The 72,089-nt window shown below is 40.5% G+C and overlaps 1 protein-coding gene and 1 pseudogene across 1 annotated transcript; one reads left to right on the top strand and one right to left on the bottom strand.

Moving 5' to 3' along the window:
* Positions 1 to 18,295: 18,295 nt before the first annotated feature.
* Positions 18,296 to 39,731, bottom strand: LOC127490124 (vomeronasal type-2 receptor 116-like). Its single transcript, XM_089316304.1, has 7 exons — positions 39,690 to 39,731; positions 31,834 to 31,997; positions 29,745 to 30,036; positions 26,883 to 27,689; positions 25,880 to 26,107; positions 24,684 to 24,813; positions 18,296 to 19,239 (listed from the first exon to the last, which is right to left on the bottom strand). The coding sequence occupies exons 1-7, from the start codon at positions 39,729 to 39,731 to the stop codon at positions 18,296 to 18,298; spliced, it is 2,607 nt and encodes an 868-aa protein (XP_089172430.1).
* A 14,009-nt stretch (positions 39,732 to 53,740) lies between these two features.
* On the top strand, positions 53,741 to 53,940 carry LOC149121402 (phosphatidylinositol N-acetylglucosaminyltransferase subunit Y-like; annotated as a pseudogene).
* Positions 53,941 to 72,089: the final 18,149 nt, after the last annotated feature.

Here is a 72,089-nt window from a genome sequence, read left to right as displayed (position 1 = left end):
CCATCTTAATATCAGACAAAATAGACCTTAACAGAAAAACTGTTACAGGAGACAAAGAGGGGCACTATATAATTATATATAATGATTAGGGGATCAATTCAACAGGAAGATGTAACTATTATAAATGTATATGCACCTAATTACAGGGCACTGGGCTATTTCAAAGATATATTAAGGGACTTAAAGAGAGACTTAGACTCCAATACAATAGTATTGGCAGACTTCAATACTCCACTTTCAGCAATTGACAGATGAACCAGACAGAAAATCAACAAGAAAACAGCAGATTTAATCGGCACTTTACACCAAATGGATCCAATAGATATCTACATAACTTGTCATCCTACACTTGAAGAATACACATTCTTCAGCAATGCTTGGAACTTTTTCTAGGATTGACCACATACTAGGCCATAAAGCAAGTCTCAGCAAATTCAAAAGAATCAAAATCATACCATGCACCTTATCAGAGCACAATGGAATTAAGCCGGAAATTCACAACTCAGGAATTACTAGAGCATATGCAAACACATGGAGACTAAACAAAATGCTCAAGAATGATCAGTGGGTCATAGAAGAAATCAAAAGAGAAATAAAAAAACTTTCTGAAAGCAAACACAACATTTCAGAACTTATGGGATACAACTAAAGCAGTTTTAAGAGGAAAGTTTATAGCAATACGTGCGTACATGAAGAAATTGGAAAGGCACCCAATAAAGAGCTATCAATGCAAATCAAGGAGTATAAAAACTACAGCAAACCAAACCCAAAACTAGTAGGAAAACAGAAATAATTGAATGTATAGAGAAATCAACAGAATTGAATAAAAAATTACAAATGATTAACTAAATGAAGAGCTGGTTTTAGGAAAAAAATAAACAAAATTGACACACCATTGGCTCAACTAAGCAAAAAAAGGAGAGAGAAGAGCCAAATTAATACAATCAGAGGTGAAAAAGGGAATATAACAACAGTCTCCACAGAAATAAAAAGAGTCATCAGAAAATCTACAAAGACTTGTATGCCAGCACACTGGGAAATCTATAAAAAATGGATAGCTTTCTGGACACATCCAACCTACCTAAATTGAACCAACAAGTCACAGAAAACCTAAAAAGACCCACAACCAAGTCAGAAATTGAATTAATAGTAAAGTCCCTCCCAATAAGGAAAAGCCTAGGAACAGATGTATTCACTATTGAATTCTACCAGTATTAAAAGAACTAACTCCAAATCTTCCCAAACTATTCAAAACAATAAAGGGAGGAATCCTCCTAATTATTTCTATGAATCCAGCATCACCTTAATTTCTAAACCTGAAAACTATGCAGCAGAGAAAGAGAATTACAGACCAATTTCTTTGACGAACATAGACACAAAAGTTCTCAATAAAATTGTGGCCAATAGAATGCAACAACAGATCAGAAAGATCATCCACCCAGACCAAGTAGTATTTATCCCTGGTATGCAGGGGTGGTTCAATGTGCGCAAAACAATCAATGTGATACACCACGTTAACAGACTGCAGAAGAAAAACCATATGATTATCTCAATAGATGCAGAGAAAGCATTTGATAAAATACAACACCCTTTCATGAAGCAAACTCTAAGCAAACTGGGTATGGAAGAAACATTCCTCAATACAGTCAATCCGATTTATGAAAAACCCATGACCAGCATCCTATTGAATGGAGAAAAGTTGGAAGCATTTCCACTGAGATCTGGTAGCAGACAGGGATGTCCACTCTCATCACTGCTATTCAATATAGTTCTGGAACATTTAGCCAGAGCTAGCAGGCAAGAAAAAGTAATTAAAGGGATACAAATTGGGAAGGAAGAACTCAAACTATCCCTCTTTGCAGATGATATGATTCTTTATTTAGGGGATCCAAAGAACTCTACTAAGAGACTATTGGAACTCACAGAAGAGTTTGGCAAAGTAGCAGGATATAAAATCAATGCAGAAAAATCAACAGCCTTTGTATATACAGGCAATGCCATGGCTGAGAAAGAACTTCTAAGATCAATTCCATTCACAATAGCTACAAAAACAACCAAATACCTAGGAATAAACTTAAACAAGAATGTCAAAGACCTCTATGATGAAAATTACAAGATCTTAATGAAAGAAATAGAAGAAGATACCAAAAATGGAAAAACCTTCCATGCTCATGGATTGGAAGAATCAATATCATCAAAATCTCCATTCTCCCAAAAGCAATTTATAGATTCAATGTGATACCAATCGAAATACCAAAGACATTCTTCTCAGATCTGGAAAAAATGATGCTGAAATTCCTATGGGGCACAGGAGACCTCGAATAGCTAAAGTAATCTTGCACAACCAAAACAAAGCCAGAGGCATCACAATAGCAGATTTCAGGACATACTACAGGGCAGTTGTTATCAAAAAGGCAGGGTACTGGTACAGAAACAGATGGATGGAACAATGGAAAAGAAGAGAAACACCAGAAATCAACCCAAACATCTACAGCCAAGTTATATTTGATCAAAGATCCAAAACCAATCCCTGGAGTAAGGAGAGTCTATTCAATAAATGGTGCTGGTAAAATTGGATTTCCATGTGCAGAAGCATGAAGCAAGACCCCTACCTTTCACCTTACACAAAAATGCACTCAACATGGAACAAAGACTTAAGTCTATGACCTAACACCATCAAATTATTAGAGAACATTGGAGAAACCCTGCAAGATGGGCCAAGGACCTCAATAGACATTTTCAAAAGAGGAAATCCAAATGGCCAATAGACACATGAAAAAAATGTTCAGGATCATTAGCCATCAGGGAATTGCAAATCAAAACCACAATGAGGTTTCACCTCACCCCAGGTAAAATGGCTGAGATTCAGAAATCTACCAACAAAAAATGCTGGCGAGGATGTGGGGAAAAAGGGACACTAACCCACTGTTGGTGGGAATGCAAACTGGTAAAGCCACTATGGAAGTCAGTCTGGAGATTCCTCAGAAACCTGAAGATAACCCTACCATACAACCCTGCCATCCCACTCCTTGGAATTTACCCAAAGGAAATGAAATTGGCAAACAAACAAGCTGTCTGCACATTAATGTTTATTGCAGCTCAATTCACAATAGCTAAGACCTGGAACCAACCCAAATGCCCATCAACAGTAGACTGGTTAAAGAAATTATGGGACATGTACTCTATAGAATACTATACAGCAGTATAAAAACAATGAAATCTGGTCATTTGCAACAAAATGGAAAGGAATCTGGAAAACATCATGCTGAGTGAAATAAGCCACTCCCAAAAGGACAAATATCATATATTCTCCCTGATTGGTGAAAACTAGCTCTGCAACTGAAAGGAAAACTTTTGGAGTGAAATGGATCCTATGAGAAACAGTGGCGTTATCAGCCCTTGTCCTGATTGTCAAGGAACAACTTATTACTTTATTCCTTGTAGTATTTTTTTTGTTCTACTTAATACCATTGTATGAACTCCTTAATTAACACACAATTATTTTTAGATGTTTAAATTTAACTGAAAAGAGGGAATAAGAATGATAATACAAGAAGGAGGAGATATACAGTTTGGCACATACTCACTCAGACTTACCCCTAATGGTAGAGTTCAAAATGTTCCAGGGGATTCCAATTCAGTCACATCAAGGTGGCATTTAACAATGCCATCTCACTAGTCCAAGTGATCAGTTTCAGTTCATAATTTATCATAATGATAGGACTAAGAGTCAAAGGGATCACATAAACAAGACTAGTGTCTGCTAATATTAACTGATAGAACTAAAAGGAGAGAACGACCCACCATGGGAAGCGGGATACACAGCAGACTCATAGAATGGCAGTTTCCTAAACAACACTCTAGCCTCAGAATCAGCCTTATGGCATTCAGATCTGGCTAAAAGTCCCATGAGAGTATTTCAGGCATGGAAAGCCAAGCCACTTTGGCAAAAAAAAAAAATGACCTAAATGAAAGATCTCTGCGAGTGAGATCCCAGTGGAAAGAATGGGCCATCAAAGAAGGAGGTACCTTTCTCTGAAGGAAGGAGAGAACTTCCACTTTTACTATGGCTTTGTATAAATAAGATAGGAGTTCGTGAACTCATGAGGATTCTTAAGCCTTGGCAGCTCATGACAAGATCCTCGGGTGATTACTGACATCATAATTAAGAGTGTCAATTATTAAATCAACAACAGGAGTCACTGTGCACTTACTCCCCAAGTAGGATCTCTGTCCTTAATATGTTGTACTATGTGAATTCACGGTATAACTAGTACTCAAACAGTACTTTATACTTTGTGTTTCTGTGTGGGTGCAAAGTGTTCAAATCTTTACTTAGTATATACTAAATTGATCTTCTGTATATAAAGATAATTGAAAATTAATGTGGATGTGAATGGGATGGGAGAGGGAGTGGAAGATGGGATGGTTGTGTGTTGGAGACTGGTTTTTGGGGGGGGATCAATATAATCCAAAGTTGTATTTTGGAAATTTATATTTGTTAAATAAAAGTTAAAAAAATAGCTCCCACACAGATTCATCATTTTTTTGCTTAAATATTTCTCTCATATTTACCACTTTTATCTTCTACATTCTTAATGCTCAATTTGATGGGTTTTTTATAGTTTGTTGTGAATTCTCCAAATGTAGAACTTCAGTTTTTTTATAGGAAAGTATATATTATATTTGCCAAAAAGTATATAGAATCTGAGATTATACATTTCTGTCTTAATTGAATTTTACCAACACACCCTTAGAAGTGGATATTTTTCTATTTGAGACTTTTTATAATTGCTATTAAAGTCCAATAACATCTAGTTTACTGTAAACCAATTTTGAAAAGTAAAAATGTGGATATTTGAGTTGGTAGGTACAGAGTTCTCTGTGTGTACAGGGAACACACACAAAGCTTACACTCAGTCTGCATCACGAACATTGCCCCCAATGGACTCTGTCCTACACTGTCTTCTCAGGCTCAACACACTTCAAATCAAATGTAGAAATAAATATAATCATGTTGTAGGATTAATGTCATAGCAAGTAGAAAAAAGTTAAGGAAATCCACAGCACAGAGGTGATCTAGCATGTCAGCACTGACCATATCAATTTGCAGTAGCTCCAAATTAAATACACTGGTATGTAAAGCCTACAATAGTGCATTTTTGTTATCCTTTCTGTATTTTGTCCCAACCAAGAAGCTCCACATCATCCATCTTCCAGCCATACAGAATCTTATGTAGCCTGTCTGAATATAACAGAACATGAACTTTGCTAGTTTTGCCACATATGGAAATCTACCAAGAATCTGTTTCTACCATTATACATCTAACCTAGGACTAATATTGCTGATTACTGGGAAGAGTCCAAGATGGTTGAATACAGAAGGGCTTACTGTTCTAGGCTAGGTGTAAACAGTAAAAGTAAACGTGGAAGGAATACATTCTCAGGGGAGAGTTAGAGTGAAAATTGCAGTGGAAATTCTATGGAAGGAAGAAGAATGCTGTGAATCAGTGTGGAAGGTGCAGATGTGCATTATGATCAAGGACACAACACACAATCCCAGCAGCCAAGAGCCGGAGAAAGAATCAGCTTAGGAAGGGAGGGGAGATTAGACTACAGTGCCCTGAGCTACTGCATGCATAACTGGAAGGAGAGCTCTCAAGAATCAAACACCTGATAAAAATGGGAAAATATGGCTACATATCCTTCCAGAAACATTTTACAACTTACATTTTAAAAAGCAGAAGGAACAATAAAAATATCATCAAGAATGTGTTGAGGATTTAAACAGACATTCCTATACAAATAGATGATGAAAAGGCCTTACCAAGGATGCTAATCATCAATGAACTTGGAATAGTATTCAAAGCCACACAGAGATAGCACCTCCATCTGCTTCATTGGCTACAATAGTTTTTGTTTTAAAGATCACATTTGAAAGGCAGGGTAACAGAGAGAGAGAGAGAGAGAGAGAGAGAGAGAGAGAGTGTCTTCCATCCCCTGGATCACTCTCCAAATGGCCACAATGGCCAGAGTTGAGCCAATCAAATGCAGGAGCCAGGAGATTCTTCCAGCTCTCCAATGAGGTGCAGGTTCCCAAGTTTTTGGGCCATCTTCTACTGCTTACCAAGACAATAGCAGACCTGGATTTCAAATGGAACAGCCAGAACTGGAACCAGTGTCCATATGGGAGGCTGGCACTAGAGGCAGAGGCTTTACCTGTTAAGCCACAACACCAGCCCAATAATAGTTTTTACATGAAGTCTGTATACCTTAAGCAAAAAGATAAATAACAGAAAGTGAAAAAAGTAAAAAAAAAATTAAGGTGTTGCAGGATACCCCCAGAAACTGAGCAATGAGAAATGTCAACCAGAATCTAATGAGGTAAATGTATTCTGGATATGTGGAGGGGTTAGCTTTCTATAAAGTTTCAAAACCAGCAAATGAGTGGAACAGGAAATGGAATGGCATGGGCAGGAAATGGAATGAGTGGAGCAGGAAATGTGTTTCACTGTTGTCAAAATCCCACTGGGAGATGGGGACCCAGATTTTCCATGCCATTAAATGTTCTTATGTTTGAAAGCTCATGACTGTATTCAACCAAAAGTATTAAGTAGAACAAACAAAAAAAAATACTAAGAGGGATAACATATCAAGATGCTCATCAACAGTCAGGGTGAGGGCTGATCAAGTCACCGTTTCTCATAGTGTTCATTTCACTTTAACAGGTTTCCTTTTTGGTGCTCAGTTAGTTGTCACCTATCAAGGAGAACAAGTGGTATTTGTCCCTTTGGGATTGGCTTATTTCATTCAGCATAATGTTTTCCAAAGTCCTAACAGGGATCACTTTTCAGTTAAAATTTAAACACCTAAGAATAATTGTGTGTTAATTACAGAGTGTTCTACTTAATACTTTTGGTTGAATACTGTAATCAATACACAATTCTTCTTAAGTGCTGAAACTTAACTGTAAAGTGATCGCTGTAAAATATAAGAGTGGGAATAAGAGAGGGAAGAGATGTGCAATTCGGGACATTCTCAAGCTGACTTACCTCAAACAGTAGAGTTAGAAACATACCAGGGAATTCCAATTCAATCCCATCAAGGTGGCATGTACCAATTCCATCTCACTAGTCCCAGTGATCAATTTCTGTTCACAATTGATCATAATGATAGGACTAAGAACCAAAGGGATCACATAAACAAGACTAGTGTCTGCAAACACTAGCTGATAGAATCAAAAAGGGAGAGAATGATCCAACATGGGAAGTGAGATACACAGCAGACCCATAGAATGGCAGATGTCCTAAACAGCACTCTGGCCTCAGAATCAGCCCTTCAGGCATGCGGATCCAGCTGAAAAGCCCATGAGAGTATTTCAGGCATGGAAAGCCAAGACTCTAAAAAAAAAAAAAAAAAAAAAAAAAAACAAACAAACAAAAAAAACTAACTGAAAGATCTCCGCAAGTGAGATCCCAGTGGAAAGAATGGGTCATCAAAGAAGGAAGTACCTTTCTCTGAAGGGAGGAAAGAACTTCCACTTTGACCATGGCCTTGCTTAAATATGATCAGAGTCAGTGAACTCAGGGTGCTTCCATAGCCTTGGCAGCTCATGACAAGAGCCTAGGGTGATTATGATGCCATAAACAAGAGTGTCAATTTGTTAAGTCAACAACAGGAGTCACTGTGCACTTACTCCTCATGTAGGATCTTTGTCCTTAGTGTGCTGTACATTGATATTTAATGCTATAACTATTACTCAAACAGTATTTTTCACTTTATGTTTCTGTGTGGGAACAAACTATTGAAATTTTTACTTAATGTATGCTAAACTGATCTTCTGTATATAAAGAGAAACGAAAATGAATCTTGATGTGAATGGAAGGGGAGAGGGAGTCGGAAAGGGGAGGGTTGTGGGTGGGGGGGACGTTATGGGGGGGAAGCCATTGTAATCCATATTCTGTACTTTGGAAATTTATATTCATTAAATAAAAGCTTAAAAAAATAAAAAATAAAAAAAGAAAGCTCATGACTGTCAGAAATTTGCTTTCAAAGCAAAGATTAACCACATTTGATGATGATGTCCTGATCCGTATATGGCATGGCCAGTCTTTTGCATAACTTGTCTTCTTGGTCACTGGGATCAATCCCACAATGGCTACATGAATGCCATTCTTGTATATCTCTAACTTTGAAATCTGAAATAAATCGAATACCTCTCAGGTGATCAACTGGGCTGAAATGTAGCATCTAAGAGACCTTGCAAGTGTCAGAGGTGTGTTCTTCAATGTCATCTGAATGAGAGAATGAAAACTGAATGGTCACAGAGGACAGACTCAAAATGCCCAAAGGTCAGCTACAAGGGGAGAGAAAATGGCATGCAGCATAAGACGACAGCCATAATGTATAATCTCAACCTTGAAAGTTATTAACCAGGCTTGAAAGTGGTGGAAGACTAGAATATTCCATTTTCCTAATAATCTCCCACAGTTTGAGAGCTTGTAGATCATAATTCTTCTGACACAGATGTCCAGGAAGCTCCCTTTTTCCTTTTCCATTTCTTCCTCTCTACTTAGAATAATGAAAATATGGCCACTAAATCTCTGAGTACTTCCTCTTTAGATTGTATTTTTAGACTAAGAAAATCTCCATTTTTCATCTCTTTGAGCACTTGAGAATGTGATCCAAATGAATTTGAGTTTTCTCTCTCCACTTCTTTTTTTTTTTAACTGTTATTTAGTAAATATAAACTTCCAAAGTACAGTTTATGGATTACGATAGCTTCCCCCCGATATTTCCCCTCCCACTCGCACCCCTCCCATCTCCCACACCCTCTCCCATTCCATTCACATCAAGGTTCATTTTCAATTATCTTTATATACAGAAGATTGATTTAGTATATATTAAGTAAAGATTTCATCACTTTTCACCCACACAGAAACACAAAGTGTAAAATACTGTTTCAGTACTAGTTATAGCATTACTTCACATTGGACAACACACCAAGGACAGATGCCACTGAGAAGTAAGTACACAGTGACACCTGTTGTTGACTTAACAATTTGACACTCTTGTTTATGGCGTCAGTAATCTCCCTAGGCTCTAGTCATAAGTTGCCAAGGCTATGGAAGCCTTCTGAATTCACTGACTTCAATCTTATTCCAACAGGATCATAGTCAAAGTGGAAATTCTCTCCTCCCTTCAGAGAAAGGTACCTCCTCCTTTGATGGCCCCATTCTTTCCACTGGGATCTCACTCACAGAGATCTTTCATTTAGGTCATCTTCTTTTTTTCCCGGGGTGTCTTGGTTTGCCATGCCTAAAATACTCTCATGGGCTCTTCAGCCATATCCGAATGCCTTAAGGGCTGATTCTGAGGCCAGAGTGCTGTTTAGGACATCTACCATTCTATGAGTCTGCTGTGTATCCTGTTTCCCAAGTTGGATCGTTCTCTCCCTTTTTTTACAATATTAGTTAATATTCGCAGACACTAGTCTTGTTTGCGTGATCCCTTTGACTCTTAGACCTATCAGTGTGATCAATTGTGAACTGAAATTGATTATGTGGACTAGGGTAATGGCATTGGTACATGCCACCTTGATGGGATTGTATTGGAATCCCCTGGCATGTTTCTAAATCCACCATTTGAGGCAAGTCCAATTGAGCATGTCCCGAATTGTACATCTCTTCCCTCTTTTATTCCTACTCTTAAATTTAACAGGGATCACTTTTCAGTTAAAATTTAAACACCTAACAATAATTGTGTGTTAATTACAGAGTTCAACCCATAGTACTAGGACAAAAAATATACTAAAAGGAATAAAGTATTACATTTACATCAACAGTCAGGACAAGGGCTGATCAAGCCACTGTTTCTCATAGTGTCCATTTTACTTCAACAGGTTTCCTTTTTGGTGCTTGGTTTGTTATCACTGATCAGGGATAACATATGATATTTGTCCCTTTGGGACTGGCTTATTTCTCTCAGCATGATGTTTTCCGGATTCCTTCATTTTGTTGCAAATGAAGGAATTCCATTGTTTGTTTTTTACTGCTATATAGTATTCTATAGAGTATATGTCCCATAATTACTTTATTCAATCTACTGTTGATGGGCAATTAGTTTGAATCCAGGTCTTAGCTATTGTGAATTCAGCTGCAATAAACATTAAGGTGCAGACAGCTAGTTTTTTTTTGCCAATTTCATTTCCTTTGGGTAAATTCCAAGGAGTGGGATGGCTGGGATGTATGGTAGGGTTAAATTCAGGTTTGTGAGGAATCTCCAGACTGAATTCCATAGTGGCTTGACCAGTTTGCATTCCCACCAACAGTGGGTTAGTGTCACCTATTTCCCCACATCCCTACCAGCATCTGTTGTTGGTAGATTTCTGTATGTAAGCCATTCTAACTGGGGTGAGGTGGAACCTCATTTGGTTTTGATTTGCATTTCCCTGATTGATAGTGATCTTGAACATTTTTTCATGTGTCTGTTGGCCATTTGGATTTCCTGTTTTGAAAAATGTCTATTGAGGTCCTTGACCCATCTCTTAAGTGGGTTGTTTGTTTTGATCTTGTGGAGTTTCTTGATATCTTTGTAGATTCTGGTTATCAACCCTTTATCAGTTGCATAGTTTGCAAATATATTTTCCCATTCTGTCGGTTGCTTCTTCACTTTCCTGAATATTTCTTTTGCAGTACAGAAACTTCTCAATTTGATGCAATTTCAAATGGTAATTTTTGCTTTGACTCCCTGTGCTTCTGGGGTCTTTCCAAAGAATATTTTGTCAGTACCTATATCGTGCAGGGTTTCTCCAATGTTCTCTAATAATTTGATGGTGTTCGGTCATAGACTTAAGTCTTTGTTCCATGTTGAGTGCATTTTTGTGTAAGGTGAAAGGTAGGGGTCTTGCTTCATGCTTCTGCACATGGAAATCCAATTTTACCAGCACCATTTATTGAATAGACTCTCCTTACTCCAGGGATTGGTTTTGGATTTTGATCAAATATAACTTGGCTGTAGATGTTTGGGTTGATTTCTGGTGTTTCTCTTCTTTTCCATTGTTCCATCCATCTGTTTCTGTACCAGTACCATGCCTTTTTGATAACAACTGCCCTGTAGTATGTCCTGAAATCTGCTATTGTGATGCCTCCGGCTTTGTTTTGGTTGTGCAAGATTACTTTAGCTATTCAAGGTCTCCTGTGCCCCATAGGAATTTCAGCATCATTTTTTTCCAGATCTGAGAAGAATGTCTTTGGTATTTCGATTGGTATCACATTGAATCTATAAATTGCTTTTGGGAGAATGGAGATTTTGATGATATTGATTCTTCCAATCCATGAGCATGGAAGGTTTTTCCATTTTTGGTATCTTCTTCTATTTCTTTCTTTAAGATTTTGTAATTCTCATCGTAGAGGCCTTTGACATTCTTGGTTAAGTTTATTCCTAGGTATTTGGTTGTTTTTGTAGCTATTGTGAATGGGATTGATCTTAGAAGTTCTTTCTCAGCCATGGCATTGCCTGTATATACAAAGGCTGTTGATTTTTCTGCATTGATTTTATAACCTGCTACTTTGACAAACTCTTCTGTGAGTTCCAATAGTCTCTTAGTAGAGTTCTTTGGATCCCCTAAAGAATAGTATCATCTGCAAAGTGGGATAGTTTGAGTACTTCCTTCCCCATTTGAATCCCTTTAATTGCTTTTTCTTGCCTAATGGCTCTGGCTAAAACTTCCAGAACTATATTGAATAGCAGTGGTGAGAGTGGACCTCCCTGTCTGCTACCAGATCTCAGTGGAAATGCTTCCAACTTTTCCCCATTTAATAGGATGATGCTCACAGGTTTTTCATAAATCGCTTTGATTATATTGAGGAATGTTCCTTCTATACCCAGTTTGCTTAGAGTTTGCTTCATGAAAGGGTGTTGTATTTTATCAAATGCTTTCTCTGCATCTTTTGAGATAATCATATGGTTTTTCTTCTGCAGTCTGTTAATGTGGTGTATCACATTGATTGTTTTGTGCACATTGAACCATCCCTGCATACCAGGGATAAATCCCACTTGGTCTGGGTGGATGATCTTTCTGATCTGTTGTTGCATTCTATTGGGCATAATTTTATTGAGGATTTTTGTGTCTATGTTCATCAAGGAAATTAGTCTGTAATTTTCTTCAATGCTGCATCTTTTTCCGGCTTAGGAATTAAGGTGATGCTGGCTTCATAGAAAGAATTTGGGAGTATTCCCTCTTTTTTGATTGTTCTGAATAGTTTGAGAAGAATTGGAGTTAGTTCTTCTTTAAATGTCTGGTAGAATTCAGCAGTGAATCCATCTGGTCCTGGGCTTTTCTTTGTTGGGAGGGCCTTTATTACTGTTTCAATTTCTGTCTCAGTTATGGGTCTGTTTAGGTTTTATATGTCTTCCTGTTCAATTTAGGTAGGTTGGATGTGTCCAGGAATCTTTCCATTTCTGATAGATTTCCCTGTTTGCTGGCATACAAGTCCTTGTAGTAATTTCTGATGATTCTTTTTATTTCTGTGGTGTCTGTTGTTACGTTTCCTTTTTCATCTCTGATTTTATTGATTTGGGTCTTTTCTTTTTTTTAGTTAGTTGAGCCATCAAGGTGTCAATTTTATTTTTTCAAAAAATAGCTCCTCATTTGGCTAATATTTTGTAATTTTTTTGGATTCAATCCTATTGATTTCTTCTCTGATTTTAATTACTTCTCTTCTCCTACTAGATTTGGTTCTGGTTTGCTGCAGTTTTTCTAGATCCTTGAGATGCATTGAAAGCTCATTTATTTGGTGCCTTTCCAATTTATTGATGTAGGCACCTATTGCTATAAATTTTCCTCTTAGCACTGCTTTTGCTGTATCCCATAAGATTTGGTATGTTGTGTTGTTATCCTCATTTACTTCCAGAAAGTATTTTATTTCTCTTTTGATTACTTTAATGACTCAGTGTTCATTCAGGAGCATGTTGTTCAGTCTTCATGTGTTTGCATATGCTCTAGGGATTCCTGAGTTGATAATTTCTGACTTCATTCCTTTATGGTCTGAGAAGCTGCATTGTATGATTCTAATTCTATTGAATTTGCTGTGTCTTGCTTTATGGCCTAGTGTGTGTGGTCAGTCCTAGAGTAGGTTCCATGATCTGCTGAGAAGAATGTAAATTCTTTATGTGTAGGATGAAAAGTTCTGTAGATATCTCTTATATCCATTTAGGCTATAGTGTCATTTAAATCTACGGTCTCCTTGTTGATCCTCTGTCCTGTTGATCTGTCTATTTCTGAGAGTCGAGTATTGAAGTCCCCCAGTACTACTGTATTGGAGTCTAAGTCTCCCTTTAAGTCCCTTAACAAATCCTTTAAATAAACCAGTGCCCTGTAATTAGGTGCATATACATTGATAATCATTACATCTTCCTGTTGAATTGATCTCTTAGTCATTATATAGTGCCCCTCTTTGTCTCTCTTAACAGTTTTTGTGTTCAAGTTTATTTTGTCTGATATTAAGATGGATACACCCTCTCTTTTTCATTTCTGTTGGCATGGTATATCTTTTTCCAGCCTTTCACTTTCAGTCTGTATACATCTTTGTTGGAAAGATGTGTTTTTTGTAAGCAGCAAATAGATGGGTATTGTTTCTTAACCCAATCAGCCAATCTGTGTCTTTTAACTGGACAGTTCAGGCCATTAACATTCAATGTGACTATTAATAAGTAATCACTTTGCCCTGCCATTTTCCCAAAAATATTCACCATAAAACATTCAGAAGCCCTATTATTTCCATTCAGGAAATCTTGCAGTTTATTGTTTTATTTAACAGTATTAAGTGACTTTGTATATTTGATTTTAATGTTATTTGTGAATATTGAATGTTTGGGGTGTTATTTTAATTTTTCATGATACTGAAGTTTCAATAAAAAATGTTCTGGAAGAAAGAGATTCATGCGGTAATGGTGAATAGGCCCATTATAGCTTTTCATATGTGTAAGTTGGTTTTATGTTAAAACTGGTAGCCTAACAAACTGCTGCTATTTCCAACCATTAGGCATGTATTAATATTGTAGTTTGAAGGTTATACATATTATGTAAAATTTAAAAAAACTCTTTATTCTTGATCAATCTTCTAGGGTTTAAGCAATTTTGCTTCTTTACTAGAATCAATATTAGCTTTGATATTTACCTTTTTTTCTTCTAGTTTCTTTGTATTTAATGTACTATTATTTATAGCTTGTAATTATTCAAATGTAGAATTTCAGTTTTTTCTCAGTGAAATCTATAGACAAAGTTGTATATGGGTTTATAGAATCTGGGATTGCACATCTGTCTGAGGGAATTTTAGCAACATCTCCACAAAATTCGATGATGTTTTTCTATTTGAGACATCAAAAATTCCTATTGAAGACCAGTTTTTTTTTAACATTCACGTTATTGTAAAGAACATTTCTTAAAATAAAAGCACGTGGAGGCTGAAGTTGGTAAGTGCAGCATTGTGTATCTGTCCACATGGAAGACACACATGAACTTAACTTATACCCAGTGTGCATGGACAGCACTGACTCCAACTGTCTCTACACTGGACAATCTTGTTGAGCTCAATATATTTCAAGACAAAAGAATACAGCACTGTAAGTACATTGTAAAATTAATGTCTTCTCAAATATAAAAAGAAAAAAAAAGAAAATCCACAACACAAAGGTGGTTCTAGCATGTCACCATTTATCATTACCAATCTCAGAATTCCAAATGGGTTATGCTGGTATGCAAAGTCTACAATACTGGTTTTCTGTTAACTGTCTGCATCATGTCTCACCCCAACAGCAGTACATTTTCCATGTTCCAGTCACGCTGAATCTTATTTACTCTGAATAAAATACAACTTGGTAGTTTGCTACTTTTGCCATTTGTAAATATTCTAACAAGAATTTGTTCTATGATTCTGCATCTAACCTAAGCCCATTAAAGAAAAAATACATTAACACCCTCTGAAAATGTAGACCTGGCTCATTTAATATGAACTCTAAAAATGTAGAGCTGGTTTATTTGACACAAACTCTTTTTTTTTTGACAGGCAGAGTTAGACAGTGAGAGAGACAGAGAGAAAGGTCTTCCTTCCATTGGTTCACCCTACAAATGGCCACTATGGCCGGTGCACTGCACTGATCCAAAGCCAGGAGCCAGGGGCTTCCTCCTGGTTTCTCATGTGGGTGCAGGGCCCAAGGACTTGGGCCATCCTGCACTGCCTTCCCAGGCCACAGCAGAGAGCTGGACTGGAATAGGAGCAACTGGGACAGAATCTGGCGCCCCAACTGGGACTAGAACCAAGGGTACCAGTGCTGCAGGCAGAGCATTAGCCTAGTGAGCCATGACAACAGCCCTTGACACAAACTCTTAAAACAATGAGATTTACCCTACCTCATGCCTTACCCAAAATTTAACTCATGTTGATTCAACAGCCTGAATGAAAATTCATTTTTAATAATTCTTAGAAGAAAAAAACGTGTAGTTCTTCATGGCTCTGGATAAAATAATGTATCCTATGATACAATAGGAAAAGCACAAGAAACCATAGAAGAAAAGGTGAATAGGGTTTGACCAAAATTAAAAAGATTTGTACAAGAAAGGACAGAATCAAGAAATAACAAAGACTCGATAGAAAATGGAAGAATATGGCTGCAAATCCTCCAGGTAAGTGTCTAGTATCAAACATATTCTTAAAAGCAGAAAGGAACAACAAAAATACAAACATAATCAACATAATGGGGATACAAATTGAATAGACATTTTTGCACAAATAAAAATGAGACCAAAAAGCATTACAAAGGATGCTCATCAGAGCCTGTGCTGTATCGCAGTGGGTTAAAGCCCTGGTCAACAGCATCAGCAGCCCATATGGGCAGTAGTTCAAATCCTGGCTGCTCTACTTATGATCCAGCTGTCTTCTGTGGCCTGGGAAAGCAGTACAAGATGGCCCAAGTCCTTGGTCCCCTAGACAAGCATGGAAGACCAGGAGAAGACTCCTGGATCCTGGTTTTGCATCAGCCCAGCTCCAGCTGTTGCAGCCATGTGGGGAGTGAACCAGCAGATGGAAGAACTCTCCCTCCCCCTCCCTCTCCTTCTTCTCTCTGTAACTCTTTCAAATAAATAAAGCTTTTTTAAAAAAGAATTCATACATAATCAAACCATTCCACTCCTAGGAGTAAAATCAACATAACTGAAAATACACAAACAACACCTTGTACATCAGTGTTCACAGTTGTCTATTCCAAACAGTCAAAGTTCATAACAAATCATGTTCTATCTCTGAAATAAAATTCAGTGAATTAGGGGCCAGTGCTGTGGTGTAGCAGGTAAAGCTGCCACTTGCAGCACCAGCATTTCATATGGGTACCAGTTCAGTTCCCAGATGCTCCACTTCCAATGTAGCTCCCTGCAAAGGTGCTTGGGAAAGCATCACAGGACTGACGAAGTCCTTGGGCCCCTGAACCCACTTGAGAGACCTGGAAGAGGCTCCTGGCTTCAGATTGGGCCAACTCCAGCCACTGTAGCCATTTGGAGTGAACCAATGAATATAAGCTCTCTCTCTGTATTGCTCCAACTCTGCCTTTCAAATAAAAAACTAAATCTTTTAAAACTTCAATGAATCAATTCAAAGAAATAATAGTTTGTCATGAACATCATGAATACCTACTATAATTTGGATGATGCTTGGAAACACTATGCTAAGTGAAAAAAGGCCACCAAACCAGTCTGCACAGTGCAGGATTTCATTTGTATGGAATGCTCAGCATTGTCAAATCCAGAAACACGAAGCAGAGGGTGGTTGTCTGATTGTGAGGAGCAGGAATTGAGTGACCACTGAATAAAGAAGTTGATTTTGCGTGATGACAGTATTTTAGAACTTGACAAAAATGATGGTTGCACAAAACAGTGAATGCCACGCATGCCATTAGTTCACTCTAAAATGGTTACTCTTTTGTTGTATTAATTTCACCTCAAAAGTAAAAACCAATTTTTAAAGTCTGGAATTGACAACAGAAAACCTAAAGCCAAAATACATAAAAAACAATAAACAAATGGAATACAAGTTTGTATACTCTGCTACATATAAAAAATTGATGTGCAATTATTACAGCATTTCAAATCTGAAAGTGATACATAATTAAGGGGTTTGTGACAATGTTGTAAACACATGAAACATGATTTAACATGACCAATTACAGTACTGAAAAAATTCCAACTTTTTTTTTTGACAGGCAGAGTGGAATGTGAGAGAGAGAGAAAGAGAGAAAAGTCTTCCTTTTCCATTGGTTCACCCCCCAATGGCCATTATGGCCAGTGCACTGCGGCCGGTACACCACACTGATCTGAAGCCAGGAGCCAGGTGCTTCTCCTGGTCTCCCATGTGGGTGCAGGGCCCAACCACTTGTGCCATTCTCCACTGTACTCCTGGGCCACAGCAGAGAGCTGGACTGAAAGAAGAGTGACTGGGACAGAATCTGGTGCCCCAACTGGGACTAGAACCCAGTGTGCCAGCACTGCAGGTGGAGGATTATCCTATTGAGCTGCGGTGCTGGCCAGTCCCAACTAGATTATAAATCTTTTTATTATAAACTCTAAAGGAGGAAAAATAAAACAGGAAACAATCTTGTAAATTCATTTTATTAAAATATGAATATTTAAGTGTCTACCAGTCGACAAGGAAAATATAGAAACTAGTAGAAATGAAGTTTCAAGAGTCTTTACCTGAGATGGAGTTTGTGTTTGTGAGCATAAAGTCTGACTGAGAACATTATACACAGCATTATTTTTAAAAAAGAGAGATAAATTGGGGTAAATGTTCTGGAATGGTGGTAAATTGCCACCTACAATGCCAGCATCCCAAATAGGCACCAGTTAATGGCCCTGTTGCTTCACTTCTGATCCAACTCCCTGCCAAAGACATGGGGAAAGCAGCAATAGTTGGCTTAAGATGTTTGGGCCCCTGAAACCCATAGGGCAGACTCAGATGAAGCTCCTGGCTTTGGCCTGAGTCACTGCAGTCATATGGGAAGTGAAGCACTGGAGGGAAGGTCTCTCTATCTCTCCGCCTTCTCTAACTCTGCCTTTCAGTATGTGTGTCTGTGTGTGTGTGTGCGTGTGTGTGTGTATATATATATATATATATATATATAAAATAAGCAAACCTTCTTTAACAGAGAAGTGGATGCTGTCTATAAGGAGGTTAAGCTGAATCAATTACTTTATAACATGGAATGCAAAATCAGAGTTTTATCAATTTTGGTCTAAATATGTGAACTAATGAACTAATGAACTAATCTTTAAACAGCTATTTCCCTTGGAATCTACTGTATCCTTTAATCCTTTTAAAGAGTTCTTCTCAGGTCTGAAGAGAATAATGTAGCACTTGGGGACAAAGATGCAGCTCAGGAGCCCTGCACTGGAGGCCAAGATGGAGAAGACCTCCATGGCCACCATGATCTTCCCTTTAGTGCTGTGGTAGACAGGCAGGAAGGTCACCCAGACACTGATGAACACCAGCATGCTGAATGTCAGGAATTTGGCTTCATTGAACATGTCAGGTAGATTCCTGGCTAGGAAAGCCACAGTGAAGCTCGCCAGGGCCAAGGAACCCAGGTAACCCAGGACACAGTAGAAGGCAATGACTGAGCCCTTGTTGCACACCAGGATGATGTGGCCATGCTCAGAGTGTGCATCTGTGTCAATAAATGGAGGAGAGGTCCCCAACCAGATGGCACAAAGAACAAGTTGGATCAGGGAGCAGATGGGAATAATGGAGTTAGGTACTCCTGATATCAGCCAGTGTCTCATCTTTCTCCCAGGGGCAGTGACCTTGAAGGCCAGAACCACAGTGATAGTTTTGACCAGGATGGTGGAAACAGCCACGGTGAACACCACTCCAAACGTGATCTGCTGGAGGACACAGGTGGCTGTACTGGGACGACCAATGAACAATAAGGAACAGAGGAAGCAAAAGATGAGGGCAATGAGCAGGATGTAGCTGAGACAACGATTGTTGGCCTTGACTATGGGAGTGTCTCGGTGCTTCACAAAGACCCCAAGAACCACAGCGGTGAGGACAGAGAAGCACAGAGCTGTGCAGACCAGGGTCATTCCTAAGGGGTCATCATAAGCCAGGAAGGCCACAGCTTTGTGCAGGCAACGGTCTCGCTCTTTGTTGGCATACTGCTGCTCTGGACACTTCACGCATTGATCCATATCTGCTAAGACAGGAAAAATGCACCAGCCCAGCTTCAGCAGTGCTTAGTGTTATGTTCCCCGACTTCCAAAAGCACACCGAATAAGCTGTGGGAAGCATGTATCAGAATAATGTATAGGGAAGGATTCCTGATTAATATCATTCATCTAAATTATGGCTAAGACACAACACTATTATTTCTTCTTTTATTCATGAGATCTTATTTTTTCCCACAACAACAACAAAAGACTTACTGTCTCAGGAAACTTTGTTGTAATCATCAAATGCCCTCTCTTTTTATTTATTTTTTGACAGAATTAGTGAAAGAGAGACAGAGACAAAGGTCATCCTTCTGTTGGTTCACTCCCCAAATGGCCACTATGGTCAGCACACTGCGCCGATCCAAAGACAGGGGCCAGGGGCTTCCTCCTGGTTTCCCATGCAGGTGCAGGGCCCAAGCACTTGGGCCATCCTCCACTTCCTTCCCAGGCCACAGCAGAGAGCTCGACTGGAAGAGGAGCCACAAGGACAGAATCTGGTGCCACAACTGGGACTAGAAACCAGGGTACTGGTGCCACAGGTGGAGGATTAGCCTAGTGAGCTATGGCACCGGCCCCAAATGCCCTATCTTATCCTGCTTAATTTATGACAGCATAAATCACTTCTCATGTTTCTGGAGACTCAATCATTCAAGACCAAGGATCCTGCTGCAGTGTCCAGTGTAGGGTATCTTACAGATGACACCTTCTTGCTGTGTCCTCACAGAATACCACATCCTTGCATATAAATGCACTAAATCCTTCAATGAGGCTGGAACCTGTGACTTAGGACACCACTGAAGAAGAACCTGCAATGCACCATCTACTTCAAGGCAAAGTTTCAAAATTTGAAACACCTACCTATCTCATTTATTTATGTCTCTAAAAGCAATCTCTTGGCTTCATTTTTTCAAAACTGAGGCCCCTTATTGAGATACTATCAGGAACATGACAATTTACAAAATATCAAGGACAGCCAGTGCTGTGGTGCAGTGGGTTAATGCCCTGGCCTGAAGTGCTGGTATCCCATATGGGCACCGGTTCAAAATCCGGCTGTTCCACTTCCAATCCAACTCTCTGCTATGGTGTGGGTAAGCAGAAGATGGCCCAAGTCCTTGGGCCCTTTCTCCCACATGGGAGACCCAGAAGAATCTCCTGGCTCTTTTTCTTCTTCTGATCAGCACAGCTCTGGCCATTGTGGTCAATTGGGGAGTGAACCATCAGATGGCAGCTCTCTCTCTCTCTCTCTCTCTCTGCCTCTCTCTCTGCCTCTCCTCTCTCTGTGTAACTCTGACTTGCAAATAAATAAATCTTTATAAAAATAAATAAAAACAGAGTATCAAGGACAGAGAGGACTAACAGTAGCTGATACCAGGTGGAGTACGTCCTCTCATCCTGTAATGAGTTGTAATTTCCATTACAGAATATCTTGCAATGTAGATTGCAAATCATTGAATCAGGAGCTCATCTTTGGTAGTTCCCAAATCTTTCCAATATTGAGCCTCTCCAACTATGAGCGTACTGTGTCCACTTATGTCAGTCTTTTATTTTTCTCAATTATGTTCTGTAAATTTATGGTCAAGACTCTTCCCTTTACTTCTAGCTATTTTTACTTGTAAGATGTTATAAACACTCAAATTTTTCATTTTCAAATGGTTTGTGGCCGGTATATAAAAATAAAGTAAATTTTTGCATGTTATCCTTATACTCAGTCACTGTTATAGTCAAATACTAAGCTTATTCATGTGGATTTTATATTTGTATAAAATATAATCTGAACATCATTTTATTTCTTCTTTTCCAATTCTTTTCTCTTTTGAAAATATTTACTAGACAGGATATGCAGCCTAATACTTAGTCAGATGTGGTTGTGTTGAATGTTCTTATTTTATTCTTTCAACACTGCCTCAAAACTATGGTGTGATTATGCAAATACTCTTTATGAAGAAAATTCTGGCCTACTCATAATTTGGGAAGAATTGCTTTTTGTTATTTCTATAACATGCACGGATGTTGATTTTATTATTTTTTGCCATTATTGGGGTTTTTATTTCTTCCTTTGAGGTACTAGTGTATTGTTTTATATTGGGCACCAGTTCTAGTCCCGGCTGATCCACTTCCAATCCAGCTCTCTGCTGTGGCCTGGGAAAGCAGTACAAGGTGGCCCAAGTCCTTGGGCCCCTACATCCACGTGGGAGACCCAGAAGAAGCTCTTGGCTCTTGGCTTTGGATCAGCACAGCTCCAGCCATTGTGGCCAACCAGGGAGTAAACTGCAGATGGAATACCTCTCACTTTCCTTCTCCCCTCTCCCCTCTCCCCTCCCCCTCCTCCTCCCCTCCTCTTACCCTCTCTCTTCTCTTCCCTCTCCCCCTCCCCTTTTCCCTCCCCCTGTCTCTCTCCTTCTCTCTCTGTGTAACTCTGACTTCCAAATAAATAAATAAATCTTTTAAAAAAAGGAAGTAAATGGCTATAGATTTCCTCTTTTGGGGGTGGCGCCATGGTGCAGTAGGTTAATCCTTCAACTGTGCTGCCTGCATCCCATATGGGCACCAGTTCTAGTCTCAGATGCTCCTCTTCCAATCCAGGTCTCTGGTATGGGCTGGGAAAGCAGTTGAAGACGGACTAACTCCTTGGTTCCCCCTGCACCCATGTGAGAGACCAGGAAGAAGCACCTGGCTCCTGGCTCACGATTAGTGCAGCTCCAGCCATTGCAGCCATTTGGGGAGTGAATTAATTGAAGGAAGACCTTTCTCTCTCTCTCTCTCACAATGTCTGTAACTCTACCTCTCAAATAAATAAATAAAAATCTTTAAAAAAATTCCTCTTTTTGAAATGACTTTGTAATACTGAGGAGCCAAACTTAGGCCATTTTCAAAGAATTCCCTGAATTTTCCTTTTCTCTGAACAGACTTAGTAAATAACTGTTCTTTTATGAAGGATTGATAAATCCCCCTCAAAAGAAGCTGTTGGAGATAATAAAAATGTATGGGGACTTCTTAAAAATTCCTCACTTAATGTTATTTGTGCTTTGAGGATGGTTCTGACAAATCCTACTGACAGGAGAATTTGAGAACTACACCTGAGGTTTCAAAAGTATTAACAAGAATCATTTATAATATATCTTCACTATGTTAACTTTTTTGGGAAATCTATATTGATGACCTATTTTCAGTCTTAGTATCTCTTATTTCCTGCATTATTTCCTGCTTCTTCTTGATCAATTTTATTTGTTTTATACAAGAATCAACTTGCTTATCCTGTTTATGTTTGGATTTTATTTTCCTATGTTTATCATTTCTTATGTTCTCTTTTGTGTTTAATTTAGTGTTCTTTTTCCGGTACTCAATAAATTCTTAGAAATGATAAGTTCAGCTTTTAATATACATTATACATTAATATATAAAATCTAGAATTATAAATTTCTTTGGAATTATAAATTTCACTCTAACTGGACACCAGATTTAATAAACAGTGTTTCTAAATGGAAATATACATCTATCTTCTTTTTTTTTTTTTTTTTGAGTACGGATTCTATTTATTTATTTATTTATTTATTTTTTTATCTTTTATTTAATGAATATAAATTTCCAAAGTACGTCTCATGGGTTACAATGGCTTTCCCCCCCATACCGTCCCTCCCACCCACCACCCTCCCCTTTCCCACTCCCTCTCCCCTTCCATTCACATCAAGATTCATTTTCGATTATCTTAGTATACAGAAGATCAGCTTAGTATACCTTAAGTAAGGATTTCAACAGTTTGTTCCCACACAGAAACATAAAGTGAAAAATAATAGATGATTTTTTTTAAATGATGATGAAATCAGATCAGACCTACATCTATCTTCTTTATTCTCTAACCCATGAGTAGTTTAGTGGTGTATTTATATTTCCAAGGCTATTGGAATTCAAGCTGGTGGATGATGCACTCTCCATCATTGCACATGGAACACATATGAACTTGTGCCCAATGTGTACACACAAAATGCCTTTACCCAAGTCAGTGATATGCAGACCATAACAGTAATCTCCTACATTTCTAATAAACTGAGTTAATGCTACATCATTTTAATATTAAACAACATAGCAATCACAAAATCAATCTTAGAAAATCCCCACTCTATATAAGTGACTTCATGTTCCGAGCATGTGTAAGGAAGGGTAGGCTAAGCTATGATGTTTTGGTTGGGTGTAATAAATGGATTTTCAACTTTAAAAAAAGAAATGATTTCAGTATAACACCATTAAATACTGTAAGTCTGAAGCATTCCAAAGTGATAATTATGGAAAATCCAATATACAAATATTCAGTCCATTTCCCATATCATCTCCCAACCCCATCCACATATTCTCTGTGCTTTACCAATTAAGCCTTTTTCTTAGGTTCTCTGCATGTTGTGTGAACCGGAAATTCCCCAAATTCAGCCACTTCTAATAATTCTACCAAGAATTTACTCCCCATTTAATTCACAATATTAATACTAACATCTGTTGGATGAGATCCACAACATCACCTCAAAGAATGCAGATACCACCACGTAATACGTCCTACAGACAACTGCATTGTGCATACTTTCATTGCAGTCAATACTACTACTATGATTGTATATCTCTATATTTTTTTCTTACCTGTGAACTAGAAAAGAGCATGAAATACAATCTCCTCACTCAGAATATGGTATATCATAAACATGTTTTACACATCAGTAATACATACCAGTAAATCAAGCACAACATTTATAAGTACCTGCTCCACTGAAAAACAGTGTCAGGTCCTGGGAAAATAAGGACTTGTAGTATCTATGTCTTCAATGTGATCTAAACGTCATTTCACAGAAAATGAAAAGTAGATACATATGATACCTGTGTTCACTCCATGATGGAGATGGAACTTAGGTGACTGAGTGGTGGTCAAGAGGAGTTTTATAAAGACACTAATGTCTGCTGTATGTGTAAAATAATGCCTGAAAACACATATGTCACTGAGTGAATGTTGAGAATACTGGTGAAGGCACACATGTCCCACATTTGAGTAACCAGGTTTGATTCCCAGATATGGCTCCTGTTCCAGTTTCCTGTCATTGAGGACCCTGGAAGGCACGGGTGAAGATTGAAGTGGCAGGGTTCCTAACACACACATGAGAGCTCTGGACTCAGTTCTCAGCTCCTGATTCCAGGAATGGTCCAGCCCTGGCCACTGCAGACATTTTGGAACTGGACCAGAAGATAGGAGATTTGTTTATATCTGCCTGTCTTGTTCAAGGCCGATGCAGACTAACATAATAGGGTAAGTATTTATAATAATAATTTCATTATTAACTTAAAAGTGGAGATCCTTGTCTCTGCAGTTCTCCTCTAGGCCCTTTCCACTTCCTTGGATGGATGGGGGAGAATAAAGGAGAAATGAGGAATTTCTCCAAATAGGTACACTTACCTGTCTGATTGGAAATCTCATTCTCTGGGCACAGAGTGCAATCAAAACAACAGGCAGCCTTTCCCTCTCGAGGGGTCTTCCTGAATCCAGGGCTACAACTCGCACTGCATATGGACTGGGGAGGCTGAGGACATTCAGATATGTGTTGGTCACTACTGAGAGTACCACCCATTCTTCTACCAACTAGGGTGTTTTACAATACTGAAATCAAAATAAACTTAACTTGCACATACATCTACATCCAATTTTATGGACTGAATGCCATGTTTATTGTATGCTGTGAAATGTATGAGAATTGAGAAATATGACTGAATAGCTGTGTTCCCTTCATATCCAACAGAAATACAGTAAGAAAAATCTCTTAGTTGTGAAATGAGTTGTTAAATGGCATAAATAGCCATTTACTGTGCTATGAGTAAACAGAAACCTCCACAACATGATTAATCATTTGGGGCTAGCAATGTAGCATAGTAGGTTAAGCCTTGGCCTGCAGTATCGGCATCCAATATGGGTGCCAGTTCACATCCCTGCTGCTCCTCTTCCCATCCAGCTCCTTGATAATGTCCTGGGAAAGCAGTGGATGTTGGCCCAAGTCCTTGGGCCCCTGCACCTACGTGGGAAACCTGGAAGAAGCTCCTGGTTCCTGCCTTCAAGTAGACCCAGCTCTGGCCATTGTGGCCATTTGGGGAGTGAACCAGTGGATGGAAGACCTCCCTCTGTCTCTCCCTCTTTCTGTCTCTAACTCTGCTACTCAAATAAACAAATCTTTTTAAAAGATATTTTAAAATATCTTATTATTTTATTTACTTATCTTATTTATTTATTTGAAAGGCAGAGTTAGTGAGAGGCAGAGGCAGAGAAAGGTCTTCCATCCACTGGTTCACTCCTCAGATGGCTGCAATGGCTGGAGCTGTGCCAATCCAAAGCCAGGAGCCAGGAGCGTCTTCCCAGTCTCCCACACAGGAGCAGGGGTCCAAGGACTTGGGACATCTTCTACTGCTTTCCCAGGTCATAACAGAGAGCTGGATCAGAAGTGGAGCAGCTGGGACTCGAACCAGCACCCATATGGGATGCTGGCACTACAGATGGCAGGTTTCACCACTATGCCACAGCACTGGCCCCAATAAATCTTTTTTTAAAGATTGGCTATTTATGAGTAGTGCAAAGAACTATTATTAGTTCCAACACACCTGTTCAATTTTTGTGGCCCACTCTATCAAATCTTCATATAAAGACAGGTGTTGACCATGTGGAGCATATGGAGAAAACGTCCCTACTTTCACCTTAATTCCAACACCATCTGGGAAATTCCAATAGTTGAGAATGTCATACTCTCCATTCAATTTGTGTTCCTGATTGAAATTCACTGTGTCACCAGCAGGATTGTTAAACTGGAGGTTCTTCAGAAAAGGGTGCAGCTAAAAGAGATGCATCATTTGATGATAAAGGGCATCCCAGGGTTCAGACACAAAGCCTAAATTACTGAAAGTCTCTTATCATCTGAAATGCATTGCTGAAGGTGTCAACGTATTACAGGCACACAAGGGAGTAACAGAAATGAAAGGCCATGGAAAACTAATCATAATATGTCTAAAATATCAGTAAGAATAAACAGAAAACTCCGAAACATGCACATGTACACAATAAGGAGGCTGACTGCTCAGAAAAATCTCAGCTGTTGAGTCAAACCCACACCCTTTTCCTACTGAAGTATCCAGAACATCAGTCTGCAAAGTGAGGTTATCAGTGACTGAAGTTGCTGCTTAGTTACATTATATGATAAGGCTCAACATCTTCTATGAACTTAAAGAACTAGTCCTCTTCCTGTTGGGAGAGAAGTATGGCTATCTTTTTAGAACTCTATGAAATACCTGAAATCAGTTCTCTGAAAAATTTTAAAAAGAACTTCAGAGGAAACCTCTAGATTTCTCCTATGGAAAGCAGTAGAAGGGCAGGCTGTTGAGGCCTTATAAAAAACAAAGCATCAGCCCAGATTCACATTGCCTTTCTGCTTGCCCTCTTGGCTCCATGCTCTTGACAATCACTTAGACCCAAGCCTACATTTATGTCCTGGGCAATACATACAAGTCATATTCCCCAGTGCTTTTGGAGAAGGATTATAAATGATCTGGTTTGCTTAAAACATCTTGACAACAAGTGACAGTATGTACCATCCAATGGCAGAGCCATTACCTGCCAAGGAGAAAACACCAGTCCTTTTCCATTTCTTCCTGGTGACATTTCTACTTGTTGAAGAATCATCTCATGTATGGCATGAGCCACAGCATACACAGCATTGTATATATTGTAACTCTCTTCTGTCATGGTCACATCAAAATGGTGCCAAGGCAACCATTCCAAGGATGCATTGGGTGGACAGTTCTCCAAAGCTTTACAGTCAAGTTTAGAAATAGAGCAATTAAAATATGTCAACCACAGGTCAGCAAGGAAAGGGTCCTCCGGGTATCTGGATGGATTGGCTGTTCGGATAAAATCTGTGAAACCAGAAATTTCACCATGGTGATGTGAGAAAATGAGTGCTCCATGGAATGAGTCAAGTAGGAAATGTCTCCTCCCAGTGGTGATATCCCATTGTGAGGTGGTGACCCACACTTTCCACATCATTATTTGTTTCCACCTTCCAAAGGTCAGGCCTAAAAAAGATTCATTGTCACCAAAAATAATAACAACATTTGCTGATGATTTCATGATCTGCCAGTGATACAATGAGGTTCTTGAGTAATACAGCAACACAGTAACAGGGATCATTTTCAAAAAGGCTATACAAACTCCATTCCTGTCCATCTCGGCTCTCAATTCTGAGAGAAATTGCATACCTTTCTCATCATCTGAGATGGCCAGCCCCACCCATGTCCAACCGAAATGAAGCATCAGAGACACCATGCCATGCACCAGAGTCATCTCCTTGGGAGCCATCTGATAGAGGGAAGGAAACTTGCCATTGTCACTCAGAATAGGATCAAAAGTGCCGAAAGTTAGCTAAAGGGAAAATAAAATATGAAGCAACATGAAGAACAGGCTTTCCAAAAATCATAATCTCAGTTCTGACAGGCATTAATCAAAAGCTGGTCAGAAGGGGCTGGCGCTATGGTGCAGCGGGTTAATGCCCTGCCCTGAAGCGCCATCACATATGGGCACCGGTTCAAGACTTGGCTGCTCCACTTCCAATCCAGCTTTCTGCTATGGCCCAGAAAAGCAGCAGAAGATGGCCCAAGTCCTTGGCCCTCTGCACCCACATGGGAGATCCAGAAGAAGCTCCTGTCTCCTGGCTTCAGATCAGTGAAGCTCTGGTCATTGCAGCCAATTGGGTAGTGAACCACAGGATGAAAGACTTCTCTCTCTCTCTCTCTCTCTCTCTCTCTCTCATTCCCTGCCTCTCCTCTCTCTGTTTAACTCTGACTTGCAAATAAATAAGTAAATCTTTTTAAAAAGCTAGTCATAACTCTTTAATTAACACACAATTAATCTTATGTCTTTAAATTTAAATAAAAAGTGATCCCTATTAAATATAAGAGTGGGAATAAAAGAGGGAGGAGATGTACAATTTGGGAAATGTTCAATCGGACTTGCCCCAAATGGTAGAATTAGAAACGTGCCAGGGAATTCTAATTCAATCCCATCAAGGTGGCATGTACCAGTGCCATCTCACCAAAGTGATCAATTTCAGTTCATAATTGATCATAATGATAGGATCAAAAGTCAAAGGGATCACATAAACAAGACTAGTGTCTGCTAATACAAACTGATAAAATTAAAAAGAGAGAACTATCAAACATGGGAAGTGGGATACACAGCAGACTCAGAATGGTAGAAGTCCTAAACAGCACTCTGGCCTCAGAGTCAGCTCTTAAGGCATTCGGATCCAACTGAAAAGCCCATGAGAGTATTTTAGGCATGGAAAGCCAAGACACTCTGGAAAAAAAAAAAAAAAACACCTAAATGAAAGATCTCTGTGAGTGAGATCCCAGTGGAAAGAACAGGCCATCAAAGAAGGAGTTACCATTCTCTGAAGGGAGGGGAGAACTTCCACTTTGACTATGACCTTGTCTAAATAAGATCAGAGTCAGCAAACTCAAAAGGCTTCCGTAGCCTTGGCGACTCATGACAAGAGCCTAGGGTGATTACTGACACCACAAACAAGAGTGTCAATTTGTTAAGTCAACAACAGGAGTCACTGTGCACTTACTACTCATGTTGGAGCTCTGTCCTTAATGTGTTGTACAATGTGAAGTAATGGTATAACTGATACTCAAACAATACTTTACACTTTGTGTTTCTGTGTGCGTTCACACTGTTGATATCTTTACTTAATGTATACTAAATTGATCTTCTGTATATAAAGAGAATTGAAAATGAATCTTGATGTGAATGGAATGCGAGAAGGAGCGGGAGATGGGAGGGATGCAGGTGGGAGGGAAGTCATGGGCGGGGGGGAAAGCCACTGTAATCCATAAGTTGTACTTTTGAAATTTGTTTGTTAAATAAAAGTAAAAAAAAAAAAGTTGGTCAGAGGAAAAAAAATCTATCATTTCTTTTTCTTTTTTTGGGGGGCGTGGGGACATACTGGTTTTTATTAAAATTCATAGCTGAACTAAAATTACCTGATCAAAATGCAATAGAATTCTTTCATTGGTAATAACTGGTTATATTGTATGATTTTTTTAATTTAAAGATTAACCATTATGTTCACAAATATTTTTTTTCAGATTCCATTGATACATTTTTTTTAACTTTCATTTAACAAATCATTTCTTTTTCTAGTCATCCTCACTCCTTTAGAACATTCTAGGGAAGAATTAACAATGTAATAGTTCCAGGAAAAAAAACTCTGTCTTCTCTCTCTCTCTCTCTCTCTCTCTCTTCTTCTATTTCAAAAAGAAAATGTGGTTTCTCCACCAGTTTTCTGAGTATTTGCCCTTTGAGATTATGTACTTTAACAGATGCTTAAATCCAGTCTCCTCCTCTCACCCTTCAAAGCACCAGAGATTGGCATCAGCCAAAAACAGCTCTCTCTCCTCATGAGACCCCGCTCACCTGTGGAAACTTGTAGAGTCCCAGAAGTGTCCCAATTTGGGCAGAAGTTGCCCACGTTGTCCCTGTCAGTACTGCTGCAGAACTGCTTTCTCTTCCATAAGTGTAATTTGGGATGCTCTTAACCATCCCTGAGAGCCAAAGGAAGGGAGTATGTAAGATTCTTCGATTACTGTGTAGGACACTGAAGACATCATATCCCAGAGACACATTGGGTAGAAGATGTGGGCTCCTGTTGATCTCTTCAATGGCGAAGACCAAAGCCAGAACATGCTGATAGTTCTTAGACTCCAACCTGCATACAGGGCACAGGAGTCCTTAGGGAAAAGACTCCAATTATGACTGGCTTTAAATCCAATTCATTGATTGCTGTGGCCTGAAAGTTTGTAAGATTCTTTTCCAAATACATCATTTTTGAAGGTTTTCAGAATGGTGTTTGCTTTTAACTCCATCTTTGCTTTTATTTGGGCCATTTATATATTTTTTATATTCTGAGGTAAGTACTTTAAGTGCCTGCAGGTTTAGAGGTATAATTCTATTTCTTTTTACTTTAATAACCATTTAAATTAATGACTCTCAAATTTTTAAGAGCTCAGAAAATTAGTGAATATTATTCAGAACAAGCATAAGGGGGGGATACAACTTTCCAAGGGGAAGAAAACAACAGCAACTACTTCTTTGTGCAACATTTTAAATATATTTTAAATATATTCGCAATGCTTCCAGAAAATACAGACAAATCAGAACAGAACAGTAAATAAGCAAATAGAGTTTGATCTCTGTGTTTATACAAAAGTTTCATCCATCATTAAGGTAGCATTGTAAAATAAGAAATTATTCTAATAATAGTGAAAGTAAACTATCAGGAATGAAAAACTGAGGGAATAAACTTGTGTTTGATGAGATAATAAATTCTAGAGGCTCCAAATAGTTTATAATGAAGTTGCGTCCAGGAATTAACATATGGAGGCAACACAGGGTGATATGCAGACTTATGGATTGCAAAATAAACCCTGGCAAAAAGGCAGAAACACGAGGAGACAGATAATTACTTTTTACTCTTCTTTAAAGTTCATGCTTGTTTCTACTGTAAAGGTCCCACACTCTACAATATTTAAGCAGCAACTTCATAAGAATATTTCACAAAGTTCTTTAAAAGGGAAATAACAAGTTAAAATTAAGATAAAAAGAGCAAGAAATCAAATAATATATGAAGACATGAGGTATACATATGATCAACCAATCTATACCTATCTATCCATAAAAATACGAACATTAACTATAAGAAACCATTTGTACATGGACAATCAGGAATAAATCCCTCTTTTAAAAGTAAACTAAGCTGCAGACAGAGAAAATCAGAGGACAAGCAGAGCAGGAGGTTCACTGTGGCTATGATGAGAGACAAGCACCCTCTCCAGCACCCGAGGAAACCCTGCCTTCTGCCCTGGCCAAGATTCATTTCATCAAATTTGACTCAGCCTCCCCTGAATTGTTTTCATTTTACTATTTATTTTTATTAATATAAAGAGAACAGATTTAATATAGTTTATAGATAAAATTCTAATATGATACTTCTCACTTCCTCCCTCCCTCCCTTCCTCTCCATCCCTGATGCTTGTCTTTTTTAATTTTTGTCATAACATTTTTAATTTATTGTACAGTATATGAGGTGTACATAACAGTTTCTATAGGGACATTAGGAATTGTAAACTTGATGGAAACAGTCACAAGATGCTGTGGAAAGAACACTTCTCTGTTCCTCTTAGAAATGCACTCATGCAAGTAGACTGCATTGTCATCCTAAGGGGCTTGGTTTGACCTCTGGCAGTGGTGGAGGGTCTAGATGATAGGGTAAGGTGTAGAGTGATTGCTCAGTCAGTCCCAAGCCCTACAAATGGGGAAAAACAAAGTATTCTGCCACCTCCTTTTAAAGGTGGAAACACAGTCTGCAGAGGGAGAGAGAGAATACATTATGGACAGGTGCTAAAGAGAAGGGCACCAAGAGCACTATTCTGTCTATGCACACAGCCTCTGGACATGACTCACATCGTGGCCAGACAGAAGACACTCAAGTGAAACAGTCACTTACTGCAGTTCCAGAAGTTTGCTGTTAGCCTCTCGGATCTCCTGGGAAGGCTGAAATGTGTAAAGGGAGAAGAAACCACCGATCATCATGTCTCCATCCTTGTGTAGGTTGTGTTTCCTTCCCTGGAAACAGCTGTGGGAGGCCACACTGGACCACAGGAAGGGAAGCTGCAGGAACATGGGCATGAATGTCCAAGGAAACATCATGGAAGAGTCTGCAAGCCCCAGGTGTGAGAGGAGGTAAACCTGCAGTATAAAGCAGCCGCACATATATCGTGTGTGTGTGTGTGTGTGCGCATTATTGTCGCTGGCTGGAGAGACCATGATATTGCCCCTGACTCCTTTCAGTCAAGTCTTCCCCTTCTCTGGAGGAATCCTGAGTGCTTTCTGCCCTGGGGCTTTGCAGCTGTGCTCCTGCATCCAGGTGAAAAACACAAGTTGGAAAACATTTCTGAGGTCATTCTTCCAGTGCCATGTCAAACAGCAAGGCACTGGGGAGGAACTCCTCATGGGATGATCTAGTATGAAGCCTTCATCAATAATCTATTTGCATGAATGCCATCTGAGATGGTAAAAATTGACTGCATCAGAGGAAGCAATGTAAATCGTTGGGTGCTAGAATCAGAAAGGGCTCACGCTAGGCAGGGCTCAGCCAAAGGCATTCTGGTATCAAGCTGTCCAATGTTCAGGGCAGAGGGACTGCCTGACACACCTGGTTCCAGGACAGCCACAGAACCTGCCCTGTGTGGACCATGCAGTGTGCATACTAATCCAAAGTGTGTGTGTTCCTCATTGCCTGGGGACTTCACACTCACACTGAGTTTAGAAACTCCCCCTCAGTGCCTCAGCACAAATGCAGAAATCATATTTCATGTTTCAGTTCTAAACTCTGACCCCCTTGCCTCTTCCTGGTATCCATGATGATCCATCTCTATGTCTATAACATTGGGTTTCTCCATTATTTACACTTCTTTGAGAACATGGGAGTATGTAGGAAGTTATTTTTCACCCTAAAGAACAGGTTATCTGAAAGAAGCTCTACATTTTCTACGTAAATTCTACTCCATTTTCCCAGTAAGAAACTGATTTGTGTTGCTGTGTTACAGAAGACATTTGCTAATGGAATAATGTGTAGGTGAGGGTGATATGAGAAGGCAAGACTCCTTACACTGAGGTAGGACTGTGGGGCATTGTGAAAAGGTCAAGTCTACACTGGTCTAGTGGGTGGTAGCTCTTAGAACTGAAGATGAGGGACCAACATCTTGGGTGATTCTGCATTTGGCTTAGCATTCCAAAAATAATTCAGCATTTGTCTAAATGTTATCGCTGTGATGGAGTCTTTTGAAATATTTATTTATGTAAAAGGAATAGGAGGATCTTCAACTTGCTAGTTCACTTCAGAGAGTGAAAGACATCTTCTGTCAGTAGATTCATTCTCCAAGGGCTCTCAAGAACTACAGCTGATCCAGGCTGAAGCTAGGAGCCAGGAACTCCAACAGATTCTTCCATGTTGGGAGCAAGAACTTAAGTATTGTGCTCTTATCTGCTGCCTCCTAGGTGCACTATCAAGGAGCTGGACCAGTAGCAGAGTAGCCCAGACTCAAGCTGGCATTCCAGTATGGGGAGTTAGAGTCCCAGATAGCAGCTTAACCTGCTGCACCTTAACACCCATCGCAGAAATGGAGTTTTTTGGAGGCTAGTTCAGGATGGACCCAAAAGTGCTAAATATGAGGGCTAAGGCATGAGAGGAAGGAGAAAATCAAGACAACACATTACAATTAGAGTAAATATTAATAAAAGTAATAACAGTAAGAAAAGCCCAACCATAAATAGTTGGATGTGAATTCCCTTAGTAAAAAATGTGAAACAACTGCAATAATTTACCTAATATGTCCATACATTATCATGTCTAAAAATTAGTAATTAGGAACATCATCACACATACAATTTATATTCTCATTTAACCACTGTTTCACTTTTTAAAGACAGTTTTGTTTGGATTGGAACTCCAGACAGAGTCTGCCTATCACACTGGGTTCTTATTTTTCAAGTCTGTTAATTTTTTGGTTTGCTCTTCTCATTGTTTTTCTCTTTGATGAATATTTTGAAGAACTCTCATGGTTTGTCTGGAAGATTTTATTGGTTACTTATCCATTTTCTTTCTTGCTTTAATTAACACATAATAAATGTATATATTTTGAGGCATGGTGGGATCATCCAATACAATGACCAAGTCAGAGTAATCAGCAACTCCATCTCCCTTTCATTTCCTTATGTTTAGGTCTCATGGATCCTCTCTTCTAGCTCTTCATAAATATACAATAGCTTAGTGTAAATTACAGGGAACTTCAGTGGGTGAAAAATGAAATTAAAAGATTTTATTTTCATGCAAAAATTTTGAAACCAATGCATAATTTATTCACATTATATATTTTTCATGAACGTTTTGACCCCTAGGCTGCCATAAAACAAAAAAAGAGCTGGGAGCCAAGAACTCAATCCAGGTCTCCCACTGAGACCCTGCATCCCACATAGGAATGCCTGTTCAAGTCCTAGCTGCTCTGATTCCAATCCAGCTTCCTGATAATGCATCTTGAAAGACAACAGATGATGGCTCAAATGCCTGGACCCCTTCCATCCATGTGGGAGACTAAAAGGAGTTCCTCACTCTTGACTTCAGCCTGGCCCCGTCCTCGCTATGTAAACATTTGGGGAGTGAAGCAATGGATGTACTATATAAAGATATGTGAATATGGACAGAGATATAGATCTTTTTCTCTCTCATTCAGCCTTTCAAGTAGATGGAAAAATAAGTAATTCAAAAAGAACTTGCTAGGGACTCCTGCATCCCACACTGAAGTATCTATATTTGTGTCCTGGTTCTACTCGATTCCAGCTTCCTGCTAAAGCCCACCTTGGGAGGCACTGGTGATGGCTCAAGTAGTTGGATTGCTACCAGTCATGTGGGAGACCTCAATTGAGCTCCCCTTCACACTGGCTCAGATCCACCTGATTTGGGTATTTGGAGAGTGAGACAATAGATGAGATCACTCTATATTTATTCTCTCTCTTTCTCCCTCTCTCTCTCATAAATAAAGAGCAATTAGAGGGGCTGGCTCTGTGGCATTGCAGGTTAATGCCCTGGCCTGAAGTGCCGGTATCCCATATAGGCACCGGTTCAAAATCCGGCTGATCCATTTCCAATCCACCTCTCTGCTATGGCCTGAGTAAGCAGAAGATGGCCCAAGTCCTTGTGCCCCTGCACCCATGTGGGAGACCCAGAAGAAGCACCTGGCTCCTGGCTTCCGATCAGCACAGTTCAGGTCATTGTGACCAACTGGGGGATGAACCACCGGGTGGAAGACCTCCCTTTCTCTCTCTCTCTCTCTCTCTCTCTCTCTCTCTTTCACTCCTCTCTCTGTGTAACTCTGCCTTTCAGATAAGTAAAGAAATCTTTATAAGAGAGGGAAGAGATGTGCAATTCGGGACATGCTCAAGCTGACTTACCTTAAACAGTAGAGTTAGAAACATACCAGGGGATTCCAATTCAATCCCATCAAGGTGGAATGTACCAATGCCATCTCACTAGTCCCAGTGATCAATTTCTGTTCACAATTGATCATAATGATAGGACTAAGAACCAAAGGGATCACATAAACAAAAATAGTGTCTGCAAATACTAGCTGATAGAATCAAAAAGGGAGAGAATGATCCAACATGGGAAGTGAGATACAGATCACATCCATAGAATGGCAGATGTCCTAAACAGCACTCTGGCCTCAGAATCAGCCCTTAAGGCATGCGGATCTGGCTGAAAAGCCCATGAGAGTATTTCAGGCATGGAAAGCCAAGACACTCTGGGGAAAAAAAAAAAAAAAACCTAAATGAAAGATCTCTGTGAGTGAGATCCCAGTGGAAAGAATGGGTCATAAAAGAAGGAGGTACCTTTCTCTGAAGGGAGGAGAGAACTTCCACTTTGACTACAAACTTGTCTAAATATGATCAGAGTCAGTGAACTCAGGGGGCTTCCATAGCCTTGGAAGCTCATGACAAGAGCCTAGGTTGATTACTGAGGCCATAAACAAGAGTGTCAATTTGTTAAGTCAACAACAGGAGTCACTGTGCACTTACTCCTCATGTAGGATCTTTGTCCTTAGTGTGCTGTACATTGAGATTTAATGCTATAACTAGTACTCAAACAGTATTTTTCACTTTATGTTTCTGTGTGGGAGCAAACTGTTGAAATCTTTACTTAATGTATGCTAAACTGATCTTCTGTATATAAAGAGAATCGAAAATGAATCTTGATGTGAATGGAAGGGGAGAGGGAGTTGTAAAGGGGAGGGTTGTGGGTGGGAGGGATGTTATGGGGGCGAAGCCATTGTAATCCATATGCTGTACTTTGGAAATTTATATTCATTAAATAAAAATTTGAAAGCAAAAAGAAAAACTAAAAAAAAATAAAAATAAAAAAATAATAAAAGGAGTTAACCTATAATATCTGGTCTCTCCACACAACTTGGTAGATCATAGTCAAAACTACTCTACACCTAGGGGAAGGTGTTAGAGATCTGGCATTCTGACCATCTTCTATCTCCAGTCAAACCCTTACGGCACTGGGTTCACCTTGCACATTACCCATCCTGGGAGCTGCTGAAGGCTGATAGAGGCCACTGACTTTGGAAGCAGTAAAGCCAAGGGTTCTGGACAATGAAACACCTTGAAATTTACTCATTGTAACTATTTTCTGCAATGTGTTCATCCTCAGAATCCTTTCTATTTTCTTCTCTTGATTCCAGCGTTTTCCCCTCCCAATTTAAGTAACATTCTTTGTGGTGCCTTTTAATCTTAGTTCCTTGGCAAAGAAGATCATGAAACCTAACTCAGAGTCCTTCCTCTGAAGATAGAAAATTTTCACTATGCAAATACAACGTAATATAGTAAACCCCAGATTAAAATCTTAAAAGTATGTTAGAGAGTATGCCAGTGTAGTTTTCTTTCTCATGAACTGTCCTTGGGAGTGACAGTGATGCTATTGTTCTGTAAGAGTTGGCATTAGAATAAGACAGATCTTGCTCTTATGTTTGTTCTCCTATTACACAGCCTGACATGTAACTTGACTGTCTAGAGAGCCAGGTAACTTTGTGAGACAGAGATCATATTTGTACCCAATCTACAGGGCACTGTGCTACAGAGTCCCTAATAGAGAATATCTGGCCATACCTGCTAGCTATTCCAGTTAAATCTCAAGAGTACCTCTTGATTTCTTTCCATATATTTAATATATATTCAGTTCCATAGTGTAATAACTATAGTTTTATTTATTTATTTTCATCTATATGAAATGCAGAGAGAGGGGACAGAGACAGATGTAGATAAAACTCCCAACCAGTAGAAATGTATGCAACAGATGAGCTGGGAACTCAATTTGAGTATCCCACATGGATGGCAGGGTTCCAATTACTTGAGCCATCATGGTTGCCTCCCAGAGTGTGCATTAGCAGCAAGCTGAGGTCAGGAGGCAGAACAAGAGTCAGAGTCAAAACTCAGGTTCTCTAATACAATATGTGAGTATCTCAAGTGACATCTTAATTCCTGTGCAGGACACCCACCTCTGCAGATGAATATAATCATAGTAATGTTATATGCTACTTAAAGAACTGAAGAAGAGGAGCAGGTAGGCTTCAAACATGGAGAAATGGTGGAGAGGTGAAATAAAGACCTTCTGTAACAAACAGAAATTGTAAGAATTTGTTGCCACTCATCCAGCCTCACAAAAGATGCTTAAGGATACACTACACACAAAAACACAGAAAGACAGCCATCATTATAAAATAAAGAGAAGGCAGAAAATCCCCCAGAAGAAGTGCAAAAGAAATCCATAGTGTCAGGATCTCCCATTTTGAGAACTGGCTGGGTTACCATGAAGGAAGAGTCGAGGAGACTGAGGAAGGTTAAGCTAAACACACTTTATTGATACTCTAGGTGACTAGGAGGAAAGATCGCTCAAGCCTACTGCTGTGGGCACTAGGCACTACAGACCAGGAGCTTCTCCCCACGGCCACTAGGCACTACGGACCAGGGAGAGAGGCTGAGCAACCTCTGGTTTATAGCATCTGAGGGTCCCCCTTATATACAGTTTCTAGAGGCTAGCCCCGCCCACATTCTGACCTCCCAGGGTCCCATAGCCATGGCAATGACAGTTTGTGGGTAGGCCATCTAGTTAGGCCATCCGTTTTCAAATCTTACCAGCTAAGGTGGTTACCTTTCTACTTTTATTTCAAGCTGTGCTACTGCACAGTTACTTTCTTTCAAAGGGTGCTACAATTACTTTGTTTCAAACGGTGCTACAATTACTTTCTCCATGAATGGTTCCCTAACAGTCCTCCCTTTTCTTTTCTTTAAATGCACTCATAGCCCTGCAAAGCCGGTTGAGCAGCTGGGCCAAGGGGATGAATATTCTTGAGCATATCCTGGTTTGATTTCCAGATTTGAGATCTCCTTCTCCTCCCCCTCCCCCTCCCCCTCCCCCTCCCCCTCCCCCTCCCCCTCCCCCTCCTCCTCCTCCTCCTCCTCCTCCTCCTCCTCCTCCTCCTCCTTCTTCTTCTTCTTCTTCTTCTTCTTCTTCTTCTTCTTCCTCTTCTTCCTCTTCTTCCTCTTCTTCCTCTTCTTCTTCTTCTATTTCTGGTCAGCTGTGTTCCTTGCAGAGGGCTAGGTATCCCTTCATGAAATTCCATCCAATTGAGAAGAGGTGCGGTAAGATAGGCAAGCATACAAGAACTATACAAAATATTGCTCCTATTTTAAACCATTTCCAGGATGGGAGCCAAGAGGAAACTGTGTCAGAGTATTTATTGTCTGTTCCACTGTTTTGACTTGACCTACCTTAAATGTCGCTATATTTTGAAGCTGTATTGTCTGTAGAGCTCTCTTAGTAATGTTAGCCTCAAGATGAGTGGTTGCATTTACCCACTCTAGCCAGGTAGAATGGTTGTGTTTGAACATATCAGCTAGTTGTGTTGCATTAGGAATGGATAGATTGTTCCACAGAATGGTGGTAATGCAAACTCTTCCAATCACTTCACTCTTGAGTTCTCTTTCCAAAGCTAGTATAGTAATTATCTGTTCTATTGTACTGTGTGTGCTTCGAGCATCTGGAGCCCCATAGCATGTGTCTTAAGCAGTGCTGACTGGTCACCTAGCTGAGCCCACTGCTCCTGAATTATCTTCAGGAGGGACTCCAAAGCATCTCCCTGTAGTTGGGTAGTGCTTAGAGCCAGTGCTCCAGTCACAGCACCAGCTACCATGGCTGCTGACACTGCTATAGCATCAATAGCTGCTGTTACTCCAAAGTCTCTTTTTTTGTGCATTGGTTTTATTGGTATAGTCAAATCAGACATATTTTCTGGTACATATGTGAAAGGAGTTGCCTTTACCACCATATATGGAGCCAAGAATGTTATCATTCTCTCTTCCCATTCCAGTTCCCTTATATAGCAACTGATCTCCTTTTTAGAATCTAATGGGTGTGTGCATCTAGCATACAATACCTCCCCTTCTGTTCTACACGTCCAATTTCCTGGGTCTTCCATTACTGGAATTTTTACAAAATGTTTGTGAAACATTTCATATCCTGCCTGCCAAAAACAATGTGTTGACTGACTGTTACTTGGAGGTCTGCATCTAATATATCTATGCTCTGAGCCACTTTTTCAAATAAGAGAGACAGAATTAAGATGATAATTGTCATTATCAATCCATAAGCTCTGAGCATAGGTAGTTCAAATCTTTCCCACAATCTCCTTAAGCTACCTAATACTTTAAATCATTTAAGTGTTTGCTTACCTTCAATTAACTTACCTTTATCTGGGTCCCATTTCCATTTGCTGCTGCTGTTGCCATTTCTGGAGTTCTTTAGTCCTAGCTCTGGAATATGAAATCCCTAATTCTTTCTATAAAATGCACCTTACAAACATATGAGTTCTTTTGACAGGATAATTGCAATTGATATTCCATTAGTGCCTAATTGGAAATTCCCAAGTCTTGAGGTCCTGGGGCTGGAACCATCCTAACATGTCTTTGGGGCAAGCTAATAATCCCCTTTTCAGGTGTGTTGATCACTGCTGCTCCTTCTCCTTTCCAAAGGATGGTAGTGAGCCCTTTCCAGTCTTTACTGTTTGGTAATCTATAAAAGCAAAAGAGTTTTTATCTTTAAATTTCTGGAGTTGGAGCGTTTGCTCTAGTTCTTGCCATCTCTGAATGGATATATCTTTCAGTAGGAGTATAGCCCCCTATTCCTCCCCTTTTCTTTTGATTAAGGGCAAAAAGAGCCAATTGTAGCAATACTTCAATGGTTTGAACTACATCAGCAAACTTATCCATTTCTTGTTTTAAGGATTGATTAGCTCTCTCAACCATTCCTTGCGACTGTGGATTATAGGGTGTGCCTGTGGTATGATCAATATTTAAATATCGGCACAATCCTGAGACCTTTTCAGTTGTGAAGTTAGGGCCATTATCTGTATGGAGTGCTTGGATATGAAATAGGTTCTGTAGTTCTAATATTCCCCATACTGTTTCCTGAGCAGTTTCCTTAGGAATTAGCTTAGCCCATAGAAGGCCAGTAGATGTCACAATGGCTACCAGAATTAGCCAGGACTCATAGTGGGTCACAACCATTTGCCACAGTCCTGGCCCTGATCTAATATGAGGAGTAGTTCCTCCTTTATGCACACATTTGGGGCAGTTCTTTATTATTTGTTCTGCTACAATTTTTGGTAAGCTGAATTTTTGTCTCAAGTATGACACATCACTATGCCATTTAGCATGATCATCCATGGCTATCTCAATATGTTCTAGAAAAAGATGTTTGGTGCCTTACTTATGTCATGGAGGACAGGCTTTAAAATTAACTGAGCTATTACTAAACTAATTTCTCAATATTTTCATTGCCTTGGATTCCTTTATGTCCAGGCACCCATTGGATGTAAATTTCTTCTTTACTTTCTATAGCTTCTAATATGGTTCTAAACAAGGGTTCTTCAATATTTACAGGTAGGGGTCTGGCCTCAATTAATGTATATACATATTGAGAATCCATAACTATATTCATTATCGGGGGTGCTTCTTGAAGGGCTAGTAGCATGGCTCTTTTTTTTATTCTTGATTACTTCCCTCATTCTCCTTAACTAGTTTAACTCCATCTGATCTCCAAAAGCCATATTTTCCTTGCCCCTGTTTGCTTCCTCCATGAACATAGTAAGTAGGTCCTGGCACAAGATGACCTTGAAGACTGCTTAGCGCCCTTCTAAACATTAAAGGCACATGGATACATTCAATCTGCACTACCCAATGCAAGTAGGGGTCTTCCTGAATCATAACATCTAAATCCTCTTTTTTGATAGGTAACCTATATATAGGTTCTTGCCCTATTCGTATAATGCATTCTTGTCTGATTTTATGTAGGCATTTTAGGGCTCTATTTAGAGGAGATGCTGGTAATACTTTTGGAAATTCCTGTCTACCTACCCAAAGGATATCAGATCCTTGTTGCACTTTATAATTTATGGTATTACCTCCCATGATAACGGTATAGTAAACTTCCTTGCTGGGGTCCCAGTAGCTTAAAGGTTTGTGTTCTTGTAATAGCCTCCTTATAGTCCATAACTCCTGTCTTGCTTTGGGGGTCCATTCCCTGATACTATTTAACTTTTGGTTTCCCTTCATCATAAGAGTAAAAGTTCTGTCTTATTTCCGGGAACAGCTTGGGTCATCCAATTAAGGAGTACTACTAACTTTTGTAGTTTGTTTAGGTTGGGCTTCTCTGGAAGTTCTGGCAACTCTAGCTTTTGCAATGTCCATTTATTCGGGTGTAACGAGTATCCCATCCATGAATAAGGATATTGTTCTTGTAATTTCTCATTTGGTGTCTCAAATCCCTTTTCTAAAAGCATTTTTCTGAGTTTTTCTACGATCAGTTTGTGGTGTTTTGGAGAATGATTGGACCCAATATATATATCATCATATATTGATAAAGATCTACTTCTGGGTGTTGTTGTCTCCAGGGCTCTAGTATGTCCCTTAGTGTACTTTGGTAAATCAAGGGACTTAATACAAAACTTGTGGGAGACAATTCCACACATACCTATGGCCTGGACCTTGATTATTAACCTCTGGGATGGTAAAGGCAGTGTACTGCCTGAAGTCCTTATCCAGAGGGATGGTAAAATAAGCATCCCTCATATCCAAAACAGTAACCTGGTTTCTTCTTTGTAATCCTCCAGGGTGTGGAATACCTAATTGAACTTCTCTTCCCTTATCTACTAATTTATTAAGATCTCTAAAGTCTATTAACATTCGCAATTTACCTGATGTTTTCCTTATCACAAATATTGGGGTGTTCCAGGGATTATCTGGGTCTGCTGGAGACATCTTCCCTTCCTCTAGTAGTCTTTTTGTTAAGGCCATTGGGGAATCAAGGAACCTTTATTAGGATCTTTCATTTTTATCTTTATTGGGGTAATTTGGGTAGAGAGTTGTGCCATAATTAGGGCTACCCCTAACTTTGTTAAGATATCCCTTCCGAATATATTGATGGGAATATCTGGAGATATTAGAATGGATGTCTTTGTCTTCCTTCCTTTTTTGTCTTTCAGCATAACCTATGATATTTTTTGTAATTTAGAGCACCCTCCTACCCTCTCTATATTTTGCCATCCTTCTGTTATCCCTTCTTTTATTCCTTTAACCTCTTGTTCCCTTATTTATAGTTAAATCAGCCCCTGTGTATAACAGCCCTACTATATCTTTCCCCCCTAGGTTTAACTTTAAGGTAGGTCTTTGTTCTAATTTTATTTTGGTAGTTTCGGGTAGATCCCAGTCACAGGGGCTTCCGTCTCTGTTTCCCCCAGGGATGGGGCAGATGGCGGGATAGATGACTGGATATTCTTTTTATTTATTTATGTATTTATTTTTATTTATTTATTTATTTTTATTTTTTGACAGGCAGAGTGGACAGTGAGAGAGAGAGAGAGAGAGAAAGGTCTTCCTTTGCCATTGGTTCACCCTCCAATGGCCGCCATGGCTGGCGTGCTGCGGCCGGCGCACCGCGCTGATCCGATGGCAGGAGCCAGGAGCCAGGTGCTTTTCCTGACCTGGGCCATCCTCCACTGCACTCCCTGGCCACAGCAGAGAGCTGGCCTGGAAGAGGGGCAACCGGGACAGAATCCGGCGCCCCAACCGGGACTAGAACCCGGTGTGCCGGCGCCACAAGGTGGAGGATTAGCCTAGTGAGCCGCGGCGCCGGCCCAGATGACTGGATATTCTGGGCAGACACCATCATGGTCTGGGGGGCATTGCCCCCCGCTTTCCCATTTTTCGGCTGTCTACATACTTTTGCCATATGTCTGGTTCTCCCACAATTACAGCATTTTAGCGGAGTTTTTTCTCCACTCCTACAATTTCTTGCCATATGCCCCTTTTTTCCTCACCTGTAACAATTTCCCTGATAACTTCTTGACCCTTGATGTCTATCTCCAGCCTTTAAGGCCTCTGCCAGCATGGCCATCTTATAGGAGGTGGATCCAAATTCTCCGCAGGCATACATTTTTTCATCTAATGAATCTCCTGGTCTTAAATTTCTAAGCAACTTTTTACATTCTTCATTAGCATTTTGAATGCTCTGGGTGTCCTTTATTTCTTCTGGTGATAATCCAATTCCCCTAATCTGATCTGATGTTAATGGCACTGGTCCAGCCATGTTGGCTGGGGGAGGGGGATGCATCTCATCCCATGCTATTGCCTTCTCTTTTATCTTATCTATGACTAGCTGTTTCTCTGCTGCAAAGCCAGGAGTTACATTCAGTAGCATATTGATGTCTACCGATGTAAAGTTTACTGAAATTACTGCAAAATAAGTGATGGTAGCTGGGTGCATAAGACCATGTTCCTAAACTTGTTTAAGCCAAGCGGCTATTAGTACAGGTCCCACAGGCTCATATTCTTGTCTACCACCTCTTAACCTTATCGGATACGCTGACTGTTCTTTTGCTTTTTCTTCCTTACTTAACTCTCTGGGAACAACCTGAAGTTTTGCCTACATTCTGCTATAGCGTCATAAAGCTTACAGGCATCTCATGTATTTTTTGGATTTAATCCCTTGCCACAACAAATTAACACCTTAAGGGAGTCTACTGCACATTTATAGTCTTTCCCTGTTGTGGTGCCTTCTCCTACTTGTAGGAATTCCTCCAGGAGGTTTTCTACCTCTTCCAAGGTCCACAGATCTTGGAGGTCCCATCCTGTACAAGCTGCTACCAGTTTACAAGCCCATGTTACATTTCCTGGTGAGTAGCACTTCACTTTCTTGCCTCTTGGTGCCTGGCCTGGAAGGACCTTCACCTTCTCTATACTCACTAGTGCCTGCCTATATTCTTTTGACTGGGACATCCCACCCATCGTGGTCTCTTTCAACCACCGCTACTCACCCTTTCAACAATTCCTCAAGGGCTCTTCTCCTCACAGTCTGACTTCAGGTCCCTGTTCTGGTGCCATCTGTCAGGATCTCCCCCTTCAGGAACTGGCTGGGTTACCGCAAAGGAAGAGTCGAGGAGACTGAGGAAGGTCAAGCTAAACACACTTTATTGATACTCTAGGTGACTAGGAGGAAAGATCGCTCAAGCCTACTGCTGTGGGCACTAGGCACTACAGACCAGGAGCTTCTCCCCATGGGCACTAGGCACTACAGACTGTGGAGAGAAGCTGAGCAACCTCTGGTTTACAGCATCTGAGGGTCCCCCTTATATACAGTTTCTAGAGGCTAGCCCCGCCCACATTCTGACCTCCCAGGGTCCCGTAGTCATGGCAATGACAGTTTGTGGGTAGGCCATCTAGTTAGGCCATCCGTTTTCAAATCTTACCAGCTAAGGTGGTTACCTCTCTCGTTTTCTTTCAAGCTGTGCTACTGCACAGTTACTTTCTTTCAAAGGGTGCTACAGTTACTTTGATTCAAACAGTGCTACAATTACTTTCTCCATGAATGGTTCCTAACACATAGGCAGGGTCAAGTCATAACTTATCAATAGTCACCTTGAATATAAATGTCCTCAACACTCCAGTTAAGAGATACAGACACGGGGCTGGAACTCTGGCATATAGGGCTAGGCCTCTGCCTGTGGTGCAGACATCCCATAAGGGCACCAGTTCTACTCCCAGCTGCACCTCTTCCAATCAAGCTCTATGGCTTGGAAAAGTAATGGAAAATGGCCCCAGTGCTTGTGTGTCTGCACTCATGCAGGATAACTGGAAGTTTCTGGCTCCTGGCTTCAGATTGGCTCAGCTCTGACCACTGCAGCCATTTGGGGAGTGAAGCAGCAGGCGTAAAACCTTTCTCGTTGTCTCTCTATCTGTAACTCTACCTCTCAAATAAATAAGTGTAATTTTTAACTGCTCGTGAAGTTAAAACATTGTTGGTTCTGTTTAAATGTGTCATTTCAGATGCCAAAGGACCTCTTTTTCCCTGATCTCTATTGTGTTCAATACTCTGGGACAGTTCTGTAAGCAGATAAAACCAATAACATTCTACAGCTTCCAACTTAAAGTATGGTTAATTCATATTACAAAGGGCAGAAAGTAATTCTAATTGCTTGATGGTAATTAAAAAAATAGTTATAGATTTTAGAAAACTGTTACTGAAGCTACTCTATTGTCTCATCTTGTATGTCATGTTACACGTGTTCACATATTGTATGTCTACATGGGAAAATTTATTATGAGTTCTGTTTTAATTGGCTTATAGATAAAATATCACTCATAAATTCAAACTGCTAAGATAATGAGAGATATCTTTTTGGTTTGTGTGACCTAAATTTCTGTACTTGAAATTTATAGAAAGCATTGGACCTTCAGGTAAATGTTTCGATAAGTTGCTACTTAACAGTTTAAATTGCTTGCTAGTTTTCATTTGATACCGATTTTTCTTTTTTCTTTTCTTTTCTTTTCTTTACTTTTCTTTTCTTTTTTCTTTTTTCTTTTTTCTTTTTTTTTTTTTTTTTTAGGCAGAGTGGACAGTGAGAGAGAGAGACAGAAAGAAAGGTCTTCCTTTTTCCATTGGTTCACCCCACAATGGCCGCTGCTGCCAGTGCGCTGTGGCCAGTGCACTGCACTGATTCGAAGGCAGGAGCCAGGTGCTTCTCCTGGTCTCCCATGTGGGTGCAGGGACCAAGGACTTGGGCCATCCTCCACTGCACTCCCGGGCCACAGCAGAGAGCTGGACAGGAAGAGGAGCAACTGGGCAGAATCCAGTGCCCTGACTGGGACTAGAACCCAGGGTGCCGGTGCCACAGGCAGAGGATTAGTCTATTGAGCTGTGGTGCTGGCCTTTATACTGTTATTGTAAGTAGGCAATCTTGGAAGCCTAACTTGTTCCCTCATTGCTCTATTCACTTCAAAATAGGAAGCTAATTCTATTCTGAAAACCTTTCTAGAATGTACATTTTGATCTTTTTACCTTATAAAAGGTATGGCTAACACTTTTGTGTAATAGCATAGCCAAAATGAGAGCTTAAAATATGATCCCACAGCTAGATATACTTTGCCATGGCACAGAAAACAGGCAAAGCCTCACTTTTTTAACCAAACAAAGGGAGAGAGTTTTACTAATGACTTAAAATTTTAAAAATAAGGTATGCATCATTTTTGACATAGCTTTCCTCATGGACATTTTCTACCTCAAAGAAAACAATTATCAGAATATGCCTGTGACTAATCATTTCTAGTTTAGGCCACCAAAGATTAGGGTCAGAGCACTCCCTTGACTTGCATTCTCTTAAAGGTTTCTTTGGCCAATTATTGGCTGCTTTACAAAGTCATCTGCCATCAAGGAGACCCAACAGGCCAGCCCACTGCTTTGGTTTTCAATGTGGAAAGCCAGGGCTTCAGGAAAAGTCAGCTTCTGTAGAGCCCTGGCAGCTCTGCCAGCCAAGAGTTGGGTCACTAGAAACAGCCCCACCCTGGAGTTAAAGGCATGCAGGTCAGAGCCACAGGCCTTGCTCACTCTAAGCTGAAAATCCAAGCCCTTCACGCACCACAGCTTCCAAAGTAACCACTGCTGTCAAGGGGATGGCCAAGTAGGGTCCACATCATTGCAGGCAGAACTGCATATTAATGAATAAATGTTCTCCTTTTGGAAATGCTACCTGCCTTCTCTTTAAGCCAGTTTTCTTTCCAGGCCAGCTAGGAAATGGAAGTCAACAGGGTGCCTCCCTTATGATGTACCACATATGAAGAGATGTAGAGAGGGTTGAGCCTAATAACAGACAAGGCCTTAAGCCTGCCTGATTATTTTCAAGCCCTTTCCATAAGTTTGTATTTCCTTCTCAATGAAAAAACTTGCTCATTTTTGTTTGATTGTTTGTTTGTTTTTGACAGGCAGAGTAGACAGTGAGAGAGAGAGAGAGAAATGTCTTCTTTTTCTATTGGTTCACACCCCCAATGGCCACTACAGCTGGTGTGCCATGGCCAGCGTGCCGTGCCGATCCAAAGCCAGGAGCCAGGTGCTTCTCCTGGTCTCCCATGTGGGTGCAGGGCCCAAGGACTTGGGCCATCCTCCAGTGAACTCCCCAGCCATAGCAGAGAGCTGGACTGGAAGATGAGCAACTGGGACAGAATCTGGTGCTCCACCAGGACTAGAACCCAGTGTACCAGCACCGCAGGCAGAGGATTAGCCTATTGAGCCATGGTGCTGGCCTTGCTCATGGTTTTGACACTTTTCTAAGGGCCTCTAATAATGACTATTCTTGCTTTTTGGATCCTATAATTTTAGATCCTGTGAGTTTAAACTGCTTGATAGATTCATTTTCTATGGACTTAAAAAAGTACAAGTCTAGGTGGCCAAGCACAAGAAACCTCTGATGGAAGCTGTTTCTGCAATCTGGCATTGCACACCCCTGGAGAAGCCAGCTACTGCTGAGAAGCCACCTCCTGCTGCAACCCTGTCTTGACTCCCCTTCCCAAAGATGCCCCTTATCAGCATGTAGCAGCCACAGTGATCATCACCCAGTTGCCACTAACAGATGTTAGAGCTTCCATCTCCAAGAGGAGGGAATGTGAGGAGTCAGCAATGGAACTTGGGGTGTAAAATATTTGCTTCCTTCCCCAAAACATTATCTTTAGCAAGAACAAACAGGCTGCCCTCCTTCCTTTGAAATCCCCAAATTTACCATGAGAATAACAAGGGAGCTTCTCCAGAGCTCACAGATTACTGTGAAAGCAAGTTAACTATGGCAGCTTTAGCAGGCCAGAGAGGACAGATAACTGCAAATGGGATCTTTTGATGGTTTTTGTCCCTGCCTGGTAACCAAATGCCAATCTGATTATTGAGTTTTTTTTTTTTTCTTTGAAATTGTACTTAAAGCTGCCACCAGTCCCCTTTGGATTTTCCTCTCTTGGAAGCCCCCTCCATGCCACTCTGGTGGGAGGTCCTTGATTCTAACAAATACTTTTAAGTCTCAAAAAAATCTTTTTTAAAAAAGATACAGACTGGCTGAATGGATTCAAAAACAAAACCCAGCTATTTACTGCTTACAACACATCTCACCAGCAAAGATACATGCAGACTGAAAGTGAAAGGATGGAAAAAGATATTCCATGCTAACAGAAACCAAAAAAGAGCTGGTGTTGCCACCCTAACATCAAACAAAAGAGACATTACCATAAAAACAGTTAAAATAGACAAAGGGGCACTATGTAATTATTAAGGGATTAACAGGAAAATGTTACTATAATAAATGTATATGCACTCAATTACAGGGTGCCTGCTTTATAAAAGAAATGTTAATTGACCTAAATGGAGACATAGACTACAATACAATCATAACAGGGGACTTTAAATCCCCACTCTCAGCAATGGACAGATCAACCAGACAGAAAACCAGTAAGAAAACAACAGAGTTAATCAACACTATAGACCAAATGGAACTAATAGATATCTGTAGAACCTGTCAGCCCACAGTAGTGGAATACACATTCTTCGCATCAGTGCATGGAACTTTCTCTAGGACAGATCATATGCTAGGCCACAAAGCAAGTATCAGCAAATTAAAAAATATCGAGATCATTCATGCATCTTCACTGACCACAATTGAATAAAGCTGGAAATCAACAATTCAAGAATCTCTAGATCATATGCAAACACTTGAAGAATGAACAACATGATCCTAAACACACAATGGGTCTGAAGAAATCTAAAGAGACATCAAAAAATTTCTGGAAATAAATGAAGATGACAATACATATCAAAACTTATGGGATATAGCAAAAGCAGTGTTAAGAGGGAAGTTTATAGCAGTCCTGCCTACAGGAAGAAACTGGAAAAGTACCAAATAAAGAGGCTATCAATGCATCTCAAGGACCTAGAAAAACAAACCAAATCCAAAAGTAAGAGGAAATAAAGAATTAATGATAGAAAATAAACAAAATTGAATAAAAATACAAAAAAATCAGTTAAATGAAGAGTTGGATTTTGAAAAAATAAAAAAAAAATTGATACACCATTGCTGCAACTAACCAATGAAAAGAAAGAAAACACCCAAATCAATAAAATCAGAGATGAAAAGGGAAATGTAACAACAGGTACCACAGAAATAAAAAAAAAATTATCAGGAATTGTTACAAAGACCTGTATGACAACAAATTAAGAAACCTAGGAGAAATGGTTAGATTCCTAGAAACATAAAACCAACAAAATTGAGTCATGAAAATATAGAAAGCCTAAACAGACCAATAACCAAAGTGGAAACTGAATTAGTAATAAACATCCTCGGGGCAAAGAAAACCCCAGGACCAGATAGATGGCTTCACTGCTGAATTCTTCCAGACATTTTTAAAGATTTATTTATTTATTTATTTGAAAGTCAGAGTTAAGTAGAGAGAGGAGAAGCAGAAAGAGAGAAGTCTCCCATCTGCTGGTTCACTGCCCAATTGACAGAGAGGTCAGAACTGTGCTGGCCTGAAGCCAGGAGCCAGGAGCTTCTTTCAGGTTACAATGTGAGTGCATGGGCCCAAGGACCTGGGCCATCTTCCACTGCTTTCCCAGGCCATGACAGAGAGCTAGACCAAAACTGCAGCAGCTGAGACTCGAACCAGCACCCATATGGGATGCCGGCACCACAGGCAGAGGCTTAGCCCACTTGTGCCACAGCATCGGCCCCTCTACCAGACATTTAAAGAACTCCAATTCTTCACAAGTTATTCAAAACAACTGAACTGGAGAGAATTCTCTCAAACTCCTATGAGGCAGGCATCATCTTAATTCCTAAACATGAAAAATTTGCAACAGAGAAAGAGAACTATAGGCCAATACATCTGATGAACATAGATGCAAAAATCCTAGCTAATCAAATCCAGCAACATGTCAGAAACATCATTCACCCAAAGTGGGGTTTATCCCTGGGATGCAGGGATGCATTCAATGTTCACAAATCAATCAATGGGATACATCACAGTAACAAACTGAGACAAAAGCATATGATTATCTTAACAGATGCAGAGAAAGCATTTGATAAAACACAACAGCCTTTCATGATGAAAACCTTAAGCAAATTGGGTAAAGAAGGAACATTCCCCAACACAATCAAGGTAATGTATGACAAACTGAGTGCCAGCATCCTGCTGAATGGGGAAAAGCTGGAAGCATTCCACCTAATATCTGGAACTAGACAAGGATGCCTACTCTCACCACTGCTATTTAATATAGTCCTGCTATTTGAATATATTCCTCATTTCTGAATTATGCCTGCCTTCTAGCGCCATCCATTCATAAGGAAACTCCAATTTACAAACAGCACTGGGGAGCACATCTCCTTAGATGAACAAGAAAACGTATGACACAATATGATATCCAGAATGTTTTAAATTTCCCAGTTGGTCTTGGATTTCTGCTAAAGTTGGAGAGAATTCCCCTCAGAGTCTGTATAAGCAAGGCTTACTCATCAATGAAGGCATGATAGAATGGCCTATTGCATTCAAAGAGGTATACTTCCACTTCAATACTGGATATCAACAGAGAGATCTGAATACACTCCTTAAATCAGATATAGTGTGAACCCTTCAATTTAGTAGTAAACCCACTTTTCACATCTTGTCTGTGAGCGGAATTACATACATCAAGCTGAGAAGCCTCTGCTCTGCAAAAGAAACACTTGGCAAAGTGAAAAGGAAACTGACAGAACTATAAAATTGATAAAAGATTAATATCCAGGATCTATAAAGAGCTCAAGAAATTCCACAACAACAAAACAAACAATTCAGTTAAGAAATAAGCAAAGGATTTCAACACACATTTTTACAAGGAGAAAATTCAAATGGCCAACAGACGCATGAAAAAATGCTCAGGATTACTAGCCATCAGGGAAATGCAAATCAAAACCACAATGAGGTTTCACCTCACCCCAGTTAGAATGGCTTTCATACAGAAATCAACAAACAATAAATGCTGGCAAGGATGTGGAGGAAAATATACCATAATCTACCATTGGTGGGAATGTAAACTGGTATATCCATTGTGAAAGACAGTATGGAAATACCTCAGAAAGCTGAAAACAGATATACCACACAACCCAGTATCCCACTCCTGGGAATTTACCCAAGGGAAATGGAATCAGCCTATGAAAGAATTATCTCTGCCCTGTATTCACTGCAGCTCAATTCACAGTAGCTAAGATAGGTTATCAAACCAGATGTCCATCAACTGATGACTGGATAAAGAAATTATGGGACATATACACTGCAGAACACTACCCAGCCATAAAAAGGATGAAGTCCTGTCTTTTGCCAACAAAATAGATACACCGGGAAACCATTATACTTAGTAAAATAAGCCCATTCCAAAAAGACAAATACCATGCTTTCCCTGATTTGTGGTTAACTAATAGAGCTTCAAAAATGTAATGTATAGGAGTGAAATTGTCATTTTGAGATGTAATGATTGTTTAGAACACTTGTCACTACTGTTGAGGAACAGTGTTGTTTTTCTTCTTACTATTTGTTGAACCCTTTTCTGAGTGTAGGGTTAATCTTATGAGTATAAAGTAAATGAAATTAGATCACTGTAAAAATTAAGAAGGAATAAGAGAGGAAGGAGGATGAAGGGTGGGAGCCTGGGCAGGAGGGAGTGTGGGAGAGGAAATATCACTATGTTCCTAAGTCTGTATACATGAAATACATGTAATTTGTGTATCTTAAATAAAAATTTTTAAAAAGATCCATTTTGAATAAGCCATTGTTTTTAAATCTGGTTATTTAGTCTTGCAGCACTTGAGTGAATAAAATGAACAAAGGTAATGAATACATAGAGTTCAAAACACAGACATACAAATAACAAACATACCTCTCCATTTGTCTTGAAACTCTTAGCCATGCATGCTAAGAATCCTTCTTATGTACTGACGCACTATAAACACAAGTAGATTATGAACTGACACACCATGCACTTATTTGTAGACACTATTTCTATTGTCCTGGAAGTTGTACGCACCATTCAGTCCTCAAACTTTGTTCAACTAAGCATCTCTAAGCAATGATTTATACCATCCTAGGCATAACTTGGACTATCCTAGGTAATTCTGTAGGCCATTTATATAACAAGTGTACTTGCAGCCCTAATGTGTTAATTTATGGAATAAAGTGCTCTACATGGCCTCCAAAGCCCAGAAATGGATTAAACATAATCCACAATTCATAAAACACATTTCATTTCAGTATTGTCCTACATATTTTGTGCAGTCACATTTGGTGGTATGAAGACTTATCACAACCTTAGGTTCTTTTACCTACTCTTAAATAAGTCTTCTACCCAAGCAAGGATGAGGACATGGTAAAAAGATGAAGACAATTCAAAAAGTTAGGAGCAGTTTTAATGGCATAATAGGGAGGCACCTTACTCCTCTAGTCTAGAGGAAGATATTTTAAAAAGAGGGAGAGAGCAATTTCAGAGAACCCTTAGTTTTTTAGGATGTATTAGATGGTTATTAACATCACTTACAAAACTGTCTTGAACTTAATGGAGCTTATGTTGAGAGAGCATATTTATATTTTTTATTGTTCTCTTATAGTTCCATTTTGCCATGAACATTGTGATGTCTCCAACTCTTGTAGAATTTGCTGATTTTTCACCTTCAATTATGTCTACATTTGCTTATTTCTAGGCAAGGTGGTTTACTGAGAATATTTCCATAGTTGTTCCTTCTGGTAAACTGATACATTCTTCAACATAAAATAACCTTTCTGGTTTCTTACAACCATTTCTGACTTAAAGTCGGTTATATGTAAAATTAGAACAGCTGCCTCAGTTCATCCAAGAATATTCAGGACAGTTTCTAGTTATTTTCTTAGTTCCTACCAGGAGACACATAATGTAAGACACAACTTAACACAAGACTCCAGTGTGATTTGATACTACATAAACTCCAAAAGCAGTAGCAGGGAGGGTGCAACAAGGGGTGGTCACCAGTGGCCAGGCCATGCTGAGAGGGGCACATGGCATGCTTATGTCAGTGCTGTGGGTGTCTAGGGTGCCTGCATGAGACAAGGTCACAGCCCCCAGCAGATCAGAGCAAAAGGGCAGGGCAGATGCCAAGCAGTTTTCCACACAACCCTGCTGGAGTTTCTGGTTGCCCCCTCTCCCTAAGAAGCCACTCAGATATGAAGCATTAATCAATGACCTGAGTAATGAAATGCTGAGAAAAGCCTATCCAATCACTGACAGGATTTCTAACATCATGCCACAGGCAGCAAGGACAACCCAAAAAATAAAGAAACAGAGCAGCAATAGATCATAATTTTTAAAAAAACACACCTACATTTTCTCAATACCATATTCCTTTTGAAACAAGGTGACAGGTAATAAGTTCAAGAGAATGTTTCTGTATCTTCCTATGCTGATAGTCCTTATTCCAATGACTTCTCCAGCTGGACTTAGGGGGAAGAAAATGTCCCACAGGGTATCCCAGTACCACCAGCCTCTGCTTCTAGTTTGTTCCTGTCAAGTCCCATAACAGTCCATGTGTTCTTGCACCTTTAGACTTGGATAGGCATTAAACTCTTCAGGCCTAGCTAAGGCAACCAGAATCAAGGTGGTATATAAATTCATGATACGTTGGGCATTCATCTCTGAAAGTTCTACTTGGTAGAAATACTGGAGCTCACTAATTGAGAAAACCAATTATCATGTTCATCTTGATGCAATAAGAACACAATGCAATTTCTCTGACACTGTGGTTAAAAAATAAAAAAAAGTATAACCTGAATCCAATCTTCTATCTATCAAAGCAGTCTGAAGAACATTTTACAAAATTCTATGAAATAATGACTTCACCTTCAAAGCAGTCAAGGTCATGAAAAACAAAGGCTGAGAAACCATTCTGTTCAGTACTTAAATAACATGTTTTCTAGGAAAGCAAACAAAAGCAACTAAGTATACACAATGTCTGGGAGTAAACAGAACCCATAGCATTTCACGATAATTAAAGTTTTAATAGCCTGAAGAAAGAACCAACCCATGGAGAGCTATGCCACTTTCAAAGAGGAAGAATTAACTTGAAAAACATGCCAATTTTCCCAAAATTGACTTCGGAAATCAGCGTAGTTTAAGTCAGCAGCCACGTACCTTCCTGGACCTCCATTCTTGCCATGTGTGCAAGGGAAGATGTCAAAGGCAGACCACAAGCAGGAGCTGGCCACTGGACAAGGAGCAGCCATTCACACCTGAAGCTGCTGTGCTTCCCGGAGCTCCACCCTAGACCAAGAAAAGCCCCACCTGTGGAATGGGCCTCCCTCTCCAGTCTTGCCCTCTGAGCCCCAGAGCTCAACCCCAGGCCCTACCCCCCACCACACAGATGTGGTCAGCCGCACCCCCGGGCCAGGTGCTGCTCACACGCAGGCTCCCGCTCAGTGCCCAGGGAGTGAAATGGGTCTGGCATCACGGCCCAGGCCTAGCGTTCTCAGCTCACCACAGTATTGCCTGGAAGCACCCCCACCTCCCAGTCCTCCACTGACCCAGGCCAAGCCCATTCCCCTACTCACGAAGCAAACCAGAAGACCTCTGCTGGGGGCTGTAGGAACTGGTAGAGACCACCTCAGGCCAGAACTCTGCCACAGAGACTGCCATCTGGGACCTCCCACACCTGACCAGAAACAGAAGCTCTGCTTGCCTACTCACTTTGGCCAGAAGTGGAAATGCAGGGCAGCCCTCCCAGGGCCGGAAATGCAACCGCCAGGCATGCATTTTACCTGCCACCAGGGGTCCAGTGTGTGAGCAGCAGATGGGAGGCAGGGCCGCTGCTTGCTTGTGACCTACCCTTGTGGGGCCCTTTCTTCCCCCAGACCCACACCACAGACATGTTTTGATTGTTACCAGCTGTGGGAGGGTGCGCAGGACAGCTCCTGGCTGCCACAACGAAGAATTATCAGTAGACCCGCGGTTGGGAAAGACTACAGAGGGGCCATTAAGTCTCCGATATTCTGAATAAAATGGAAATGGTTCAGAATTCAACAGAAACAAGACTTGTTTATGGGGTCTAGGGTCACCCCAAAGTGAAATGCGCACAGTGTTAAGTCACTTTTTCCTATTTTAGGGAGTAGATGACTGGACAAGAAACAGGTGAATCCAGTCACAGCCAATGAGCAGATTCCTACCGCCCTTTAATAAATCCTCTTTAATAGGGAGTGGTGTGAGGGACCGGCACTGGGGCGTAGTAGACTGAGCCTCCGCATGCAGTGCCGGCATCCCATATGGGCGCCGGTTTGAGTCCAGGCTGCTCTTCTTCTGATCTAGCTCCCCACTATGGCCTGGGAAAGCAGTGGAAGATGGCCCAAGTCCTTGGGCCCAGGCAACCATGTGAGAGACCTGCGAGAAGATGCTGGCTCCTGGCTTCAGATCAGGCCAGCTCTGGCCAAAGTTCGTCTGGGGAGTGTAACAGTGGATGGAAGACTCTCTTTCGCAAGCACTCTCTCTCTCTGCCTCTCTGTAACTCTGCCTTTCAAATAAATAAATCTTTTTTAAAAATTTTCATGGAATAATTGAATTATACGTTTAGGGGCAGATGTTGTGATCCAACAGGTTGCACCCCTGATTACAATTGCATCCCATATGGAGAGTGCCAGTTCTAGTCCCACAACCTTCACTCCCAATGCAGCCTTCTGCTAATGCATCCGGCGAGGCAGCAAATGATGGCCCTAGTGCTTGGCCCCTGCCACCCACATGGGAGAACTGGAGGGAGTTCCTTGCTCCCAGCTCTGCCTCACCCAGTTCTGGTTGTTGCAGGCATTTGGAGAGTAAATCAGAAGGTGGGAGTTATTCTCTCTCTCTCTCTCTCTCTCTCTCTCTCTCTCTGTGTGTGTGTGTGTGTTGCTCTCAGTCCCTTTCTCCTTAAAGTAGAGGAAAATAAACATTGTTAGAAAAGAGAAAAAAGAAAATAAACATTCTTTAAAATATAGTAATTTTAGGCTGGCACTGCTGCTCACTTGGCTGATTCTCCAACTGCGGCACCGGCACCCCGGGTTCTAGTCCCAGTTGGGGTACCAGATTCTGTCCCGATTGCTCCTCTTCCAGTCCAGCTCTCTGCTGTGGCACGGGAAGGCAGTGGAGGATGTCCCAAGTGCTTGGGCCATGCACCCACATGGGAGACCAGGAGGAAGCACCTGAGTCTTGGCTTTGGATTGCCGCAGCATGCCGGCCATTGTGACCATTTGGGGGTGAACCAACGGAAAGAAAGACCTTTCTTTCATCACTCACTCTCACTTTCTAGCTCTGCAGGTTGAAAAAGTATAGTAATTTTAGATTTTTTATATATAGTAATACTCCTGGATTCCTGCCTCTGCCAACCACCACCATTTACCATCTTCTTCCAACTACCATCCTCTCTCACTGAGATCATCCCAAATATCCCAATAGCCTCCAAACTACCCCCTTTGCCTTTCTTCAGACTGTTCTCAGCACAACACACCAAGGGGTTCTTTTAAGCATGTGAATCACATTTCTTTTTTTTTTAACTTTTATTTAATGAATATAAATTTCCAAAGTACAGCTTATGGATTACTATGGTTCCCCCACCATAACTTCCCTCCTACCCGCAACCCTCCCCTTCCCTCTCCCTCCCCTCTTCCATTCATATCAACATTCATTTTCAATTCTCTTTATATGCAGAAGTGCAGTTTAACATATATTAAGTAAAGATTTCAACAGTTTGCACCCACATAGAAACACAAGGTGAAAAATAGTGTTTCAGTACTAGTTATAGCATTAAATCACAATGCCCAGCACATTAAGGACAGAGATCCTACATGAGGAGTAAGTGCACAGTGACCCCTGTTGTTGACTTAACAAATTGACACTCTTGTTTATGGCATCAGTAATCAACCTAGGCTCTTGTCATGAGTTGCCAAGGCTATGGAAGCCTTTAGAGTTCACCAGCTCTGATCATATTTAGACAAGGTCGTAGTCAAAGTGGAAGTTCTCTCCTCCCTTCAGAGAAAGGTACCTCCTTCTTTGGTGACCTGTTCTTTTCACTGGGATCTCACTCACAGAGATCTTTCATGCTTTTTTTTTTTTTTTTGCCAGAGTGTTTTGGCTTTCCATGCCTGTAATACTCTCATGGGCTTTTCCACCAGATATGCGTGCCTTAAGGGCTGATTCTGAGGCCAGAGTGCTGTTTAGGACATCTGCCATTCTATGGGTCTGCTGTTTATCTTGCTCCCCATGTTGGATCATTCTCTCCCTTTTTTTATTCTATCAGCTAGTATATGCAGACACTAGTCTTGTTTATGTGCTCCCTTTGGCTCTTAGTTCTATCATTATGTTCAATTGTGAACAGAAATTGATCACCAGGACTAGTGAGATGGCATTGTTACATGCCACCTTGATGGGATTGCGGAATCCTCTGGTATGTTTCTAACTCTACTGTTTGAAGTAGGTCAGCTTGAGCATGTCCCGAATTGCACATCTCTTCCCTCTCTTATTCCCACTCTTATATTTCACAGCGATCACTTTTCAGCCAGAAATCTACCAACAATAGATGCTGGAGAGGATGTGGGGAAAAAGGGACACTAACCCACTGTTGGTGGGAATGCAAACTGGTAAAGCCACTATGGAAGTCAGTCTGGAGATTCCTCACAAACCTGAATATAACCCTACCATTCAACCCAGCCATCTCGCTCCTTGGAATTTACCCAAAGGAAATGAAATTGGCAAATAAAAAAGCTGTCTGCACCTTAATGTTTATTGCAGCTCAATTCACAATAGCTAAGACCTGGAACCAACCCAAATGCCCATCAACAGTAGACTGGATAAAGAAATTATGGGACATGTACTCTATAGAATACTACACAGCAGTCAAAAACAATGAAACCCAGTCATTTGCAACAAGATGGAGGAATTTGGAAAACATCATGCTGAGTGAATTAAGCCAGTCCCAAAGGGACAAATGTCATATGTTCTCCCTGATCAGTGACAACTAACTGAGCACCAAAGGGGAAACTTGTTGAAGTGAAATGGACACTATGAGAAACAGTGACTTGATCAGCTCTTGTCCTGACTATTGATGTACAATGTAATACTTTATCCATTTTAGTATTTTTTGTTCTAGTACTATTGGTTGAACTCTGTAATTAACACACAATTATTCTTAGGTGTTTAAATTTTAACTGAAAATTGATCCCTGTTAGGAATCTGGAAAGCATTATGTTGAGTGAAATAAGCCAGTCCCAAAGGGACAAATACCCTATGTTCTCCCTGATCAGTGACAACTAACTGAGCACCAAAAAGGAAACCTGTTAAAATGAAATGAACACAATGAGAAACGGCGTCTTGATCAGCCCTTCCCTGACTGTTGATGAACAGCTTAATACGTTATCCCTCTTTGTATTTTTTTGTTTGTTTTACTTAATACTTTTGCTTGAATACTGTAATCAATATGCAGTTATTCTCAAGTGTAAATCACATTTTGTTCTATGTCAAAGTCATGTTAGGCTTGCCAGTGACACCTTCCATTTCCCAGCCTGGGATTCGCACTCCCCACTGGTCTATGGCTTCTCACACTTCTCCCCATCTCTTTACCTCTCCTTGAACAAACCAAGAGACACACACATCCAGACTTCTGTTTGTACTTGAAATTCCTGTCTGGAATGCTCTTCTATCAGAAACATCCATGGAGGGCCAGCACTGTGGTATAGTAGGTAAAGTCGCTGCCTGTGACTCCAGCATCCCTCATGGGTACCAGTTCAAGTCCCAGCTGCTCTACTTCCAATCCAACTCCCTTCTAATGGCCTGGGAAAGCAGTAGAAAATGACCCAAATGCTTGGGTCCCACCACCCACCTGGGAGACCTGGAAGAAGCTCCTGGCTTCTCACTTCAGCCTGGCTCAGCCATAGACATTGTGGCCATTTGGGAAGTGACCCAGTGGAATGGAAGATCAATATCTCTATTTCTTCCTCTCTCTGTGTAACTTTGCCTTTCAAATAAATAAATCATTTACAAGGAAAGAAGAAACAAACAAAAAAACGTCCATGGGCTCACTTCAACCCCTTCTTCTGACTGTTAGTGTTTCTGTGATTGAGCTCCCTCCACATTCCCTGTGGTGAATGCCATGTTCCCCTCTAATTTGCATCTGGAAGTCCTAACCTCCAGGGTGCCTCTATGAGGGCACCCCAGGGCACGTAGAACATGTATGCCACCTTTTCATCCCATTATCCCTGTAGATTTTTTGCATTTGGAGATCCGCCCTGGGTGGATGCACTTAAAGTTTAACAAGATTGTGAAGACATGATGTATTAGGAAGAGAATCTTCATGAGGCATGGAATCAGCCAGCACCTGGTGCTTGCATTTCTGTCCTCCAGGGCTGCAAGAAAATGGATTTCTGCTGTTCAAAACACCCCATCCGTGGCAAATACCTGAGCTGACAAATACCTTCCTTATCTACTTGCTCCTTACTTTTCTCTACACCACACATCTCCTTCTAACATGCTATCTGTCTTATTTATTTTCCTTAGTCATACAGGAGTAGACCAGAATTGAAAAGAAAAATATTGGGGCTGGTGCTGTGGCACAGTGGGTTAAAGTCCTGGCCTGAAGCGCCAGTATCCCATAAGGCAGTGGTCCTGGTCCCAGCTGCTCCTCTTCTGATCCAGCTCTCTGCTATGGCCTGGAAAAACAGTGGAAGATGGCCCAAGTCCTTGGGCCCCTGTATCCATGTGGGAGACCTGGAATAAGCTCCTGGCTCCTGGTTTCAGATCGGTGCAGCTCTGGCTGTTACGGCCATCTGAGGAGTGAACCAGCAGATGGAAGACCTCTCTCTGTGTCTCTACCTCTCTCTGTAACTCTTTCAAATAAATAATATTAATCTTTAAAAAGAAAAGAAAAAGGCTAAAAGCAAACAATAACCAGCTTCAAAAAGTATAAACAGAAACCACACTACACCCCACTCCACTAGACTAGAGAAAATAGCCAAGAGCACAAAATGACGAAATTTATAACAAAGGCACAGCAGCTAAAGCTGCCACTACAACACCTACATCCTGTGGCTGAGTGCCATTCCAGTTCTGGCTATTCTGTTTCTGGTCCAGCTCCCTGCTAATGCACCTGAGAAGGTGACAGAGGATGGCCCAAGTGCTTGAGGCCCTGCCAACCATGTGGGAGGTGGAGTTCCTGGCTTCTGGATTCAGCTTAGCTCATCTGGGGATGTGGCAGCCATCTGGAGGAGTGAACCTGTGGATGCAAGATACCTCTCTCTGTGTGTCTATCTCTCTCTCTTTCTCCATCTCTCCTGTCTCTGTGTGACTCTGCCTTTCAAATAAGTAAATAACCCCTTTTTTAAAACCAAAGATAAAAAAAAAAATCAACAAAGATGAAAGTTAGTTCTGAAAAACTTCTAGGATCGTGATTAGGGAAGAAAAACATGACCAAAAGTGAGAAAGGAACATTTGAATGTAACTTCAAAGGTTAAAAAAGATGATGAGAGATTATTTTGAACTCCAGGATCCGAATTTGGAAAAACAAAATTTCTTAGAAAAACATAACTTACTGAAACCACGAGGAGGTGCTGCAACATCAGCTTCCAGATGCCTCATGTCTCTCCAGGAATTTTTTGTGTCTTCATCTGGAAGAGCTCAGGTAGGCATAAGGAGCATGCTGCACCTCTGGGTCACTCTTCAGGGAGAGGAAGAATACTGGTGGAGGTGCCTTCAACTAAGACCGCAGGGACAATGTCGATGTTATTGATGAACAGAAAGGATACAAGAGATAACTCCTCACACCACAGTGCCACACATCAGGCCACTATGCTGTTTTCTATTGTTGATGCACGCAATTGATGACTTAAAACAATGAACACAATTATCTTGCCATTTCTGAAAACTGGAAACCTGGGCACAACTTAGCTGGGTCTTGGGCTCTTACAAGCCTGGAACTGATACAAGCTGTGGTTTCATCTTAAGTCTCAACTGCTGAAGAACCCTCCCCCAAGCTTGATCAAGTTGTCACCAGAATTCTTTTCCTTGTTGTGATAAGAATGAGGAATATAGCTTCTCACCAGCTCTTGGCAGGGGTGGAGGTGGGAGTGGGTGGTGGTGGAGGGTGGGGTGGGAATGGGGATAGGCTGCCTCTGGCCTTGGGGACTATTGTAGTGCCCTCGTGTTTGCCTTTTCCATAGACAATCCACAGGATTGATTTGCAAGGCCACTGGGATAATGTTTCACCCCCATCTGCCAAGACCAAGTGTTATATGAGGGTACTTCAAAAAGTTTGTTGAAAATAAAATTAGGTGATACGTTAGGGGTGAACATTTGGTTCAGCAGATAAGATACTGCTTAGAATGGCCATATGCCATGTCAGAGTGCCTGGTTCAAACCCTGGCTCCCCCATTTCCTATCCAGCTTCCTGCTAATGCATTCTAGGAGGCAGCAGGTGATGGCCCCGTGTGGGAGAACATCTGGGCTCCTGGCTTCAGCTTGCTGTTGTGGCATTTGATGAGTGAACTAGCAGATGGAAGCTCTCTTTGTCTGTCTCTCTCCCCACCCCCATCACTCTTTCAAAGAAATCAGTCTTTAAAAATGATGATGGTTATGTCAAGGACATTGATGACATGATGATGATAATGATAATGATGATGGTGATGACAATGATGATGAAGGTGATGCTGCTACTGACAATGATCATGATGGCAATGGTAATGGTGAAAATAATATCAATGATGGTGATGATGATAATGCTGGTGCTGGTGGCAAATTAAATTCATTGAGTACTTACCTTTTGCCTGGCATAGCTTTATTTCTTTCACTTGAAACTCTTTTAACTGAAGTATAATGTATATATAACAAAAGTCATGAATTTTAAGTACACAGGCATGCGGATAGAAGACCTTTCTCTCCCTCTCTCTCTCTCTCTCTTTGCCTCTCCTACTCTAACTTTTTCAAGTAAATAAATGAATTAAAAAAAAAAAAGTGTACCGAGTTCCTTTGGCCTTCATTTCCCATCTCTGATGTCAGCAAGGCACCAGGAGGACCCCTGCCAGGGGGTTCCATTTCCTGCTCTCAGGAAGAAGAGTGTAGGCCGGTGCCGTGGCTCACTAGGCTAATCCTCCTCCTTGCGGCGCCGGCACACCGGGTTCTAGTCCCGGTCGGGGAACTGGATTCTCTCCCGGTTGCCCCTCTTCCAGGCCAGCTCTCTGCTGTGGCCAGGGAGTGCAGTGGAGGATGGCCCAAGTGCTTGGGCCCTGCACCCCATGGGAGACCAGGATAAGCACCTGGCTCCTGGCTCCTGCCATCAGATCAGCGTGGTGCGCTGGCCGCAGCGCGCCGGCCACGGCGGCCATTGGAGGGTGAACCAACGGCAAAAGGAAGACCTTTCTCTCTGTCTCTCTCTCTCACTGTCCACTCTGCCTGTCAAAAGATAAAAATGAAAAAAAAAAGAGTGCCAACACCTGCTATTTTTAAAAGTATCTTTAACTCAAAGTAAGCCATATGCCAAAATGGCATATTGTGGAGTGACCAATGTCAACCCGCTTTACAGACAGAGACCAAATGGAAGCAGCCTTAAACTCCTATGCCCTGAACCAGTTGCAGTCACTGAGATCAAGGTAGATCATTAAAATGCAGGTTGCCACACTTCTTTTGTCTTATTACAGGTTCACATTGACTATATTTTATTGTACCTACTACATGAAGGTACCTCAATAGGTTCAGGAGAAAATGGAATTTAAAATTGTTTATTTTGATGCAAAATATTTTTTTAAATCTGCACATACATTTTTGTTCTCCATAATCCATGCCCCTTGGTTTGGACATTGTTTATCCCCCACAAGAACTTGTGTCTTGGGACTTGGGTCCCCAGGGTGGTGCTGGGGCCTTAAAGAGGCTGTAGTCATGTCAATGGTGGCATCACTCACAGAAGAAACTAACACTCCTCTTGTGGACTGCGTTGGTTCCTGCAAGAATGAGTTGATACAGAGACCAAGACTGCCCCTTCCCCAGCCCAGTCTCTGGTTTCCTGTATGGTCTTATGATCCTTCTCACACACTCCCACCATGATGTCATCCACTAGGATGTGGTGCAGCCAAGGGGCCCTCACCAGAGGCAGAACCCACGGGACCTCCCAGTCTTGCACTTTCAGCCTCCAAAACCATGAGCTAAATCACCCTCTTTCCTTTTCTGTCTAAACTACCCAGGTATTTTGTTATAGCAACAGAAAATGGACTAATGCAAGTGCCTTCTGAGAGGGATAGACATTCCTACTGTGAGTGCTCTCAGCTGCACTGAGACTCAAGGCCCAGGAGGCAGATCCAGGAATTCAATGGCAGGCACCCCACCCTCCAGGCTGGGGCCCCAGGGACTCCGCTAAACTACAGTGTGGCCACTTGGAAGGTGGTTTGAGGAGCCCCAAGAGGTCCCTCCAGGAAAAAAGGCCACATCCCCACCTACTCACCCTGACACTGAAGCATGCCTTGAGACTCCTTCCTCTGAGAAAACACTTCATTTCCCAAGAGGTTCCTATTAAAAGCCATGAAATCAGGAGGCACCACTCCAGCGGCCACTCCTGCCAGTTAGCAGTGGCATCCATTTCCCCAAGAACTGGCGAGCTTACAGGGATGGAGAGTGTGGGGAAAGCCATCTGGAAGGAACATGGGGGACAGGGATTACCTCAGCAGATACTTGGAGCTTTGCAGCTTTGAGAACCAGCATGAAAGTTGAGCTGAGGCAAACAGGGCCATTGCCCTACCTGCCAAACCTTGCTGCTCTCACTGTCTTTTTTAAAGGCTCTGCTGGTGAAGACTTACCTTTCTCCACCTGCTCTGGAGAGAGATGGAACATGGGGCCCACCCTGTGCAAAGGGGAGCTCACCAATTCATTGACACTGCTGCAATGTAAGAGAGAGCGGCTGTCAGGTTGGGTCACCAACAGCACAGATCCTTATCCACAGATGCTTTCCCAGTAGTCAATGGAACCTTGTTGCTGCTGAAATACAAGTAAGGGGGCACATTTATATTCTAGACACTGAAACAACTGCATGATTTCTGGTGTTTTGAGAAAACATCCCAAGCTACTTGGAATGACCACCTGAAGAAGCTCTTAAGGGGATCAGTCAGGACTACATGCCATGCAATGGAAACCAAGTTCTCTGCCAGGGAGAAAATGTCACTTTTGCCTCATTGTTCATTGGCTGCATTTCTAACTCTTGTAGAAGTATCTTATGTACACTGTGGGCTACAGCAAACACAGCATTGTATATGTGATAAATCCCATCACTCATGGTCATGTCAAAATCATGTGAAAGCAAGGATTCCAAGGAGGTATTCAGTGGACAATACAGCAAGATTTTGCGGGATGCCCCAGAAACTAGGCATCCAAAAGCCAGTGACTAGAATCTAGAGAGGTAAATGTCTTCTGGGTATTTGGAAGGGTTAGCTGTCCAAAGAAAGTTTTTGAAACCAGAGATCTCACTACAGTGCTGTGAAAAAATAAGAGACTCATGGATGAATGGAACAGGAAGTTTCTCACTGGTGGCAAAATCCCATTCTGAGGTGGTGACCCAGACTTTTCGTGTCATTAAATGTTTCCATGTTTTAAAACTGATGACTATGAGGGATCAGTGTCACAGAAAAGAATCACCACATTTGCTGATGATTTTAGGATCTGGATATGAAACCTATTCTCGAGTGAAATACGTGACTCCTCAGTGACTGGAATCAATTCCACAAAGTCCACAAAGATGCCATTCTTCTGCATCTCAACTTTTAAATCAGAATTAAACTGAATACCTTTTGGGCAGTCTGCTATGTCCAAAGACACCCAGATCCACCTGAAATGAAGCATCAAGGAGACCATGCCAAGGGCCAGAGAAGTGTCTTTGGGGGCCATCTGATAGAGGGAAGGAAACTGACCACTGTCACTCAGAAGAGGTTCAAAACACCCAAGAGTCAGCTAAGGGAAAATGCGAGAAATCTCTGTAAGGTTATTGCTATATTGAACAAAATTATTCCTGAAGAAATTAAGCAAATGATGGATTTATCAGAAGATTTTAGAATATTTCATTTTTCTCATCTCCCACTGTATATAAACTTCCTAGTTCATGAGTCATTAGACTCACATGTTCAGAAAACCATTTCTCATTTTCACTCACCCACACTACTTAAGGACAAATGTGGCTACTTCACCAAATCTCTGCACACCTTCTCTTTAGATCACACACTGTGGCAAATGTATAAGGTCACTATAATGTAAATTTTTGTGTCTATTTAAGGCAGCTAAAGGTGATGTGCTTTTCTCCCTTTCCCTTGCACACTCACCTGTGGAACTTCGTAGAGTTCCCGGAGTGTTCCCATGTGGATAGTAATGCTTGTTCCTGATATTACAGCTATAGAATTTCTCTGTTTCTGACACGTGTTATTGGGAACGGGCTTTTCCAGTCCAGCAAGGCAGATGAAGAGAATCTCCATCACCACAACATCACTCTGCATGACATTATAGAGGTCGAATCCTAAGGTCACATTGGGTAAAAGATGGGGGTTTTTTGTGATCTCCTCAATAGTGAAAACCAAGGCCAGAACATAACTTTTTTTTGGGACTGGAACCTGCATGAAAGGCACAAGGATCTTAAGGAAAAAGCCTCCAATCCAGATTATCCTCAATTTTACTGCAATAACTGTTACAAATGGATTGGTTGTGGCCAAAAATTCATATGATCTAATCCTTTTCTGTGCATTAGCAGAGGACAGAGTGTGAAAACTGCTGTGTTCGCAGGACAGAATCCTCAAAAGAACAAAAGCTGATATGACCTTGATCCTGACCCCCAGCCTATATAATTCTGAAAAACAAGATCTGCTTTTACATCACATGGTTGTCCATTCAGCCAAAGAACATGATCTCATTTATGGATGCACACCTCATCAATTTAAATCATCTCTGGCATTTAAATCATCTCCTAAGTTTTTATATTTGCCCTCTCGAATGTTCATGAACACCTAGGAAGAACATTCCAGTTGTCCAAGAAAGCATGACAAGGAAAGTCACATCATCTTTAGCATGCCTCCATACATGTTTCCTCCATTCACAAACGACAATGATTCTTTTTCTGATCACATCAGTAAACGCTTCTTGAAATAGGAGTCATATGATCATAAGGCTGCAGGTTGTAATTGGAAGAAAGAACAATTCAACTGAAGGCTATGTTATCAGAAAGAGGGATGATGTCACAGCACTGAGAATGGTAGAGTGAAAGCCTGCCATTTACCCAGAAAAATCTCTTCCTCATCAAACTTACCCATCAACCAGCATCACAAGCCAGCATAATGAAATCAGATGCAGAGTTACAAGGAGGGAAACAGTGAAAAGGGGGAGCTCTTTAGAGAAACCTAAACAATCACTGGGTGGACTTGAAACCTTGTGCTGTGGGACCTGTGATGCTTTACAATTAAGACAGTCATCCATTTTTAGAACACTAAGCATATCTTAAAGTAAATCATTAACAGTGGTATCAGTGTATTCCAAACAGGCCTTCTTCACTCAATTTTCCCTACAGAATTGATCATAAATAGTCTTCCATGCAAAGAACATGATGCATTTCTACTTTCTGGGTTGTGGCATTTCACAAAAATGTAAACGAGGAGTCCTTTGTATTTATTTCTGATGTCTGGTGTGTTGAGTCTTGATGAATGGACTAGATCATGCACAGTGTGTTAAGGGTTCTTGTGTGCTCCAGAGAAAGTGACAGTTTTTCAGGTCTTGGTTCATGCTGCAACATAATATGTATGTATATATGTATATATGTGTGTATGTATATTATATACATATTCTCTCTATATATTTATATATAGGTATTCTATAACCATGTAAACAGTTGCTTTATATTGTTTATATATAGTTACTATAAATATTTGTTATCCAAATATGTCATTAATACTTTGCAGAATGAGGAAATTTGAAAATTCTTGCTAAATGAATCAAATAATATTCAGTTTTGTGTTTCATGTATCTCTGCTCCTCTCCTCATTCTTCTACACTTCTGTCAATTCCTCATCCTCTCATTTCTTTCTCCCATTCCTGTCCGGTACGAAAATGTCTAGAAGGCTCTTTAACACACTAGGTATTTGTGAGCTTCGCCATTTCAAACTGTTTTATGCTGCCTTTATTATTTCTAAGAACAGTTTATCAGGAATTACTGTTTATTTGAGTTTTGGTGAATCCAGCATTAGACGGTATAGTGTCTAAATCTATTGATAGTCAATATGGCTTGTTTTTCCAAGTATCATCAACACAGGTATTTTCTTTTGGGTTTGCTAAGATTAGATTATGATCTCCAATTTGCATGGCATACATCTTGGAGGAATCTTGCTTCTATTCATAGAATCTACTCTTGATGCTGGAAATTCACTATCTCCTTATCTGTGCCATTTAGGGTACACTTAAATGATGTGCTGCATGAATAACCATGGGGAATACAACCACTAAAATAAATAAATATTTCATAAGTTGGATGCCTTGTGCACATATCAAATTAGGCAAAATTTTAAAAATGAATGTGAGTAAAATCATAACACCAAGCCAATTTCCATGAGATATTTTCTGGAGAGATCTCTGGACAAATGCCTAAAATACTCAATCAGTTGCATCACCTTGGGGGCACCAAATATGCTTCTCAAATCCATTGGCGCTAATGATAGTGCAATAATCTATGTCCTAATATCTACCTTCTATCAAAGATCTATGCAGTGTCAACCTACTTCCTGGAGCATTATAGTAAAAACCAATTAGAAAATTAGCACCTTCATAAACAGGTGAGAAGAAAATTATGCTGTCCTATAAGATACTATAATTTGTAAGCATAAAATTTATAAATATATGTATATACATATGAAGCATTTATATTTAGCTACAAAAAGAAATATCCTAAAGAGGGGAAGAAGCAGAATAAACCCCCTTCTGAAATGTATTTTTACAGAATAAGATAGAATCAGGGACACATTGTGAATGTTGTAGATTTCAATCATTGAAGTTCTTATGGTATATTCATCATTAAAATATAATTATTATTGTAGTTGTGCAAAGCTCTTGCCCTGAGATTACTTTTACCCAGTAAAAAACTTACTTTCTTGAATATCATTCTCCTTTAAAACTGTAGAAGAAATGAAATGTTGTCATAGCCCCAAATCAAGCACATAGAAGAAAAGTTTGTGAGCACATGTGGAAGAGCTCATGTAATTCAGGTTGGTTCATTTCAGTGTATGGGTTCTGTAAGAATCTGCTACTGAGGTGCATAGGCCCCTGAGCTGATGAACGGGGACAGGGAAGGACAAGAAAATACCAACCAGACTCTGTTTCCTCCTATGATGAGATAACATTTCCTGAACCATTCAAGGTGCTAGGCAAGAAGAAATGTCTTCTTCGTGTCCAGAATTAATTGTCAGTTTTTACAAGGGACAGATGATGGACAAGAAGAGACAAAGAACACATTTCTTTATTCATTTGCAGACCCAAAAAATTAGCTGCTATGTAAATTAATAGAAAATGATTTTAGCAAGAACTTACCATCTGCGTGTGAGAATATTCTGGAAATTATACATGGTTCTTGGAAAGAAGTATGTGCAAAGGGGGAAAAGCAGCAATCTCAATACATCCATCCTTGTAAAAACTCCATTCCATCTGGAAAAATGTTGTTGCAATCATCATAACAAGAAACAAAGAGATACAGCTGCAGAAAGAGCAACAGAATAATCAAAGTAAAGATCCTCAAAATCTGTGAAAAACCCTAGGACAGGACAGCATTTCAACATGCAGTGTCATGCAGATGCATACATATAGTGTGTGTGTGTGTGTGTGTGTGTGTGAGAGAGAGAGAGAGAGAGAGAGAGAGAGAGAGAGAGATTGCCTGAATCAAGCTACTTTAATACTGCTCCATCTGATGTCTTTCCACCAGCTGTCCACTCATCCATGGGGGAATCTGGAACCCTTTCTGCAATGAGGATCTGTAGCTCAGGTCTTCTGTCCTGGTGAAAAACACAAGAAACAAAACAACATGTTTGTGAAGATCCTCTTTACCCCAGGTGTCAGGATTTTCCCCAAGTCCATGGATGCAAAGACTCAAGGGAGAAACCCCTGTTAGTTACATTTGGTCCAAGGGCTTTGTCAAAAACCTTTCCATGAACTTTTTACAATTATGTACCTGGACTGCATCAGAGGACATGAAGGGAGACATCAGGTGAGAATCTCAGTAAGGTTTCACACCAGAAATCTCCAGTGTCACACACTTCAAAGACCCAGAGAGCAACAGGGCAACCTCCCACACCCAGTGTTCTAGGCAGGCCCACATTACCTAGATGCAACACAGACTCCTAACCAATCCTGTTTAAGTTTCCATTCTGTATGTCAAATCACCACATCTTCAGTTGTAAAACATGACACTCTTCCATGTTACTGTTAACCATGGTAATGTTGTGAATGTTGTAGATTTCAACCATTGAAGTTCTTATGGTATATTCATCATTAAAATATAATTATTATTGTAGTTGTGCAAAGCTCTTGCCCTGAGATTACTTTTACCCAGTAAAAAACTTACTTTCTTGAATATCATTCTCCTTTAAAACTGTAGAAGAAATGAAATGTTGTCATAGCCCCAAATCAAGCACATAGAAGAAAAGTTTGTGAGCACATGTGGAAGAGCTCATGTAATTCAGGTTGGTTCATTTCAGTGTATGGGTTCTGTAAGAATCTGCTACTGAGGTGCATAGGCCCCTGAGCTGATGAACGGGGACAGGGAAGGACAAGAAAATACCAACCAGACTCTGTTTCCTCCTATGATGAGATAACATTTCCTGAACCATTCAAGGTGCTAGGCAAGAAGAAATGTCTTCTTCATATCCAGAATTAATTGCCAGTTTTTACAAGGGACAGATGATGGACAAGAAGAGACAAAGAACACATTTCTTTATTCATTTGCAGACCCAAAAAATTAGCTGCTATGTAAATTAATGGAAAATGATTTTAGCAAGAACTTACCATCTGCGTATGAGAATATTCTGGAAATTATACATGGTTCTTGGAAAGAAGTATGTGCAAAGGGGGAAAAGCAGCAATCTCAATACATCCATCCTTGTAAAAACTCCATTCCATCTGGAAAAATGTTGTTGCAATCATCATAACAAGAAACAAAGAGATACAGCTGCAGAAAGAGCAACAGAATAATCAGAGTAAAGATCCTCAAAATCTGTGAAAAACCCTAGGACAGGACAGCATTTCAACATGCAGTGTCATGCAGATGCATACATATAGTGTGTGTGTGTGTGTGTGTGTGAGAGAGAGAGAGAGAGAGAGAGAGAGAGAGAGATTGCCTGAATCAAGCTACTTTAATACTGCTCCATCTGATGTCTTTCCACCAGCTGTCCACTCATCCATGGGGGAATCTGGAACCCTTTCTGCAATGAGGATCTGTAGCTCAGGTCTTCTGTCCTGGTGAAAAACACAAGAAACAAAACAACATGTTTGTGAAGATCCTCTTTACCCCAGGTGTCAGGATTTTCCCCAAGTCCATGGATGCAAAGACTCAAGGGAGAAACCCCTGTTAGTTACATTTGGTCCAAGGGCTTTGTCAAAAACCTTTCCATGAACTTTTTACAATTATGTACCTGGACTGCATCAGAGGACACAAAGGGAGGCATCAGGTGAGCATCTCAGTAAGGTTTCACACCAGAAATCTCCAGTGTCACACACTTCAAAGACCCAGAGAGCAACAGGGCAACCTCCCACACCCAGTGTTCCGGGCAGGCTCACATTACTTAGATGCAACACAGACCCCAAACCAATCCTGTTTAAGTTCCCATTCTGTATGTCAAATCACCACATCTTCAGTTGTAAAACATGCCACTCTTCCATGTTACTGTTAACCATGGTTATGTTGTGTTGATCTCCTTTTGCACCTTCAACCTTGGTTGATGCTCTCATTCGAACTAGGGACTCTTTGACTACTTACCACTTTTTACTACAAAGCAGACAATACCAGCCAGAAGTCACCCCTTTATTCCCACCACAACAAACACCAAGGACAGAGTAATGCCTGCAGACTCTTGCTTTGCTTGGATGCAAGCAACTTTCAGGACGTTTATGTAGGTCACCATCAGGGCAGCTACGTACCTTTAAACTCTGTTAAAACCCACAGACTGCACAACAAGAATGAACACAATGGATAGCATGTGCTGCAGGCAATAATGATGATTAACACTGACTAATCATTTGTGCTTGCATGCCAGTGTGATCTATTGCTAATGAAATGAATCTAAAAGGATGGGGTAAGAGGGCATATGAGAAAATGCTATTATTCCAATCTGAAGTTTTCTGAACTCAAACTGCTGTCAATGAGATGCCTAATATTTTCAGCAAAACACGTTTTCCATTGCCTAGCCACTGCTCTGATGCCATAAGGGAGATTTTGAATAGAGGCTCGTGCAAATTGAAAATGACTATAGCCACAAAGCACACAAAATTCACTGACTTGCATAAAAATGAGAACATAATGACTTGATGAGTTAGATTTATTACCAGTACAATGATGAAACTTTCGCCTATTCAGTTAAACAAGAAAAGTCAATCTAAATCAGAGAAAATATCTCCTATTTTCTCTCCTGTGTAGAAACTAAAAGTAGAGTCATTCTGAATGCACACAGTTCACTGAACAAAGGTTGAGAACAGAGATGATGAAGTCCATGCAATGAGAAGTCTTAGAAAATGCA

This window comes from Oryctolagus cuniculus, chromosome 16 (assembly GCF_051225735.1).
Source record: "Oryctolagus cuniculus isolate XC-2025 breed Fujian yellow rabbit chromosome 16, ASM5122573v1, whole genome shotgun sequence".
NCBI lineage: Eukaryota > Metazoa > Chordata > Mammalia > Lagomorpha > Leporidae > Oryctolagus > Oryctolagus cuniculus.
This window is presented reverse-complemented; position numbering and strand designations above follow the sequence as displayed.

What these genes read in the sequence shown, in the direction of transcription:
- LOC127490124 (XM_089316304.1), bottom strand. Translation starts at nt 39,731, where the DNA reads ATGGCAACAGCAGCAGCAAATGGAAATGGGACCCAGATAAAG. An exon ending in GACTCTACAAGTTTCCACAG is followed by an intron (nt 27,690 to 29,744) that starts GTGAGCGGGGTC and finishes TTTTCCCTTTAG; the next exon opens with CTAACTTTCGGCACTTTTGA. An exon ending in TTCCAATCAGACAGGTAAGT is followed by an intron (nt 19,240 to 24,683) that starts GTACCTATTTGG and finishes CTGTCTTAGCAG; the next exon opens with ATATGGATCAATGCGTGAAG.